The sequence below is a fragment of the Opisthocomus hoazin genome, chromosome 21 (assembly GCF_030867145.1).
Source record: "Opisthocomus hoazin isolate bOpiHoa1 chromosome 21, bOpiHoa1.hap1, whole genome shotgun sequence".
NCBI classification, from domain to species: Eukaryota; Metazoa; Chordata; class Aves; order Opisthocomiformes; family Opisthocomidae; genus Opisthocomus; species Opisthocomus hoazin.
In genome coordinates, this window is record NC_134434.1 from 14,395,274 (window position 1) to 14,463,882 (window position 68,609).

Below are 68,609 nucleotides of genomic sequence, written 5' to 3' on the forward strand. Positions count from 1 at the left end.
GCAACAGCTTTCCAGGCTAGCCCCTTCTGCCTGCCAGCTATCTGCAGACGTTCGCATTTTCGGAGCTGGGCTGCCGCAGGCTCCCGGCACCGACCCCATAAGGTACTTTTGAAGTTTGAGGTGGCAAGACAAGCAAGCAGCCCGAGCCTCTCTGCCTCTCTTCTAGCAGTGCCGTGGGCAGATGATGCTGAGCAACAGCTATCCAGGCTAGCCCCTTCTGCCTGCCAGCTATCTGCAGACGTTCGCATTTTCGGAGCAGGGCGGCCGGAGGCTCCCGGCATGGACCCCCATAATGTACGTTTTAAGTTGGAGGTGGCAAGACAAGGAAGAAGGCCCAGTCTCTGCGCCTCTGTGCGAACAGTGGCGTGGGCAGATGAGGCTGTGCAACAGCTTTCCAGGCTAGCCCCATTCTGCCTGCAAGCTATCTGCAGACGTTCGCATTTTCGGAGCAGGGCTGCCGGAGGCTCCCGGTACGTACGCCCACAAGCTATGTTTGAAGTTCGAGGTGGCAAGACAAGGAAGCAGCCCCAGTCTCTGTGCCTCTGTGCGAGCAGTGCCCTGGGCAGATGAGGCTGAGCAACAGCTTTCCAGGCTAGCCCCTTCTGCCTGCCAGCTATCTGCAGACGTTCGCATTTTCGGAGCAGGGTTTCCGCAAGCTCCCTTCGCGGACCACAGAAGATACGTTTGAAGTTTGAGGTGGCAAGACAAGCAAGCAGCCCCCCCAGTCTCTGTGCCTCTGTGCGAGCAGTGCCATGGGCAGATGAGGCTGAGCAACAGCTTTCCAGGCTAGCCCCTTCTGCCTGCCAGGTATTTGCAAACGTTCGCATTTTTAGAGAAGGACTGCCGCGGGATCCCGGCACAGACCCCATAAGCTACATTTGAAGTTTGAGGTGGCAAGACAAGCAAGCAGCCCCAGTCTCTGTGCCTCTGTGCGAACAGTGCCATGGGCAGATGAGGCTGAGAACAGCTTTCCAGGCTAGCCCCTTCTGCCTGCCAGCTATCTGCAGACGTTCGCATTTTCGGAGCAGGGCTGCCGCAGGCTCCCGGCACGGACCCCCATAAGCTACTTTTGAAGTTTGAGGTGGCAAGACAAGCAAGCAGCCCCAGTCTCTGTGCGTCTGTGCGAGCAGTGCCTTGGGCAGATGAGGCTGAGCTACAGCTTTCCAGGCTAGCCCCTTCTGCCTGCCAGCTATCTGCAGACGTTCGCATTTTTGGAACAGGGATGCCGTAGGCTCCCGGCACAGACCCCATAAGAAACGTTTGAAGTTTGAGGTGTCAAGACAAGGAAGCAGCCCCAGTCTCTGTGCCTCTGTGCGAGCAGTGCCCTGGGCAGATGAGGTATAGCAACAGCTTTCCAGGCTAGCCCCTTCTGCCTGCCAGCTATCTGCAGACGTTCGCATTTTCGGAGCAGGGCTGCCACAGGCTCCCGGCACGGACCCCATAAGCTACGTTTGAAGTTTGAGGTGGCAAGACAAGCAAGCAGGCCCAGTCTCTGTGCCTCTGTGCGAACAGTGCCATGGGCAGATGAGGCTGAGCAACAGCTTTCCAGGCTAGCCCCTTCTGCCTGCCAGCTATCTGCAGACGTTCGCATTTTTGGAACAGGGCTGCCGCAGGCTCCAGGCACAGACCCCATAAGAAATGTTTGAAGTTTGAGGTGGCAAGATAAGCAAGCAGCCCCAGCCTCTGTGCCTCTGTACGAGCAGTGCCCTGGGCAGATGAGGTATAGCAACAGCTTTCCAGGCTAGCCCCTTCTGCCTGCCAGCTATCTGCAGACGTTCGCATTTTTGGATCAGGGCTGCCGCAGGCTCTCGGCACGGACCCCATAAGCTACGTTTGAAGTTTGAGGTGGCAAGACAAGCAAGCAGCCCCAGTCTCTGTGCCTCTGTGCGAACAGTGCCATGGGCAGATGAGGCTGAGCAACAGCTTTCCAGGCTAGCCCCTTCTGCCTGCCAGCTATCTGCAGACGTTCGCATTTTTGGAACAGGGATGCCGCAGGCTCCCGGCACAGACCCCATAAGAAACGTTTGAAGTTTGAGGTGGCAAGACAAGCAAGCAGCCCCAGCCTCTGTGCCTCTGTGCGAGCAGTGCCCTGGGCAGATGAGGTATAGCAACAGCTTTCCAGGCTAGCCCCTTCTGCCTGCCAGCTATCTGCAGACGTTCGCATTTTTGGATCAGGGCTGCCGCAGGCTCCCGGCAGGGACCCCATAAGCTACGTTTGAAGTTTGAGGTGGCAAGACAAGCAAGCAGGCCCAGTCTCTGTGCCTCTGTGCGAACAGTGCCCTAGGCAGATGAGGCTGAGCAACAGCTTTCCAGGCTAGCCCCTTCTGCCTGCCAGCTATCTGCAGATGTTCGTATTTTCGGAGCAGGGCTGCCGCAGGCTCCCGGCACGGATCTTATAAGCTACGTTTGAAGTTTGAGGTGGCAAGACAAGCAAGCAGCCCCAGTCTCTGTGCCTCTGTGCGAGCAGTGCCGTGGGCAGATGATGCTGAGCAACAGCTTTCCAGGCTAGCCCCTTCTGCCTGCCAGCTATCTGCAGACGTTCGCACTTTCGGAGCAGTGTTGCCGGAGGCTCCAGGCACGGACCCCCATAAGCTACGTTTGAAGTTTGAGGTGGCAAGACAAGCAAGCAGCCCCAGCCTCTGTGCGAGCAGTGCCGTGGGCAGATGAGGCTGAGCAACAGCTTTCCAGGCTAGCCCCTTCTGCCTGCCAGCTATCTGCAGACGTTCGCATTTTCGTAGCAGGGCGGCCGGAGGCTCCAGGCACGGACCCCCATAAGCTATGTTTGAAGTTTGCGGTGGCAAGACTAGGAAGCAGCCCCAGTCTCTGTGCCTCTGTGCGAGCAGTGCCCTGGGCAGATGAGGATGAGCAACAGCTATCCAGGCTAGCCCCTTCTGCCTGCCAGCTATCTGCAGACGTTCGCATTTTTGGAGCAGGGTTGCCGCAGGCTCCCGGCACGGACCCCATAAGGTACGTTTGAAGTTTGAGGTGGCAAGACAAGCAAGCAGCCCCAGTCTCTGTGCCTCTGTGCGAGCAGTGCCGTGGGCAGATGAGGCTGAACAACAGCTTTCCAGGCTAGCCACTTCTCCCTGCCAGCTATCTGCAGACGTTCGCATTTTCGGAGCAGGGTTTCCGCAAGCTCCCTTCGTGGACCCCAGAAGCTACGTTTGAAGTTTGAGGTGGCAAGACAAGCAAGCAGCCTTAGCCTCTGTGCCTCTGTGCGAGCAGTGCCATGGGCAGATGAGGCTGAGCAACAGCTTTCCAGGCTAGGCCCTTCTGCTTGCCAGGTATTTGCAGACGTTCGCATTTTTAGAGAAGGGCTGCCGCGTGATCCCGGCACAGACCCCATAAGATACATTTGAAGTTTGAGGTGGCAAGACAAGCAAGCAGCCCCAGTCTCTGTGCGTCTGTGCGAGCAGTGCCCTGGGCAGATGAGGCTGAGCAACAGCTTTCCAGTCTAGCCCCTTCTGCCTGCCAGCTATCTGCAGACGTTCGCATTTTCGGAGCAGGGCTGTCGCAGGCTTCCGGCACGGACCTTATAAGCTACGTTTGAAGTTTGAGGTGGCAAGACAAGCAAGCAGCCCCAGTCTCTGTGCCTCTGTGCAAGCAGTGCCGTGGGCAGATGATGCTGAGCAACAGCTTTCCAGGCTAGCCCCTTCTGGCTTCCAGTTATCTGCAGACGTTCGCATTTTCGGACCAGGGTTGCCGCAGGCTCCCGGCACGGACCCCATAAGCTACGTTTCAAGTTTGAGGTGGCAAGACAAGCAAGCAGCCCCAGTCTCTGTGCCTCTGTGCGAGCAGTGCCGTGGGCAGATGAGGCTGAGCAACAGCTTTCCAGGCTAGCCCCTTCTGCCTGCCAGCTATCTGCAGACGTTCGCATTTTCGGAGCAGGGCGGCCGGAGGCTCGCGGCACAGACCCCCATAAGCTACGTTTGAAGTTTGAGGTGGCAAGACAAGCAAGCAGCCCCAGTCTGTGTGCGTCAGTGCGAGCAGTGCCGTGGGCAGATGAGGCTGAGCAACAGCTTTCCAGGCTAGCCTCTTCTGCCTGCTAGCTATCTGCAGACGTTCGCATTTTTGGAGCAGGGTTGCCGCAGGCTCCCGGCAAGGACCCCATAAGCAACGTTTGAAGTATGAGGTGGCAAGACAAGCAAGCAGCCCCAGTCTCTGTGCCTCTGTGCGAGCAGTGCCGTGGGCAGATGAGGCTGAGCAACAGCTTTCCAGGCTAGCCCCTTCTGCCTGCCAGCTATCTGCAGACGTTCGCATTTTCGGAGCAGGGTTTCCGCAAGCTCCCTTCGTGGACCCCAGAAGCTACGTTTGAAGTTTGAGGTGGCAAGACAAGCAAGCAGCCCCAGCCTCTGTGCGAGCAGTGCCGTGGGCAGATGAGGCTGAGCAACAGCTTTCCAGGCTAGCCCCTTCTGCCTGCCAGCTATCTGCAGACGTTCGCACTTTCGGAGCAGCGTGCTGGTTGCTCCCGGCACGGACCCCATAAGCTACGTTTGAAGTTTGAGGTGGCAAGACAAGCAAGCAGCCCCAGTCTCTGTGCCTCTGTGCGAGCAGTGCTGTGGGCAGATGAGGCTGAGCAACAGCTTTCCAGGCTAGTCCCTTCTGCTTGCCAGGTATTTGCAGACGTTCGCATTTTTAGAGAAGGGCTGCCGCGTGATCCCGGCACAGACCCCATAAGATACATTTGAAGTTTGAGGTGGCAAGACAAGCAAGCAGCCCCAGTCTCTGTGCGTCTGTGCGAGCAGTGCCCTGGGCAGATGAGGCTGAGCAACAGCTTTCCAGTCTAGCCCCTTCTGCCTGCCAGCTATCTGCAGACGTTCGCATTTTCGGAGCAGGGCTGTCGCAGCCTTCCGGCACCGACCCCATAAGCTACGTTTGAAGTTTGAGGTGCCAAGACAAGCAAGCAGCCCCAGTCTCTGTGCCTCTGTGCAAGCAGTGCCGTGGGCAGATGATGCTGAGCAACAGCTTTCCAGGCTAGCCCCTTCTGCCTGCCAGCTATCTGCAGACGTTCGCATTTTTGGAGCAGGGTTGCCGCAGGCTCCCGGCACGGACCCCATAAGCTACGTTTCAAGTTTGAGGTGGCAAGACAAGCAAGCAGCCCCAGTCTCTGTGCCTCTGTGCGAGCAGTGCTGTGGGCAGATGAGGCTGAGCAACAGCTTTCCAGGCTAGCCCCTTCTGCCTGCCAGCTATCTGCAGACGTTCGCATTTTCGGAGCAGTGCGGCCGGAGGCTCCAGGCACGGACCCCCATAAGCTATGTTTGAACTTTGAGGCGGCAAGACAAGCAAGCAGCCCCAGTCTCTGTGCCTCTGTGCGAGCAGTGCCCAGGGCAGATGAGGCTGAGCAACAGCTTTCCAGGCTAGCCCCTTCTGCCTGCCAGCTATCTGCAGACGTTCGCATTTTCAGAGCAGGGCTGCCGCAGGCTCCCGGCACGGACCCCATAAGATACGTTTGAAGTTTGAGGTGGCAAGACAACCAAGCAGCTCCAGTCTCTGTGCCTCTGTGCGAACAGTGCCGTGGGAAGATGAGGCTGAGCAACAGCTTTCCAGGCTAGCCCCTTCTGCCTGCCAGCTATCTGCAGACGTTCGCATTTTCGGAGCAGGGCTGTCGGAGGCTCAAGGCACGGACCCCCATAAGCTATGTTTGAAGTTTGAGGTGGCAAGACAAGGAAGCAGCCCCAGTCTCTGTGCCTCTGTGCGAGCAGTGCCGTGGGCAGATGAGGCTGAGCAACAGCTTTCCAGGCTAGCCCCTTCTGCCTGCCAGCTATCTGCAGACGTTCGCATTTTTGGAACAGGGTTGCCGCAGGCTCCTGGCACGGACCCCATAAGCTACGTTTGAAGTTTGAGGTGGCAAGACAAGCAAGCAGCCCCAGTTTCTGTGCCTCTGTGCGAGCAGTGCCGTGGGCAGATGAGGCTGAGCAACAGCTTTCCAGGTTAGCCCCTTCTGGCTGCCAGCTATCTGCAGACGTTCGCATTTTTGGAGCAGGGTTTCCGCAAGCTCCCTTCGTGGACCCCAGAAGCTACGTTTGAAGTTTGAGGTGGCAAGACAAGCAAGCAGCCCCAGTCTCTGTGCCTCTGTGCGAGCAGTGCCGTGGGCAGATGAGGCTGAGCAACAGCTTTCCAGGCTAGTCCCTTCTGCCTGCCAGGTATTTGCAGACGTTCGCATTTTTAGAGAAGGGCTGCCGCGGGATCGCGGCACAGACCCCATAAGATACATTTGAAGTTTGAGGTGGCAAGACAAGCAAGCAGCCCCAGTCTCTGTGCCTCTCTGCGAGCAGTGCCGTGGGCAGATGATGCTGAGCAACAGCTTTCCAGGCTAGCCCCTTCTGGCTGCCAGCTATCTGCAGACGTTCGTATTTTCGGAACAGGGCTGTCGCAGGCTCCCGGCACGGACCCCCATAAGCTACTTTTGAAGTTTCAGGTGGCAAGACAAGCAAGCAGGCCCAGTCTCTGTGCGTCTGTGCGAGCAGTGCCATTGGCAGATGAGGCTGAGCAACAGCTTTCCAGGCTAGCCCCTTCTGGCTGCCAGCTATCTGCAGACGTTCACATTTTTGGAGCAGGGTTGCCGCAGGCTCCCGGCACGGACCCCATAAGCTACGTTTGAAGTTTGAGGTGGCAAGACAAGCAAGCAGCCCCAGTCCCTGTGCGTCACTGCGAGCAGTGCCGTGGGCAGATGAGGCTGAGCAACAGCTTTCCAGGCTAGCCCCTTCTGCCTGCCAGCTATCTGCAGACGTTCGCATTTTTGGAACAGGGCTGCCGCAGGCTCCCGGCACAGACCCCATAAGCAACGTTTGAAGTTTGAGGTGGCAAGACAAGCAAGTAGCCCCAGCCTCTGTGCCTCTGTGCGAGCAGTGCCCTGGGCAGATGAGGCTGAGCAACAGCTTTCCAGGCTAGGCCCTTCTGCCTGCCAGCTATCTGCAGACGTTCGCATTTTTGGATCAGGGCTGCCACAGGCTCCCGGCACGGACCCTATAAGCTACGTTTGAAGTTTGAGGTGGCAAGACAAGCAAGCAGCCCCAGTCTCTGTGCCTCTGTGCGAACAGTGCCATGGGCAGATGAGGCTGAGCAAGAGCTTTCCAGTCTAGCCCCTTCTGCCTGCCAGCTATCTGCAGATGTTCGTATTTTCGGAGCAGGGCTGCCGCAGGCTCCCGGCACGGATCTTATAAGCTACGTTTGAAGTTTGAGGTGGCAAGACAAGCAAGCAGCCCCAGTCTCTGTGCCTCTGTGCGAGCAGTGCCGTGGGCAGATGAGGCTGAGCAACAGCTTTCCAGGCTAGCCCCTTCTGCCTGCCAGCTATCTGCAGACGTTCGCATTTTCGGAGCAGTGTTGCCGGAGGCTCCCGGCACGGACCCCCATAAGCTACGTTTGAAGTTTGAGGTGGCAAGACAATCAAGCAGGCCCAGCCTCTGTGCGAGCAGTGCCGTGGGCAGATGAGGCTGAGCAACAGCTATCCAGGCTAGCCCAATCTGCCTGCTAGCTATCTGCAGACGTTCGCATTTTTGGAGCAGGGCTGTCGGAGGCTCCCAGCAACGACCCCCATAAGCTATGTTTGAAGTTTGAGGTCTCAAGACAAGCAAGCAGGCCCAGTCTCTGTGCCTCTGTGCGAGCAGTGCCCTGGGCAGATGATGCTGAGCAACAGCTTTCCAGGCTAGCCCCTTCTGCCTGCCAGCTATCTGCAGACGTTTGCATTTTCGGAGCAGGGCGGCCGCAGGTGGCAAGACAAGCAAGCAGCCCCAGTCTCTGTGCCTCTGTGCGAGCAGTGCCGTGGGCAGATGAGGCTGAGCAACAGCTTTCCAGGCTAGCCCCTTCTGCCTGCCAGCTATCTGCAGACGTTCGCATTTTCGGAGCAGGGCGGCCGGAGGCTCCCGGCATGGACCCCCATAATCTACGTTTTAAGTTTGAGGTGGCAAGACAAGGAAGAAGGCCCAGTCTCTGTGCCTCTGTGCGAACAGTGCCGTGGGCAGATGAGGCTGTGCAACAGCTTTCCAGGCTAGCCCCATTCTGCCTGCAAGCTATCTGCAGACGTTCGCATTTTAGGAGCAGGGCTGCCGGAGGCTCCCGGTACGAACGCCCACAAGCTATGTTTGAAGTTTGAGGTGGCAAGACAAGGAAGCAGCCCCAGTCTCTGTGCCTCTGTGCGAGCAGTGCCCTGGGCAGATGAGGCTGAGCAACTGCTTTACAGGCTAGCCCCTTCTGCCTGCCTGCTATCTGCAGACGTTCGCATTTTTGGAGCAGGGCTGCCGCAGGCTCCCGGCACCGACCCCATAAGCTACGTTTGAAGTTTGAGGTGGCAAGACAAGCAAGCAGCCCCAGTCTCTGTGCCTCTGTGCGAGCAGTGCCGTGGGCAGATGAGGCTGAGCAACAGCTTTCCAGGCTAGCCCCTTCTGCCTGCCAGCTATCTGCAGACGTTCGCATTTTCGGAGCAGGGTTTCCGCAAGCTCCCTTCGCGGACCACAGAAGATACGTTTGAAGTTTGAGGTGGCAAGACAAGCAAGCAGCCCCAGTCTCTGTGCCTCTGTGCGAGCAGTGCCATGGGCAGATGAGGCTGAGCAACAGCTTTCCAGGCTAGCCCCTTCTGCCTGCCAGGTATTTGCAAACGTTCGCATTTTTAGAGAAGGACTGCCGCGGGATCCCGGCACAGACCCCATAAGCTACATTTGAAGTTTGAGGTGGCAAGACAAGCAAGCAGCCCCAGTCTCTGTGCCTCTGTGCGAACAGTGCCATGGGCAGATGAGGCTGAGCAACAGCTTTCCAGGCTAGCCCCTTCTGCCTGCCAGCTATCTGCAGACGTTCGCATTTTCGGAGCTGGGCTGCCGCAGGCTCCTGGCACCGACCCCATAAGGTACTTTTGAAGTTTGAGGTGGCAAGACAAGCAAGCAGCCCCAGTCTCTGTGCGTCTGTGCGAGCAGTGCCGTGGGCAGATGAGGCTGAGCAACAGCTTTCCAGGCTAGCCCCTTCTGCCTGCCAGCTATCTGCAGACGTTCGCATTTTTGGAACAGGGATGCCGCAGGCTCCCGGCACAGACCCCATAAGAAACGTTTGAAGTTTGAGGTGTCAAGACAAGGAAGCAGCCCCAGTCTCTGTGCCTCTGTGCGAGCAGTGCCCTGGGCAGATGAGGTATAGCAACAGCTTTCCAGGCTAGCCCCTTCTGCCTGCCAGCTATCTGCAGACGTTCGCATTTTTGGATCAGGGCTGCCGCAGGCTCCCGGCACGGACCCCATAAGCTACGTTTGAAGTTTGAGGTGGCAAGACAAGCAAGCAGGCCCAGTCTCTGTGCCTCTGTGCGAACAGTGCCATGGGCAGATGAGGCTGAGCAACAGCTTTCCAGGCTAGCCCCTTCTGCCTGCCAGCTATCTGCAGACGTTCGCATTTTTGGAACAGGGCTGCCGCAGGCTCCCGGCACAGACCCCATAAGAAATGTTTGAAGTTTGAGGTGGCAAGATAAGCAAGCAGCCCCAGCCTCTGTGCCTCTGTGCGAGCAGTGCCGTGGGCAGATGAGGCTGAGCAACAGCTTTCCAGGCTAGCCCCTTCTGCCTGCCAGCTATCTGCAGACGTTCGCATTTTCGGAGCAGGGCGGCCGGAGGCTCCCGGCATGGACCCCCATAATCTACGTTTTAAGTTTGAGGTGGCAAGACAAGGAAGAAGGCCCAGTCTCTGTGCCTCTGTGCGAGCAGTGCCGTGGGCAGATGAGGCTGAGCAACAGCTTTCCAGGCTAGCCCCTTCTGCCTGCCAGCTATCTGCAGACGTTCGCATTTTCGGAGCAGGGTTTCCGCAAGCTCCCTTCGTGGACCCCTGAAGCTACGTTTGAAGTTTGAGGTGGCAAGACAAGCAAGCAGCCCCAGCCTCTGTGCGAGCAGTGCCGTGGGCAGATGAGGCTGAGCAACAGCTTTCCAGGCTAGCCCCTTCTGCCTGCCAGCTATCTGCAGACGTTCGCACTTTCGGAGCAGCGTGCTGGTTGCTCCCGGCACGGACCCCATAAGCTACGTTTGAAGTTTGAGGTGGCAAGACAAGCAAGCAGCCCCAGTCTCTGTGCCTCTGTGCGAGCAGTGCCCAGGGCAGATGAGGCTGAGCAACAGCTTTCCAGGCTAGCCCCTTCTGCCTGCCAGCTATCTGCAGACGTTCGCATTTTCGGAGCAGGGCTGCCGCAGGCTCCCGGCACGGACCCCATAAGCTACGTTTGAAGTTTGACGTGGCAAGACAACCAAGCAGCTCCAGTCTCTGTGCCTCTGTGCGAACAGTGCCGTGGGAAGATGAGGCTGAGCAACAGCTTTCCAGGCTAGCCCCTTCTGCCTGCCAGCTATCTGCAGACGTTCGCATTTTCGGAGCAGGGCTGTCGGAGGCTCAAGGCACGGACCCCCATAAGCTATGTTTGAAGTTTGAGGTGGCAAGACAAGGAAGCAGCCCCAGTCTCTGTGCCTCTGTGCGAGCAGTGCCGTGGGCAGATGAGGCTGAGCAACAGCTTTCCAGGCTAGCCCCTTCTGCCTGCCAGCTATCTGCAGACGTTCGCATTTTTGGAACAGGGTTGCCGCAGGCTCCTGGCGCGGACCCCATAAGCTACGTTTCAAGTTTGAGGTGGCAAGACAAGCAAGCAGCCCCAGTTTCTGTGCCTCTGTGCGAGCAGTGCCGTGGGCAGATGAGGCTGAGCAACAGCTTTCCAGGCTAGCCCCTTCTGCCTGCCAGCTATCTGCAGACGTTCGCATTTTTGGAGCAGGGTTTCCGCAAGCTCCCTTCGTGGACCCCAGAAGCTACGTTTGAAGTTTGAGGTGGCAAGACAAGCAAGCAGCCCCAGTCTCTGTGCCTCTGTGCGAGCAGTGCCGTGGGCAGATGAGGCTGAGCAACAGCTTTCCAGGCTAGTCCCTTCTGCCTGCCAGGTATTTGCAGACGTTCGCATTTTTAGAGAAGGGCTGCCGCGGGATCGCGGCACAGACCCCATAATATACATTTGAAGTTTGAGGTGGCAAGACAAGCAAGCAGCCCCAGTCTCTGTGCCTCTCTGCGAGCAGTGCCGTGGGCAGATGATGCTGAGCAACAGCTTTCCAGGCTAGCCCCTTCTGGCTGCCAGCTATCTGCAGACGTTCGTATTTTCGGAACAGGGCTGTCGCAGGCTCCCGGCACGGACCCCCATAAGCTACTTTTGAAGTTTCAGGTGGCAAGACAAGCAAGCAGCCCCAGTCTCTGTGCGTCTGTGCGAGCAGTGCCATTGGCAGATGAGGCTGAGCAACAGCTTTCCAGGCTAGCCCCTTCTGCCTGCCAGCTATCTGCAGACGTTCGCATTTTCGGAGCAGGGCGGCCGGAGGCTCCCGGCATGGACCCCCATAATCTACGTTTTAAGTTTGAGGTGGCAAGACAAGGAAGAAGGCCCAGTCTCTGTGCCTCTGTGCGAGCAGTGCCGTGGGCAGATGAGGCTGAGCAACAGCTTTCCAGGCTAGCCCCTTCTGCCTGCCAGCTATCTGCAGACGTTCGCATTTTCGGAGCAGGGTTTCCGCAAGCTCCCTTCGTGGACCCCTGAAGCTACGTTTGAAGTTTGAGGTGGCAAGACAAGCAAGCAGCCCCAGCCTCTGTGCGAGCAGTGCCGTGGGCAGATGAGGCTGAGCAACAGCTTTCCAGGCTAGCCCCTTCTGCCTGCCAGCTATCTGCAGACGTTCGCACTTTCGGAGCAGCGTGCTGGTTGCTCCCGGCACGGACCCCATAAGCTACGTTTGAAGTTTGAGGTGGCAAGACAAGCAAGCAGCCCCAGTCTCTGTGCCTCTGTGCGAGCAGTGCCCAGGGCAGATGAGGCTGAGCAACAGCTTTCCAGGCTAGCCCCTTCTGCCTGCCAGCTATCTGCAGACGTTCGCATTTTCGGAGCAGGGCTGCCGCAGGCTCCCGGCACGGACCCCATAAGCTACGTTTGAAGTTTGACGTGGCAAGACAACCAAGCAGCTCCAGTCTCTGTGCCTCTGTGCGAACAGTGCCGTGGGAAGATGAGGCTGAGCAACAGCTTTCCAGGCTAGCCCCTTCTGCCTGCCAGCTATCTGCAGACGTTCGCATTTTCGGAGCAGGGCTGTCGGAGGCTCAAGGCACGGACCCCCATAAGCTATGTTTGAAGTTTGAGGTGGCAAGACAAGGAAGCAGCCCCAGTCTCTGTGCCTCTGTGCGAGCAGTGCCGTGGGCAGATGAGGCTGAGCAACAGCTTTCCAGGCTAGCCCCTTCTGCCTGCCAGCTATCTGCAGACGTTCGCATTTTTGGAACAGGGTTGCCGCAGGCTCCTGGCGCGGACCCCATAAGCTACGTTTCAAGTTTGAGGTGGCAAGACAAGCAAGCAGCCCCAGTTTCTGTGCCTCTGTGCGAGCAGTGCCGTGGGCAGATGAGGCTGAGCAACAGCTTTCCAGGCTAGCCCCTTCTGCCTGCCAGCTATCTGCAGACGTTCGCATTTTTGGAGCAGGGTTTCCGCAAGCTCCCTTCGTGGACCCCAGAAGCTACGTTTGAAGTTTGAGGTGGCAAGACAAGCAAGCAGCCCCAGTCTCTGTGCCTCTGTGCGAGCAGTGCCGTGGGCAGATGAGGCTGAGCAACAGCTTTCCAGGCTAGTCCCTTCTGCCTGCCAGGTATTTGCAGACGTTCGCATTTTTAGAGAAGGGCTGCCGCGGGATCGCGGCACAGACCCCATAATATACATTTGAAGTTTGAGGTGGCAAGACAAGCAAGCAGCCCCAGTCTCTGTGCCTCTCTGCGAGCAGTGCCGTGGGCAGATGATGCTGAGCAACAGCTTTCCAGGCTAGCCCCTTCTGGCTGCCAGCTATCTGCAGACGTTCGTATTTTCGGAACAGGGCTGTCGCAGGCTCCCGGCACGGACCCCCATAAGCTACTTTTGAAGTTTCAGGTGGCAAGACAAGCAAGCAGCCCCAGTCTCTGTGCGTCTGTGCGAGCAGTGCCATTGGCAGATGAGGCTGAGCAACAGCTTTCCAGGCTAGCCCCTTCTGCCTGCCAGCTATCTGCAGACGTTCGCATTTTCGGAGCAGGGCGGCCGGAGGCTCGCGGCACAGACCCCCATAAGCTACGTTTGAAGTTTGAGGTGGCAAGACAAGCAAGCAGCCCCAGTCTGTGTGCGTCAGTGCGAGCAGTGCCGTGGGCAGATGAGGCTGAGCAACAGCTTTCCAGGCTAGCCTCTTCTGCCTGCTAGCTATCTGCAGACGTTCGCATTTTTGGAGCAGGGTTGCCGCAGGCTCCCGGCACGGACCCCATAAGCAACGTTTGAAGTATGAGGTGGCAAGACAAGCAAGCAGCCCCAGTCTCTGTGCCTCTGTGCGAGCAGTGCCGTGGGCAGATGAGGCTGAGCAACAGCTTTCCAGGCTAGCCCCTTCTGCCTGCCAGCTATCTGCAGACGTTCGCATTTTCGGAGCAGGGTTTCCGCAAGCTCCCTTCGTGGACCCCAGAAGCTACGTTTGAAGTTTGAGGTGGCAAGACAAGCAAGCAGCCCCAGCCTCTGTGCGAGCAGTGCCGTGGGCAGATGAGGCTGAGCAACAGCTTTCCAGGCTAGCCCCTTCTGCCTGCCAGCTATCTGCAGACGTTCGCACTTTCGGAGCAGCGTGCTGGTTGCTCCCGGCACGGACCCCATAAGCTACGTTTGAAGTTTGAGGTGGCAAGACAAGCAAGCAGCCCCAGTCTCTGTGCCTCTGTGCGAGCAGTGCTGTGGGCAGATGAGGCTGAGCAACAGCTTTCCAGGCTAGTCCCTTCTGCTTGCCAGGTATTTGCAGACGTTCGCATTTTTAGAGAAGGGCTGCCGCGTGATCCCGGCACAGACCCCATAAGATACATTTGAAGTTTGAGGTGGCAAGACAAGCAAGCAGCCCCAGTCTCTGTGCGTCTGTGCGAGCAGTGCCCTGGGCAGATGAGGCTGAGCAACAGCTTTCCAGTCTAGCCCCTTCTGCCTGCCAGCTATCTGCAGACGTTCGCATTTTCGGAGCAGGGCTGTCGCAGGCTTCCGGCACCGACCCCATAAGCTACGTTTGAAGTTTGAGGTGCCAAGACAAGCAAGCAGCCCCAGTCTCTGTGCCTCTGTGCAAGCAGTGCCGTGGGCAGATGATGCTGAGCAACAGCTTTCCAGGCTAGCCCCTTCTGCCTGCCAGCTATCTGCAGACGTTCGCATTTTTGGAGCAGGGTTGCCGCAGGCTCCCGGCACGGACCCCATAAGCTACGTTTCAAGTTTGAGGTGGCAAGACAAGCAAGCAGCCCCAGTCTCTGTGCCTCTGTGCGAGCAGTGCTGTGGGCAGATGAGGCTGAGCAACAGCTTTCCAGGCTAGCCCCTTCTGCCTGCCAGCTATCTGCAGACGTTCGCATTTTCGGAGCAGTGCGGCCGGAGGCTCCAGGCACGGACCCCCATAAGCTATGTTTGAACTTTGAGGCGGCAAGACAAGCAAGCAGCCCCAGTCTCTGTGCCTCTGTGCGAGCAGTGCCCAGGGCAGATGAGGCTGAGCAACAGCTTTCCAGGCTAGCCCCTTCTGCCTGCCAGCTATCTGCAGACGTTCGCATTTTCAGAGCAGGGCTGCCGCAGGCTCCCGGCACGGACCCCATAAGATACGTTTGAAGTTTGAGGTGGCAAGACAACCAAGCAGCTCCAGTCTCTGTGCCTCTGTGCGAACAGTGCCGTGGGAAGATGAGGCTGAGCAACAGCTTTCCAGGCTAGCCCCTTCTGCCTGCCAGCTATCTGCAGACGTTCGCATTTTCGGAGCAGGGCTGTCGGAGGCTCAAGGCACGGACCCCCATAAGCTATGTTTGAAGTTTGAGGTGGCAAGACAAGGAAGCAGCCCCAGTCTCTGTGCCTCTGTGCGAGCAGTGCCGTGGGCAGATGAGGCTGAGCAACAGCTTTCCAGGCTAGCCCCTTCTGCCTGCCAGCTATCTGCAGACGTTCGCATTTTTGGAACAGGGTTGCCGCAGGCTCCTGGCACGGACCCCATAAGCTACGTTTGAAGTTTGAGGTGGCAAGACAAGCAAGCAGCCCCAGTTTCTGTGCCTCTGTGCGAGCAGTGCCGTGGGCAGATGAGGCTGAGCAACAGCTTTCCAGGTTAGCCCCTTCTGGCTGCCAGCTATCTGCAGACGTTCGCATTTTTGGAGCAGGGTTTCCGCAAGCTCCCTTCGTGGACCCCAGAAGCTACGTTTGAAGTTTGAGGTGGCAAGACAAGCAAGCAGCCCCAGTCTCTGTGCCTCTGTGCGAGCAGTGCCGTGGGCAGATGAGGCTGAGCAACAGCTTTCCAGGCTAGTCCCTTCTGCCTGCCAGGTATTTGCAGACGTTCGCATTTTTAGAGAAGGGCTGCCGCGGGATCGCGGCACAGACCCCATAATATACATTTGAAGTTTGAGGTGGCAAGACAAGCAAGCAGCCCCAGTCTCTGTGCCTCTCTGCGAGCAGTGCCGTGGGCAGATGATGCTGAGCAACAGCTTTCCAGGCTAGCCCCTTCTGGCTGCCAGCTATCTGCAGACGTTCGTATTTTCGGAACAGGGCTGTCGCAGGCTCCCGGCACGGACCCCCATAAGCTACTTTTGAAGTTTCAGGTGGCAAGACAAGCAAGCAGGCCCAGTCTCTGTGCGTCTGTGCGAGCAGTGCCATTGGCAGATGAGGCTGAGCAACAGCTTTCCAGGCTAGCCCCTTCTGGCTGCCAGCTATCTGCAGACGTTCACATTTTTGGAGCAGGGTTGCCGCAGGCTCCCGGCACGGACCCCATAAGCTACGTTTGAAGTTTGAGGTGGCAAGACAAGCAAGCAGCCCCAGTCTCTGTGCGTCACTGCGAGCAGTGCCGTGGGCAGATGAGGCTGAGCAACAGCTTTCCAGGCTAGCCCCTTCTGCCTGCCAGCTATCTGCAGACGTTCGCATTTTTGGAACAGGGCTGCCGCAGGCTCCCGGCACAGACCCCATAAGCAACGTTTGAAGTTTGAGGTGGCAAGACAAGCAAGTAGCCCCAGCCTCTGTGCCTCTGTGCGAGCAGTGCTGTGGGCAGATGATGCTGAGCAACAGCTTTCCAGGCTAGGCCCTTCTGCCTGCCAGCTATCTGCAGACGTTCGCATTTTTGGATCAGGGCTGCCACAGGCTCCCGGCACGGACCCTATAAGCTACGTTTGAAGTTTGAGGTGGCAAGACAAGCAAGCAGCCCCAGTCTCTGTGCCTCTGTGCGAACAGTGCCATGGGCAGATGAGGCTGAGCAAGAGCTTTCCAGTCTAGCCCCTTCTGCCTGCCAGCTATCTGCAGATGTTCGTATTTTCGGAGCAGGGCTGCCGCAGGCTCCCGGCACGGATCTTATAAGCTACGTTTGAAGTTTGAGGTGGCAAGACAAGCAAGCAGCCCCAGTCTCTGTGCCTCTGTGCGAGCAGTGCCGTGGGCAGATGAGGCTGAGCAACAGCTTTCCAGGCTAGCCCCTTCTGCCTGCCAGCTATCTGCAGACGTTCGCATTTTCGGAGCAGTGTTGCCGGAGGCTCCCGGCACGGACCCCCATAAGCTACGTTTGAAGTTTGAGGTGGCAAGACAATCAAGCAGGCCCAGCCTCTGTGCGAGCAGTGCCGTGGGCAGATGAGGCTGAGCAACAGCTATCCAGGCTAGCCCAATCTGCCTGCTAGCTATCTGCAGACGTTCGCATTTTTGGAGCAGGGCTGTCGGAGGCTCCCAGCAACGACCCCCATAAGCTATGTTTGAAGTTTGAGGTCTCAAGACAAGCAAGCAGGCCCAGTCTCTGTGCCTCTGTGCGAGCAGTGCCCTGGGCAGATGATGCTGAGCAACAGCTTTCCAGGCTAGCCCCTTCTGCCTGCCAGCTATCTGCAGACGTTTGCATTTTCGGAGCAGGGCGGCCGCAGGTGGCAAGACAAGCAAGCAGCCCCAGTCTCTGTGCCTCTGTGCGAGCAGTGCCGTGGGCAGATGAGGCTGAGCAACAGCTTTCCAGGCTAGCCCCTTCTGCCTGCCAGCTATCTGCAGACGTTCGCATTTTCGGAGCAGGGCGGCCGGAGGCTCCCGGCATGGACCCCCATAATCTACGTTTTAAGTTTGAGGTGGCAAGACAAGGAAGAAGGCCCAGTCTCTGTGCCTCTGTGCGAACAGTGCCGTGGGCAGATGAGGCTGTGCAACAGCTTTCCAGGCTAGCCCCATTCTGCCTGCAAGCTATCTGCAGACGTTCGCATTTTAGGAGCAGGGCTGCCGGAGGCTCCCGGTACGAACGCCCACAAGCTATGTTTGAAGTTTGAGGTGGCAAGACAAGGAAGCAGCCCCAGTCTCTGTGCCTCTGTGCGAGCAGTGCCCTGGGCAGATGAGGCTGAGCAACTGCTTTACAGGCTAGCCCCTTCTGCCTGCCTGCTATCTGCAGACGTTCGCATTTTTGGAGCAGGGCTGCCGCAGGCTCCCGGCACCGACCCCATAAGCTACGTTTGAAGTTTGAGGTGGCAAGACAAGCAAGCAGCCCCAGTCTCTGTGCCTCTGTGCGAGCAGTGCCGTGGGCAGATGAGGCTGAGCAACAGCTTTCCAGGCTAGCCCCTTCTGCCTGCCAGCTATCTGCAGACGTTCGCATTTTCGGAGCAGGGTTTCCGCAAGCTCCCTTCGCGGACCACAGAAGATACGTTTGAAGTTTGAGGTGGCAAGACAAGCAAGCAGCCCCAGTCTCTGTGCCTCTGTGCGAGCAGTGCCATGGGCAGATGAGGCTGAGCAACAGCTTTCCAGGCTAGCCCCTTCTGCCTGCCAGGTATTTGCAAACGTTCGCATTTTTAGAGAAGGACTGCCGCGGGATCCCGGCACAGACCCCATAAGCTACATTTGAAGTTTGAGGTGGCAAGACAAGCAAGCAGCCCCAGTCTCTGTGCCTCTGTGCGAACAGTGCCATGGGCAGATGAGGCTGAGCAACAGCTTTCCAGGCTAGCCCCTTCTGCCTGCCAGCTATCTGCAGACGTTCGCATTTTCGGAGCAGGGCTGCCGCAGGCTCCTGGCACCGACCCCATAAGGTACTTTTGAAGTTTGAGGTGGCAAGACAAGCAAGCAGCCCCAGTCTCTGTGCGTCTGTGCGAGCAGTGCCGTGGGCAGATGAGGCTGAGCAACAGCTTTCCAGGCTAGCCCCTTCTGCCTGCCAGCTATCTGCAGACGTTCGCATTTTTGGAACAGGGATGCCGCAGGCTCCCGGCACAGACCCCATAAGAAACGTTTGAAGTTTGAGGTGTCAAGACAAGGAAGCAGCCCCAGTCTCTGTGCCTCTGTGCGAGCAGTGCCCTGGGCAGATGAGGTATAGCAACAGCTTTCCAGGCTAGCCCCTTCTGCCTGCCAGCTATCTGCAGACGTTCGCATTTTTGGATCAGGGCTGCCGCAGGCTCCCGGCACGGACCCCATAAGCTACGTTTGAAGTTTGAGGTGGCAAGACAAGCAAGCAGGCCCAGTCTCTGTGCCTCTGTGCGAACAGTGCCATGGGCAGATGAGGCTGAGCAACAGCTTTCCAGGCTAGCCCCTTCTGCCTGCCAGCTATCTGCATACGTTCGCATTTTTGGAACAGGGCTGCCGCAGGCTCCCGGCACAGACCCCATAAGAAATGTTTGAAGTTTGAGGTGGCAAGATAAGCAAGCAGCCCCAGCCTCTGTGCCTCTGTGCGAGCAGTGCCGTGGGCAGATGAGGCTGAGCAACAGCTTTCCAGGCTAGCCCCTTCTGCCTGCCAGCTATCTGCAGACGTTCGCATTTTCGGAGCAGGGCGGCCGGAGGCTCCCGGCATGGACCCCCATAATCTACGTTTTAAGTTTGAGGTGGCAAGACAAGGAAGAAGGCCCAGTCTCTGTGCCTCTGTGCGAGCAGTGCCGTGGGCAGATGAGGCTGAGCAACAGCTTTCCAGGCTAGCCCCTTCTGCCTGCCAGCTATCTGCAGACGTTCGCATTTTCGGAGCAGGGTTTCCGCAAGCTCCCTTCGTGGACCCCTGAAGCTACGTTTGAAGTTTGAGGTGGCAAGACAAGCAAGCAGCCCCAGCCTCTGTGCGAGCAGTGCCGTGGGCAGATGAGGCTGAGCAACAGCTTTCCAGGCTAGCCCCTTCTGCCTGCCAGCTATCTGCAGACGTTCGCACTTTCGGAGCAGCGTGCTGGTTGCTCCCGGCACGGACCCCATAAGCTACGTTTGAAGTTTGAGGTGGCAAGACAAGCAAGCAGCCCCAGTCTCTGTGCCTCTGTGCGAGCAGTGCCCAGGGCAGATGAGGCTGAGCAACAGCTTTCCAGGCTAGCCCCTTCTGCCTGCCAGCTATCTGCAGACGTTCGCATTTTCGGAGCAGGGCTGCCGCAGGCTCCCGGCACGGACCCCATAAGCTACGTTTGAAGTTTGACGTGGCAAGACAACCAAGCAGCTCCAGTCTCTGTGCCTCTGTGCGAACAGTGCCGTGGGAAGATGAGGCTGAGCAACAGCTTTCCAGGCTAGCCCCTTCTGCCTGCCAGCTATCTGCAGACGTTCGCATTTTCGGAGCAGGGCTGTCGGAGTCTCAAGGCACGGACCCCCATAAGCTATGTTTGAAGTTTGAGGTGGCAAGACAAGGAAGCAGCCCCAGTCTCTGTGCCTCTGTGCGAGCAGTGCCGTGGGCAGATGAGGCTGAGCAACAGCTTTCCAGGCTAGCCCCTTCTGCCTGCCAGCTATCTGCAGACGTTCGCATTTTTGGAACAGGGTTGCCGCAGGCTCCTGGCGCGGACCCCATAAGCTACGTTTCAAGTTTGAGGTGGCAAGACAAGCAAGCAGCCCCAGTTTCTGTGCCTCTGTGCGAGCAGTGCCGTGGGCAGATGAGGCTGAGCAACAGCTTTCCAGGCTAGCCCCTTCTGCCTGCCAGCTATCTGCAGACGTTCGCATTTTTGGAGCAGGGTTTCCGCAAGCTCCCTTCGTGGACCCCAGAAGCTACGTTTGAAGTTTGAGGTGGCAAGACAAGCAAGCAGCCCCAGTCTCTGTGCCTCTGTGCGAGCAGTGCCGTGGGCAGATGAGGCTGAGCAACAGCTTTCCAGGCTAGTCCCTTCTGCCTGCCAGGTATTTGCAGACGTTCGCATTTTTAGAGAAGGGCTGCCGCGGGATCGCGGCACAGACCCCATAAGATACATTTGAAGTTTGAGGTGGCAAGACAAGCAAGCAGCCCCAGTCTCTGTGCCTCTCTGCGAGCAGTGCCGTGGGCAGATGATGCTGAGCAACAGCTTTCCAGGCTAGCCCCTTCTGGCTGCCAGCTATCTGCAGACGTTCGTATTTTCGGAACAGGGCTGTCGCAGGCTCCCGGCACGGACCCCCATAAGCTACTTTTGAAGTTTCAGGTGGCAAGACAAGCAAGCAGCCCCAGTCTCTGTGCGTCTGTGCGAGCAGTGCCATTGGCAGATGAGGCTGAGCAACAGCTTTCCAGGCTAGCCCCTTCTGCCTGCCAGCTATCTGCAGACGTTCACATTTTTGGAGCAGGGTTGCCGCAGGCTCCCGGCACGGACCCCATAAGCTACGTTTGAAGTTTGAGGTGGCAAGACAAGCAAGCAGCCCCAGTCTCTGTGCGTCACTGCGAGCAGTGCCGTGGGCAGATGAGGCTGAGCAACAGCTTTCCAGGCTAGCCCCTTCTGCCTGCCAGCTATCTGCAGACGTTCGCATTTTTGGAACAGGGCTGCCGCAGGCTCCCGGCACAGACCCCATAAGCAACGTTTGAAGTTTGAGGTGGCAAGACAAGCAAGCAGCCCCAGCCTCTGTGCCTCTGTGCGAGCAGTGCCCTGGGCAGATGAGGCTGAGCAACAGCTTTCCAGGCTAGCCCCTTCTGCCTGCCAGCTATCTGCAGACGTTCGCATTTTTGGATCAGGGCTGCCACAGGCTCCCGGCACGGACCCTATAAGCTACGTTTGAAGTTTGAGGTGGCAAGACAAGCAAGCAGCCCCAGTCTCTGTGCCTCTGTGCGAACAGTGCCATGGGCAGATGAGGCTGAGCAACAGCTTTCCAGGCTAGCCCCTTCTGCCTGCCAGCTATCTGCAGACGTTCGTATTTTCGGAGCAGGGCTGCCGCAGGCTCCCGGCACGGATCTTATAAGCTACGTTTGAAGTTTGAGGTGGCAAGACAAGCAAGCAGCCCCAGTCTCTGTGCCTCTGTGCGAGCAGTGCCGTGGGCAGATGATGCTGAGCAACAGCTTTCCAGGCTAGCCCCTTCTGCCTGCCAGCTATCTGCAGACGTTCGCATTTTCGTAGCAGTGTTGCCGGAGGCTCCCGGCACGGACCCCCATAAGCTACGTTTGAAGTTTGAGGTGGCAAGACAATCAAGCAGCCCCAGCCTCTGTGCGAGCAGTGCCGTGGGCAGATGAGGCTGAGCAACAGCTATCCAGGCTAGCCCAATCTGCCTGCTAGCTATCTGCAGACGTTCGCATTTTTGGAGCAGGGCTGTCGGAGGCTCCCAGCAACGACCCCCATAAGCTATGTTTGAAGTTTGAGGTCTCAAGACAAGCAAGCAGGCCCAGTCTCTGTGCCTCTGTGCGAGCAGTGCCCTGGGCAGATGATGCTGAGCAACAGCTTTCCAGGCTAGCCCCTTCTGCCTGCCAGCTATCTGCAGACGTTCGCATTTTCGGAGCAGGGCGGCCGCAGGTGGCAAGACAAGCAAGCAGCCCCAGTCTCTGTGCCTCTGTGCGAGCAGTGCCGTGGGCAGATGAGGCTGAGCAACAGCTTTCCAGGCTAGCCCCTTCTGCCTGCCAGCTATCTGCAGACGTTCGCATTTTCGGAGCAGGGCGGCCGGAGGCTCCCGGCATGGACCCCCATAATCTACGTTTTAAGTTTGAGGTGGCAAGACAAGGAAGAAGGCCCAGTCTCTGTGCCTCTGTGCGAACAGTGCCGTGGGCAGATGAGGCTGTGCAACAGCTTTCCAGGCTAGCCCCATTCTGCCTGCAAGCTGTCTGCAGACGTTCGCATTTTAGGAGCAGGGCTGCCGGAGGCTCCCGGTACGGACGCCCACAAGCTATGTTTGAAGTTTGAGGTGGCAAGACAAGGAAGCAGCCCCAGTCTCTGTGCCTCTGTGCGAGCAGTGCCCTGGGCAGATGAGGCTGAGCAACAGCTTTACAGGCTAGCCCCTTCTGCCTGCCAGCTATCTGCAGACGTTCGCATTTTTGGAGCAGGGCTGCCGCAGGCTCCCGGCACCGACCCCATAAGCTACGTTTGAAGTTTGAGGTGGCAAGACAAGCAAGCAGCCCCAGTCTCTGTGCCTCTGTGCGAGCAGTGCCGTGGGCAGATGAGGCTGAGCAACAGCTTTCCAGGCTAGCCCCTTCTGCCTGCCAGCTATCTGCAGACGTTCGCATTTTCGGAGCAGGGTTTCCGCAAGCTCCCTTCGCGGACCACATAAGCTACGTTTGAAGTTTGAGGTGGCAAGACAAGCAAGCAGCCCCAGTCTCTGTGCCTCTGTGCAAGCAGTGCCATGGGCAGATGAGGCTGAGCAACAGCTTTCCAGGCTAGCCCCTTCTGCCTGCCAGGTATTTGCAAACGTTCGCATTTTTAGAGAAGGACTGCCGCGGGATCCCGGCACAGACCCCATAAGCTACATTTGAAGTTTGAGATGGCAAGACAAGCAAGCAGCCCCAGTCTCTGTGCCTCTGTGCGAACAGTGCCATGGGCAGATGAGGCTGAGCAACAGCTTTCCAGGCTAGCCCCTTCTGCCTGCCAGCTATCTGCAGACGTTCGCATTTTCGGAGCAGGGCTGCCGCAGGCTCCTGGCACCGACCCCATAAGGTACTTTTGAAGTTTGAGGTGGCAAGACAAGCAAGCAGCCCCAGTCTCTGTGCGTCTGTGCGAGCAGTGCCGTGGGCAGATGAGGCTGAGCAACAGCTTTCCAGGCTAGCCCCTTCTGCCTGCCAGGTATTTGCAGACGTTCGCATTTTTGGAACAGGGATGCCGCAGGCTCCCGGCACAGACCCCATAAGAAACGTTTGAAGTTTGAGGTGTCAAGACAAGGAAGCAGCCCCAGTCTCTGTGCCTCTGTGCGAGCAGTGCCCTGGGCAGATGAGGTATAGCAACAGCTTTCCAGGCTAGCCCCTTATGCCTGCCAGCTATCTGCAGACGTTCGCATTTTTGGATCAGGGCTGCCACAGGCTCCCGGCACGGACCCCATAAGCTACGTTTGAAGTTTGAGGTGGCAAGACAAGCAAGCAGGCCCAGTCTCTGTGCCTCTGTGCGAACAGTGCCATGGGCAGATGAGGCTGAGCAACAGCTTTCCAGGCTAGCCCCTTCTGCCTGCCAGCTATCTGCAGACGTTCGCATTTTTGGAACAGGGCTGCCGCAGGCTCCCGGCACAGACCCCATAAGAAATGTTTGAAGTTTGAGGTGGCAAGAAAAGCAAGCAGCCCCAGCCTCTGTGTCTCTGTGCGAGCAGTGCCGTGGGCAGATGAGGCTGAGCAACAGCTTTCCAGGCTAGCCCCTTCTGCCTGCCAGCTATCTGCAGACGTTCGCATTTTCGGAGCAGGGCGGCCGGAGGCTCCCGGCATGGACCCCCATAATCTACGTTTTAAGTTTGAGGTGGCAAGTCAAGGAAGAAGGCCCAGTCTCTGTGCCTCTGTGCGAACAGTGCCGTGGGCAGATGAGGCTGTGCAACAGCTTTCCAGGCTAGCCCCATTCTGCCTGCAAGCTATCTGCAGACGTTCGCATTTTAGGAGCAGGGCTGCCGGAGGCTCCCGGTACGGACGCCCACAAGCTATGTTTGAAGTTTGAGGTGGCAAGACAAGGAAGCAGCCCCAGTCTCTGTGCCTCTGTGCGAGCAGTGCCCTGGGCAGATGAGGCTGAGCAACAGCTTTCCAGGCTAGCCCCTTCTGCCTGCCAGCTATCTGCAGACGTTCGCATTTTTGGAGCAGGGCTGCCGCAGGCTCCCGGCACCGACCCCATAAGCTACGTTTGAAGTTTGAGGTGGCAAGACAAGCAAGCAGCCCCAGTCTCTGTGCCTCTGTGCGAGCAGTGCCGTGGGCAGATGAGGCTGAGCAACAGCTTTCCAGGCTAGCCCCTTCTGCCTGCCAGCTATCTGCAGACGTTCGCATTTTCGGAGCAGGGTTTCCGCAAGCTCCCTTCGCGGACCACAGAAGATACGTTTGAAGTTTGAGGTGGCAAGACAAGCAAGCAGCCCCAGTCTCTGTGCCTCTGTGCGAGCAGTGCCATGGGCAGATGAGGCTGAGCAACAGCTTTCCAGGCTAGCCCCTTCTGCCTGCCAGGTATTTGCAAACGTTCGCATTTTTAGAGAAGGACTGCCGCGGGATCCCGGCACAGACCCCATAAGCTACATTTGAAGTTTGAGGTGGCAAGACAAGCAAGCAGCCCCAGTCTCTGTGCCTCTGTGCGAACAGTGCCATGGGCAGATGAGGCTGAGCAACAGCTTTCCAGGCTAGCCCCTTCTGCCTGCCAGCTATCTGCAGACGTTCGCATTTTCGGAGCAGGGCTGCCGCAGGCTCCTGGCACCGACCCCATAAGGTACTTTTGAAGTTTGAGGTGGCAAGACAAGGAAGCAGCCCCAGTCTCTGTGCGTCTGTGCGAGCAGTGCCCTGGGCAGATGAGGCTGAGCAACAGCTTTCCAGGCTAGCCCCTTCTGCCTGCCAGCTATCTGCAGACGTTCGCATTTTTGGAACAGGGATGCCGCAGGCTCCCGGCACAGACCCCATAAGAAACGTTTGAAGTTTGAGGTGTCAAGACAAGGAAGCAGCCCCAGTCTCTGTGCCTCTGTGCGAGCAGTGCCCTGGGCAGATGAGGTATAGCAACAGCTTTCCAGGCTAGCCCCTTCTGCCTGCCAGCTATCTGCAGACGTTCGCATTTTTGGATCAGGGCTGCCACAGGCTCCCGGCACGGACCCCATAAGCTACGTTTGAAGTTTGAGGTGGAAAGACAAGCAAGCAGGCCCAGTCTCTGTGCCTCTGTGCGAACAGTGCCATGGGCAGATGAGGCTGAGCAACAGCTTTCCAGGCTAGCCCCTTCTGCCTGCCAGCTATCTGCAGACGTTCGCATTTTTGGAACAGGGCTGCCGCAGGCTCCCGGCACAGACCCCATAAGAAATGTTTGAAGTTTGAGGTGGCAAGATAAGCAAGCAGCCCCAGCCTCTGTGCCTCTGTGCGAGCAGTGCCCTGGGCAGATGAGGTATAGCAACAGCTTTCCAGGCTAGCCCCTTCTGCCTGCCAGCTATCTGCAGACGTTCGCATTTTTGGATCAGGGCTGCCGCAGGCTCCCGGCACGGACCCCATAAGCTACGTTTGAAGTTTGAGGTGGCAAGACAAGCAAGCAGGCCCAGTCTCTGTGCCTCTGTGCGAGCAGTGCCCTGGGAAGATGAGGCTGAGCAACAGCTTTCCAGGCTAGCCCCTTCTGCCTGCCAGCTATCTGCAGATGTTCGTATTTTCGGAGCAGGGCTGCCGCAGGCTCCCGGCACGGATCTTATAAGCTACGTTTGAAGTTTGAGGTGGCAAGACAAGCAAGCAGCCCCAGTCTCTGTGCCTCTGTGCGAGCAGTGCCGTGGGCAGATGATGCTGAGCAACAGCTTTCCAGGCTAGCCCCTTCTGCCTGCCAGCTATCTGCAGACGTTCGCACTTTCGGAGCAGTGTTGCCGGAGGCTCCAGGCACGGACCCCCATAAGCTACGTTTGAAGTTTGAGGTGGCAAGACCAGGAAGCAGCCCCAGTCTCTGTGCCTCTGTGCGAGCAGTGCCCTGGGCAGATTAGGATGAGCAACAGCTATCCAGACTAGCCCCTTCTGCCTGCCAGCTATCTGCAGACGTTCGCATTTTCGGAGCAGGACTGCCGCAGGCTCCTGGCACCGACCCCATAAGGTACTTTTGAAGTTTGAGGTGGCAAGACAAGCAAGCAGCCCCAGTCTCTGTGCATCTGTGCGAGCAGTGCCCTGGGCAGATGAGGCTGAGCAACAGCTTTCCAGGCTAGCCCCTTCTGCCTGCCAGCTATCTGCAGACGTTCGCATTTTCGGAGCAGGGCTGCCGCAGGCTCCCAGCACGGACCCCATAAGCTACGTTTGAAGTTTGAGGTGGCAAAACAAGCAAGCAGCCCCAGTCTCTGTGCCTCTGTGCGAACAGTGCCATGGGCAGATGAGGCTGAGCAACAGCTTTCCAGGTTAGCCCCTTCTGCCTGCCAGCTATCTGCAGACGTTCGTATTTTCGGAACAGGGCTGTCGCAGGCTTCCGGCACGGACCTTATAAGCTACGTTTGAAGTTTGAGGTGGCAAGACAAGCAAGCAGCCCCAGTCTCTGTGCCTCTGTGCGAGCAGTGCCGTGGGCAGATGATGCTGAGCAACAGCTTTCCAGGCTAGCCCCTTCTGGCTGCCAGTTATCTGCAGACGTTCGCATTTTCGGAGCAGGGCTGCCGCAGGCTCCCGGCACGGACCCCCATAAGCTACGTTTGAAGTTTGAGGTGGCAAGACAAGCAAGCAGCCCCACTCTCTGTGTGTCAGTGCGAGCAGTGCCGTGGGCAGATGAGGCTGAGCAACAGCTTTCCAGGCTAGCCCCTTCTGCCTGCCAGCTATCTGCAGACATTCGCATTTTTGGAGCAGGGCTGCCGCAGGCTCCCGGCACGTACCCACATAAGCTACGTTTGAAGTTTGAGGTGGCAAGACAAGCAAGCAGCCCCAGCATCTGTGCGAGCAGTGCCGTGGGCAGATGAGGCTGAGCAACAGCTTTCCAGGCTAGCCCCTTCTGCCTGCCAGCTATCTGCAGACGTTCGCATTTTCGGAGCAGGGCTGCCGCAGGCTCCCGGCACGTACCCCAAAAGCTACGTTTGAAGTTTGAGGTGGCAAGACAAGCAAGCAGCCCCAGTCTCTGTGCCTCTGTGCGAGCAGTGCCATGGGCAGATGAGGCTGAGCAACAGCTTTCCAGGCTAGCCCCTTCTGCCTGCCAGCTATCTGCAGACGGTCGCATTTTCGGAGCAGGGCTGCCGCAAACTCCCGGCACCGATCCCATAAGCAAAGTTTGAAGTTTGAGGTGGCAAGACAAGCAAGCAGCCCCAGCATCTGTGCCTCTGTGCGAGCAGTGCCGTGGGCAGATGAGGTATAGCAACAGCTTTCCAGGCTATCCCCTTCTGCCTGCCAGCTATCTGCAGAGGTTCGCATTTTCGGAGCAGCGTGCTGGTGGCTCCCGGCACGGACCCCATAAGCTACGTTTGAAGTTTGAGGTGGCAAGACAAGCAAGCAGCCCCAGTCTCTGTGCCTCTGTGCGAGCAGTGCCGTGGGCAGATGAGGCTGAGCAACAGCTTTCCAGGCTAGCCCCTTCTGCCTGCCAGCTATCTGCAGACGTTCGCATTTTCGGAGCAGGGATGCCGGAGGCTCCAGGCACGGACCCCTATAAGCTATGTTAGAAGTTTGCGGTGGCAAGACAAGGAAGCAGCCCCAGTCTCTGTGCCTCTGTGCGAGCAGTGCCCTGGGCAGATGAGGCTGAGCAACAGCTATGCAGGCTAGCCCCTTCTGCCTGCCAGCTATCTGCAGACGTTCGCATTTTCGGAGCAGGACTGCCGCAGGCTCCAGGCACCGACCCCATAAGCTACGTTTGAAGTTTGAGGTGGCAAGACAAGCAAGCAGCCCGAGCCTCTCTGCCTCTCTGCTAGCAGTGCCGTGGGCAGATGATGCTGAGAAACAGCTATCCAGGCTAGCCCAATCTGCCTGCTAGCTATCTGCAGACGTTCGCATTTTCGGAGCAGGGCTGTCGGAGGCTCCCGGCAACGACCCCCATAAGCTACGTTTGAAGTTTGAGGTCTCAAGACAAGCAAGCAGGCCCAGTCTCTGTGCCTCTGTGCGAGCAGTGCCCTGGGCAGATGAGGCTGAGCAACAGCTTTCCAGGCTAGCCCCTCCTGCCTGCCAGCTATCTGCAGACGTTCGCATTTTCGGAGCAGGGCGGCCGGAGGCTCCCGGCACGGACCCCATAAGCTACGTTTGAAGTTTGAGCTGGCAAGACAAGCAAGCAGCTCCAGTCTCTGTGCCTCTGTGCGAACAGTGCCGTGGGTAGATGAGGCTGAGCAACAGCTTTCCAGGCTAGCCCCTTCTGCCTGCCAGCTATCTGCAGACGTTCGCATTTTCGGAGCAGGGCTGGCGGAGGCTCCAGGCACGGACCCCCATAAGGTAATTTTGAAGTTTGAGGTGGCAAGACAAGCAAGCAGGCCCAGTCTCTGTGCCTCTGTGCGAGCAGTGACCTGGGCAGATGAGGCTGAGCAACAGCTATCCAGGCTAACCCATTCTGGCTGCCAGCTATCTGCAGACGTTCGCATTTTCGGAGCAGGGCTGCCGCAGGCTCCCGGCACAGACCCCATAAACTACATTTGAAGTTTGAGGTGGCAAGACAAGCAAGCAGCCCCAGCCTCTGTGCCTCTGTGCGAGCAGTGCCCTGGGCAGATGAGGTATAGCAACAGCTTTCCAGGCTAGCCCCTTCTGCCTGCCAGCTATCTGCAGACGTTCGCATTTTTGGATCAGGGCTGCCGCAGGCTTCCGGCACGGACCCCATAAGCTACGTTTGAAGTTTGAGGTGGAAAGACAAGCAAGCAGGCCCAGTCTCTGTGCCTCTGTGCGAACAGTGCCATGGGCAGATGAGGCTGAGCAACAGCTTTCCAGGCTAGCCCCTTCTGCCTGCCAGCTATCTGCAGACGTTCGCATTTTTGGAACAGGGCTGCCGCAGGCTCCCGGCACAGACCCCATAAGAAACGTTTGAAGTTTGAGGTGGCAAGACAAGGAAGCAGCCCCAGCCTCTGTGCCTCTGTGCGAGCAGTGCCCTGGGCAGATGAGGTATAGCAACAGCTTTCCAGGCTAGCCCCTTCTGCCTGCCAGCTATCTGCAGACGTTCGCATTTTTGGATCAGGGCTGCCGCAGGCTCCCGGAACCGACCCCATAAGCTACGTTTGAAGTTTGAGGTGGAAAGACAATCAAGCAGCCCCAGCCTCTGTGCGAGCAGTGCCGTGGGCAGATGAGGCTGAGCAACAGCTTTCCAGGCTAGCCCCTTCTGCCTGCCAGCTATCTGCAGACGTTCGCATTTTCGGAGCAGGGATGCCGCAGGCTCCCGGCACGTACCCCAAAAGCTACGTTTGAAGTTTGAGGTGGCAAGACAAGCAAGCAGCCCCAGTCTCTGTGCCTCTGTGCGAGCAGTGCCATGGGCAGATGAGACTGAGCAACAGCTTTCCAGGCTAGCCCCTTCTGCCTGCCAGCTATCTGCAGACGTTCGCATTTTTGGAACAGGGCTGCCGCAGACTCCCGGCACAGACCCTATAAGCAACGTTTGAAGTTTGAGGTGGCAAGACAAGCAAGCAGCCCCAGCATCTGTGCCTCTGTGCGAGCAGTGCCGTGGGCAGATTAGGTATAGCAACAGCTTACCAGGCTATCCCCTTCTGCCTGCCAGCTATCTGCAGACGTTCGCATTTTTGGAACAGGGCTGCCGCAGGCTCCCGGCACAGACCCCATAAGAAACGTTTGAAGTTTGAGGTGGCAAGACAAGCAAGCAGCCCCAGTCTCTGTGCCTCTGTGCGAGCAGTGCCGTGGGCAGATGAGGCTGAGCAACAGCTTTCCAGGCTAGCCCCATTCTGCCTGCCAGCTATCTGCAGACGTTCGCATTTTCGGAGCAGGGCTGCCGGAGGCTCCAGGCACGGACGCCCACAAGATATGTTTGAAGTTTGAGGTGTCAAGACAAGGAAGCAGCCCCAGTCTCTGTGCCTCTGTGCGAGCAGTGCCGTGGGCAGATGAGGCTGAGCAACAGCTTTCCAGGCTAGCCCCTTCTGCCTGCCAGCTATCTGCAGACGTTCGCATTTTTGGAGCAGGGCGGCCGCAGGCTCCCGGCACCGACCCCATAAGCTACGTTTGAAGTTTGAGGTGGCAAGACAAGCAAGCAGCCCCAGACTCTGTGCCTCTGTGCGAGCAGTGCCGTGGGCAGATGAGGCTGAGCAACAGCTATCCAGGCTAGCCCATTCTGCCTGCCAGCTATCTGCAGATGTTCGCATTTTCGGCGCAGGGCTGTCGGAGGCTCCCTGCAACGACCCCTATAAGTTATGTTTGAAGTGTGAGGTGGCAAGACAAGCAAGCAGCCCCAGTCTCTGTGCCTCTGTGCGAGCAGTGCCGTGGGCAGATGAGGCTGAGCAACAGCTTTCCAGGCTAGCCCCTTCTGCCTGCCAGCTATCTGCAGACGTTCGCATTTTTGGAGCAGGGCGGCCGGAGGCTCCCGGCACGGACCCCATAAGCTACGTTTAAAGTTTGAGCTGGCAAGACAAGCAAGCAGCTCCAGTCTCTGTGCCTCTGTGCGAACAGTGCCGTGGGTAGATGAGGCTGAGCAACAGCTTTCCAGGCTAGCCCCTTCTGCCTGCCAGCTATCTACAGACGTTCGCATTTTCGGAGCAGGGCGGCCGGAGGCTCCAGGCACGGACCCCCATAAGGTAATTTTGAAGTTTGAGGTGGCAAGACAAGCAAGCAGCCCCAGTCTCTGTGCCTCTGTGCGAGCAGTGACCTGGGCAGATGAGGCTGAGCAACAGCTATCCAGGCTAACCCATTCTGGCTGCCAGCTATCTGCAGACGTTCGCATTTTCGGAGCAGGGCTGCCGCAGGCTCCCGGCACAGACCCCATAAACTACATTTGAAGTTTGAGGTGGCAAGACAAGCAAGCAGCCCCAGCCTCTGTGCCTCTGTGCGAGCAGTGCCCTGGGCAGATGAGGTATAGCAACAGCTTTCCAGGCTAGCCCCTTCTGCCTGCCAGCTATCTGCAGACGTTCGCATTTTTGGATCAGGGCTGCCGCAGGCTTCCGGCACGGACCCCATAAGCTACGTTTGAAGTTTGAGGTGGAAAGACAAGCAAGCAGGCCCAGTCTCTGTGCCTCTGTGCGAACAGTGCCATGGGCAGATGAGGCTGAGCAACAGCTTTCCAGGCTAGCCCCTTCTGCCTGCCAGCTATCTGCAGACGTTCGCATTTTTGGAACAGGGCTGCCGCAGGCTCCCGGCACAGACCCCATAAGAAACGTTTGAAGTTTGAGGTGGCAAGACAAGGAAGCAGCCCCATCCTCTGTGCCTCTGTGCGAGCAGTGCCGTGGGCAGATGAGGCTGATCAACAGCTTTCCAGGCTATCCCCTTCTGCCTGCCAGCTATCTGCAGACGTTCGCATTTTCGGAGCAGCGTGCTGGTGCTCACGGCACGGACCCCATAAGCTACGTTTGAAGTTTGAGGTGGCAAGACAAGCAAGCAGCCCCAGTCTCTGTGCCTCTGTGCGAGCAGTGCCGTGGGCAGATGAGGTTGAGCAACAACTTTCCAGGCTAGCCCCTTCTGCCTGCCAAGTATCTGCAGACGTTCGCATTTTCGGAGCAGGGCTGCCGCAGGCTCCTGGCACCGACCCCATAAGGTACTTTTGAAGTTTGAGGTGGCAAGACAAGCAAGCAGCCCCAGTCTCTGTGCGTCACTGCGAGCAGTGCCGTGGGCAGATGAGGCTGAGCAACAGCTTTCCAGGCTAGCCCCTTCTGCGTGCCAGCTATCTGCAGACGTTCGCATTTTTGGAGCAGGGTTGCCGCAGGCTCCCGGCACGGACCCCATAATCTACGTTTGAAGTTTGAGGTGGCAAGACAAGCAAGCAGCCCCAGTCTCTGTGCCTCTGTGCAAGCAGTGCCGTGGGCAGATGAGGCTGAGCAACAGCTTTCCAGGCTAGCCCCTTCTGCCTGCCAGCTATCTGCAGACGTTCGCATTTTCGGAGCAGTGTTGCCGGAGGCTTCCGACACGGACCCACATAAGCTACGTTTGAAGTTTGAGGTGGCAAGACAATCAAGCAGCCCCAGCCTCTGTGCGAGCAGTGCCGTGGGCAGATGAGGCTGAGCAACAGCTTTCCAGGCTAGCCCCTTCTGCCTGCCAGCTATCTGCAGACGTTCGCATTTTCGGAGCAGGGCTGCCGCAGGCTCAGGGCACGTACCCCAAAAGCTACTTTTGAAGTTTGAGGTGGCAAGACAAGCAAGCACCCCAGTCTCTGTGCCTCTGTGCGAGCAGTGCCATGGGCAGATGAGGCTGAGCAACAGCTTTCCAGGCTATCCCCTTCTGCCTGCCAGCTATCTGCAGTCGTTCACATTTTTGGAACAGGGCTGCCGCAGGCTCCCGGCACAGATCCCATAAGCAACGTTTGAAGTTTGAGGTGGCAAGACAAGCAAGCAGTCCCAGCATCTGTGCCTCTGTGCGAGCAGTGCCGTGGGCAGAAGAGGTATAGCAACAGCTTTCCAGGCTATCCCCTTCTGCCTGCCAGCTATCTGCAGACGTTCGCATTTTCGGAGCAGCGTGCTGGTGGCTCCCGGCACGGACCCCATAAGCTACGTTTGAAGTTTGAGGTCTCAAGACAAGCAAGCAGGCCCAGTCTCTGTGCCTTTGTGCGAGCAGTGCCCTGGGCAGATGATGCTGAGCAACAGCTTTCCAGGCTAGCCCCTTCTGCCTGCCAGCTATCTGCAGACGTTCGCATTTTCGGAGCAGGGCGGCCGGAGGCTCCCGGCACGGACCCCATAAGCTACGTTTGAAGTTTGAGGTGGCAAGACAAGCAAGCAGCCCCAGTCTCTGTGCGTCAGTGCGAGCAGTGCCGTGGGCAGATGAGGCTGAGCAACAGCTTTCCAGGCTTGTCCATTCTGCCTGCCAGCTATCTGCAGACGTTCGCATTTTTGGAGCAGGGCTACCGCAGGCTCCCGGCACAGACCCCAAAAGCTACGTTTGAAGTTTGAGGTGGCAAGACAAGCAAGCAGCCCCAGTCTCTGTGCCTCTGTGCGAGCAGTGCCGTGGGCAGATGAGGCTGAGCAACAGCTTTCCAGGCTAGCCCCATTCTGCCTGCCAGCTATCTGCAGACGTTCGCATTTTCGGAGCAGGGCTGCCGGAGGCTCCAGGCACGGACGCCCACAAGATATGTTTGAAGTTTGAGGTGTAAAGACAAGGAAGCAGCCCCAGTCTCTGTGCCTCTGTGCGAGCAGTGTTGTGGGCAGATGAGGCTGAGCAACAGCTTTACAGGCTAGCCCCTTCTGCCTGCCAGCTATCTGCAGACGTTCGCATTTTTGGAGCAGGGCTGCCGCAGGCTCCCGGCACCGACCCCATAAGCTACGTTTGAAGTTTGAGGTGGCAAGACAAGCAAGCAGTCCAGACTCTGTGCCTCTGTGCGAGCAGTGCCGTGGGAAGATGAGGCTGAGCAACAGCTATCCAGGCTAGCCCATTCTGCCTGCCAGCTATCTGCAGATGTTCGCATTTTCGGCGCAGGGCTGTCGGAGGCTCCCTGCAACGACCCCTATAAGTTATGTTTGAAGTTTGAGGTGGCAAGACAAGCAAGCAGCACCAGTCTCTGTGCCTCTGTGCGAGCAGTGCCGTGGGCAGATGAGGCTGAGCAACAGCTTTCCAGGCTAGCCCCTTCTGCCTGCCAGCTATCTGCAGACGTTCGCATTTTCGGAGCAGGGCGGCCAGAGGCTCCCGGCTAGGACCCCATAAGCTACGTTTGAAGTTTGAGCTGGCAAGACAAGCAAGCAGCTCCAGTCTCTGTGCCTCTGTGCGAACAGTGCCGTGGGCAGATGAGGCTGAGCAACAGCTTTCCAGGCTAGCCCCTTCTGCCTGCCAGCTATCTGCAGACGTTCGCATTTTCGGAGCAGGGCGGCCGGAGGCTCCAGGCACGGACCCCCATAAGGTAATTTTGAAGTTTGAGGTGGCAAGACAAGCAAGCAGCCCCAGTCTCTGTGCCTCTGTGCGAGCAGTGACCTGGGCAGATGAGGTTGAGCAACAGCTATCCAGGCTAACCCATTCTGGCTGCCAGGTATCTGCAGACGTTCGCATTTTCGGAGCAGGGCGGCCGGAGGCTCCAGGCACAGACCCCATAAAATACATTTGAAGTTTGAGGTGGCAAGACAAGGAAGCAGCCCCAGTCTCTGTGCGTCTGTGCGAGCAGTGCCCTGGGCAGATGAGGCTGAGCAACAGCTTTCCAGGCTAGCCCCTTCTGCCTGCCAGCTATCTGCAGACGTTCGCATTTTTGGATCAGGGCTGCCGCAGGCTCCCGGCACGGACCCCATAAGCTACGTTTGAAGTTTGAGGTGGCAAGACAAGCAAGCAGGCCCAGTCTCTGTGCCTCTGTGCGAACAGTGCCATGGGCAGATGAGGCTGAGCAACAGCTTTCCAGGCTAGCCCCTTCTGCCTGCCAGCTATCTGCAGACGTTCGCATTTTTGGAACAGGGCTGCCGCAGGCTCCCGGCACAGACCCCATAAGAAATGTTTGAAGTTTGAGGTGGCAAGACAAGCAAGCAGCCCCAGCCTCTGTGCCTCTGTGCGAGCAGTGCCCTGGGCAGATGAGGTATAGCAACAGCTTTCCAGGCTAGCCCCTTCTGCCTGCCAGCTATCTGCAGACGTTCGCATTTTTGGATCAGGGCTGCCGCAGGCTTCCGGCACGGACCCCATAAGCTACGTTTGAAGTTTGAGGTGGAAAGACAAGCAAGCAGGCCCAGTCTCTGTGCCTCTGTGCGAACAGTGCCATGGGCAGATGAGGCTGAGCAACAGCTTTCCAGGCTAGCCCCTTCTGCCTGCCAGCTATCTGCAGACGTTCGCATTTTTGGAACAGGGCTGCCGCAGGCTCCCGGCACAGGCCCCATAAGAAACGTTTGAAGTTTGAGGTGGCAAGACAAGGAAGCAGCCCCAGTCTCTGTGCCTCTGTGCGAGCAGTGCCCTGGGCAGATGAGGTATAGCAACAGCTTTCCAGGCTAGCCCCTTCTGCCTGCCAGCTATCTGCAGACGTTCGCATTTTTGGATCAGGGCTGCCGCAGGCTCCCGGCACCGACCCCATAAGCTACGTTTGAAGTTTGAGGTGGCAAGACAATCAAGCAGCCCCAGCCTCTGTGCGAGCAGTGCCGTGGGCAGATGAGGCTGAGCAACAGCTTTCCAGGCTAGCCCCTTCTGCCTGCCAGCTATCTGCAGACGTTCGCATTTTCGGAGCAGGGCTGCCGCAGGCTCCCGGCACGTACCCCAAAAGCTACGTTTGAAGTTTGAGGTGACAAGACAAGCAAGCAGCCCCAGTCTCTGTGCCTCTGTGCGAGCAGTGCCATGGGCAGATGAGACTGAGCAACAGCTTTCCAGGCTAGCCCCTTCTGCCTGCCAGCTATCTGCAGACGTTCGCATTTTTGGAACAGGGCTGCCGCAGGCTCCCGGCACAGACCCCATAAGCAACGTTTGAAGTTTCAGGTGGCAAGACAAGCAAGCAGCCCCAGCATCTGTGCCTCTGTGCGAGCAGTGCCGTGGGCAGATTAGGTATAGGAACAGCTTTCCAGGCTATCCCCTTCTGCCTGCCAGCTATCTGCAGACGTTCGCATTTTCGGAGCAGCGTGCTGGTGGCTCCCGGCACGGACCCCATAAGCTACGTTTGAAGTTTGAGGTGGCAAGACAAGCAAGCAGCCCCAGTCTCTGTGCCTCTGTGCGAGCAGTGCCGTGGGCAGATGAGGCTGAGCAACAACTTTCCAGGCTAGCCCCTTCTGCCTGCCAGCTATCTGCAGATGTTCGCATTTTCGGAGCAGGGCGGCCGGAGGCTCCAGGCACGGACCCCCATAAGCTATGTTAGAAGTTTGCGGTGGCAAGACAAGGAAGCAGCCCCAGTCTCTGTGCCTCTGTGCGAGCAGTGCCCTGGGCAGATGAGGCTGAGCAACAGCTATCCAGGCTAGCCCCTTCTGCCTGCCAAGTATCTGCAGACGTTCGCATTTTCGGAGCAGGGCTGCCGCAGGCTCCTGGCACCGACCCCATAAGGTACTTTTGAAGTTTGAGGTGGCAAGACAAGCAAGCAGCCCCAGTCTCTGTGCGTCACTGCGAGCAGTGCTGTGGGCAGATGAGGCTGAGCAACAGCTTTCCAGGCTAGCCCCTTCTGCCTGCCAGCTATCTGCAGACGTTCGCATTTTTGGAGCAGGGTTGCCGCAGGCTCCCGGCACGGACCCCATAAGCTACGTTTGAAGTTTGAGGTGGCAAGACAAGCAAGCAGCCCCAGTCTCTGTGCCTCTGTGCGAGCAGTGCCGTGGGCAGATGAGGCTGAGCAACAGCTTTCCAGGCTAGCCCCTTCTGCCTGCCAGCTATCTGCAGACGTTCGCATTTTCGGAGCAGGGCTGCCGGAGGCTTCCGACACGGACCCACATAAGCTACGTTTGAAGTTTGAGGTGGCAAGACAATCAAGCAGCCCCAGCCTCTGTGCGAGCAGTGCCGTGGGCAGATGATGCTGAGCAACAGCTTTCCAGGCTAGCCCCTTCTGCCTGCCAGCTATCTGCAGACGTTCGCATTTTCAGAGCAGGGCTGCCGCAGGCTCAGGGCACGTACCCCAAAAGCTACTTTTGAAGTTTGAGGTGGCAAGACAAGCAAGCACCCCAGTCTCTGTGCCTCTGTGCGAGCAGTGCCATGGGCAGATGAGGCTGAGCAACAGCTTTCCAGGCTAGCCCCTTCTGCCTGCCAGCTATCTGCAGACGTTCGCATTTTTGGAACAGGGCTGCCGCAGGCTCCTGGCACAGATCCCATAAGCAACGTTTGAAGTTTGAGGTGGCAAGACAAGCAAGCAGCCCCAGCATCTATGCCTCTGTGCGAGCAGTGCCGTGGGCAGATGAGGTATAGCAACAGCTTTCCAGGCTATCCCCTTCTGCCTGCCAGCTATCTGCAGACGTTCGCATTTTCGGAGCAGCGTGCTGGTGGCTCCCGGCACGGACCCCATAAGATACGTTTGAAGTTTGATGTCTCAAGACAAGCAAGCAGGCCCAGTCTCTGTGCCTCTGTGCGAGCAGTGCCCTGGGCAGATGATGCTGAGCAACAGCTTTCCAGGCTAGCCCCTTCTGCCTGCCAGCTATCTGCAGACGTTCGCATTTTTGGATCAGGGCTGCCGCAGGCTTCCGGCACGGACCCCATAAGCTACGTTTGAAGTTTGAGGTGGAAAGACAAGCAAGCAGGCCCAGTCTCTGTGCCTCTGTGCGAACAGTGCCCTGGGCAGATGAGGTTGAGCAACAGCTTTCCAGGCTAGCCCCTTCTGCCTGCCAGCTATCTGCAGACGTTCGCATTTTCGGAGCAGGGCGGCCGGAGGCTCCAGGCACGGACCCCCATAAGGTAATTTTGAAGTTTGAGGTGGCAAGACAAGCAAGCAGCCCCAGTCTCTGTGCCTCTGTGCGAGCAGTGACCTGGGCAGATGAGGTTGAGCAACAGCTATCCAGGCTAACCCATTCTGGCTGCCAGGTATCTGCAGACGTTCGCATTTTCGGAGCAGGGCGGCCGGAGGCTCCAGGCACAGACCCCATAAAATACATTTGAAGTTTGAGGTGGCAAGACAAGGAAGCAGCCCCAGTCTCTGTGCGTCTGTGCGAGCAGTGCCCTGGGCAGATGAGGCTGAGCAACAGCTTTCCAGGCTAGCCCCTTCTGCCTGCCAGCTATCTGCAGACGTTCGCATTTTTGGATCAGGGCTGCCGCAGGCTCCCGGCACGGACCCCATAAGCTACGTTTGAAGTTTGAGGTGGCAAGACAAGCAAGCAGGCCCAGTCTCTGTGCCTCTGTGCGAACAGTGCCATGGGCAGATGAGGCTGAGCAACAGCTTTCCAGGCTAGCCCCTTCTGCCTGCCAGCTATCTGCAGACGTTCGCATTTTTGGAACAGGGCTGCCGCAGGCTCCCGGCACAGACCCCATAAGAAATGTTTGAAGTTTGAGGTGGCAAGACAAGCAAGCAGCCCCAGCCTCTGTGCCTCTGTGCGAGCAGTGCCCTGGGCAGATGAGGTATAGCAACAGCTTTCCAGGCTAGCCCCTTCTGCCTGCCAGCTATCTGCAGACGTTCGCATTTTTGGATCAGGGCTGCCGCAGGCTTCCGGCACGGACCCCATAAGCTACGTTTGAAGTTTGAGGTGGAAAGACAAGCAAGCAGGCCCAGTCTCTGTGCCTCTGTGCGAACAGTGCCATGGGCAGATGAGGCTGAGCAACAGCTTTCCAGGCTAGCCCCTTCTGCCTGCCAGCTATCTGCAGACGTTCGCATTTTTGGAACAGGGCTGCCGCAGGCTCCCGGCACAGGCCCCATAAGAAACGTTTGAAGTTTGAGGTGGCAAGACAAGGAAGCAGCCCCAGTCTCTGTGCCTCTGTGCGAGCAGTGCCCTGGGCAGATGAGGTATAGCAACAGCTTTCCAGGCTAGCCCCTTCTGCCTGCCAGCTATCTGCAGACGTTCGCATTTTTGGATCAGGGCTGCCGCAGGCTCCCGGCACCGACCCCATAAGCTACGTTTGAAGTTTGAGGTGGCAAGACAATCAAGCAGCCCCAGCCTCTGTGCGAGCAGTGCCGTGGGCAGATGAGGCTGAGCAACAGCTTTCCAGGCTAGCCCCTTCTGCCTGCCAGCTATCTGCAGACGTTCGCATTTTCGGAGCAGGGCTGCCGCAGGCTCCCGGCACGTACCCCAAAAGCTACGTTTGAAGTTTGAGGTGACAAGACAAGCAAGCAGCCCCAGTCTCTGTGCCTCTGTGCGAGCAGTGCCATGGGCAGATGAGACTGAGCAACAGCTTTCCAGGCTAGCCCCTTCTGCCTGCCAGCTATCTGCAGACGTTCGCATTTTTGGAACAGGGCTGCCGCAGGCTCCCGGCACAGACCCCATAAGCAACGTTTGAAGTTTCAGGTGGCAAGACAAGCAAGCAGCCCCAGCATCTGTGCCTCTGTGCGAGCAGTGCCGTGGGCAGATTAGGTATAGGAACAGCTTTCCAGGCTATCCCCTTCTGCCTGCCAGCTATCTGCAGACGTTCGCATTTTCGGAGCAGCGTGCTGGTGGCTCCCGGCACGGACCCCATAAGCTACGTTTGAAGTTTGAGGTGGCAAGACAAGCAAGCAGCCCCAGTCTCTGTGCCTCTGTGCGAGCAGTGCCGTGGGCAGATGAGGCTGAGCAACAACTTTCCAGGCTAGCCCCTTCTGCCTGCCAGCTATCTGCAGATGTTCGCATTTTCGGAGCAGGGCGGCCGGAGGCTCCAGGCACGGACCCCCATAAGCTATGTTAGAAGTTTGCGGTGGCAAGACAAGGAAGCAGCCCCAGTCTCTGTGCCTCTGTGCGAGCAGTGCCCTGGGCAGATGAGGCTGAGCAACAGCTATCCAGGCTAGCCCCTTCTGCCTGCCAAGTATCTGCAGACGTTCGCATTTTCGGAGCAGGGCTGCCGCAGGCTCCTGGCACCGACCCCATAAGGTACTTTTGAAGTTTGAGGTGGCAAGACAAGCAAGCAGCCCCAGTCTCTGTGCGTCACTGCGAGCAGTGCTGTGGGCAGATGAGGCTGAGCAACAGCTTTCCAGGCTAGCCCCTTCTGCCTGCCAGCTATCTGCAGACGTTCGCATTTTTGGAGCAGGGTTGCCGCAGGCTCCCGGCACGGACCCCATAAGCTACGTTTGAAGTTTGAGGTGGCAAGACAAGCAAGCAGCCCCAGTCTCTGTGCCTCTGTGCGAGCAGTGCCGTGGGCAGATGAGGCTGAGCAACAGCTTTCCAGGCTAGCCCCTTCTGCCTGCCAGCTATCTGCAGACGTTCGCATTTTCGGAGCAGGGCTGCCGGAGGCTTCCGACACGGACCCACATAAGCTACGTTTGAAGTTTGAGGTGGCAAGACAATCAAGCAGCCCCAGCCTCTGTGCGAGCAGTGCCGTGGGCAGATGATGCTGAGCAACAGCTTTCCAGGCTAGCCCCTTCTGCCTGCCAGCTATCTGCAGACGTTCGCATTTTCAGAGCAGGGCTGCCGCAGGCTCAGGGCACGTACCCCAAAAGCTACTTTTGAAGTTTGAGGTGGCAAGACAAGCAAGCACCCCAGTCTCTGTGCCTCTGTGCGAGCAGTGCCATGGGCAGATGAGGCTGAGCAACAGCTTTCCAGGCTAGCCCCTTCTGCCTGCCAGCTATCTGCAGACGTTCGCATTTTTGGAACAGGGCTGCCGCAGGCTCCTGGCACAGATCCCATAAGCAACGTTTGAAGTTTGAGGTGGCAAGACAAGCAAGCAGCCCCAGCATCTATGCCTCTGTGCGAGCAGTGCCGTGGGCAGATGAGGTATAGCAACAGCTTTCCAGGCTAGCCCCTTCTGCCTGCCAGCTATCTGCAGACGTTCGCATTTTCGGAGCAGGGCTGCCGCAGGCTCCCGGCACGTACCCCAAAAGCTACGTTTGAAGTTTGAGGTGACAAGACAAGCAAGCAGCCCCAGTCTCTGTGCCTCTGTGCGAGCAGTGCCATGGGCAGATGAGACTGAGCAACAGCTTTCCAGGCTAGCCCCTTCTGCCTGCCAGCTATCTGCAGACGTTCGCATTTTTGGAACAGGGCTGCCGCAGGCTCCCGGCACAGAGCCCATAAGCAACGTTTGAAGTTTGAGGTGGCAAGACAAGCAAGCAGCCCCAGCATCTGTGCCTCTGTGCGAGCAGTGCCGTGGGCAGATTAGGTATAGGAACAGCTTTCCAGGCTATCCCCTTCTGCCTGCCAGCTATCTGCAGACGTTCGCATTTTCGGAGCAGCGTGCTGGTGGCTCCCGGCACGGACCCCATAAGCTACGTTTGAAGTTTGAGGTGGCAAGACAAGCAAGCAGCCCCAGTCTCTGTGCCTCTGTGCGAGCAGTGCCGTGGGCAGATGAGGCTGAGCAACAACTTTCCAGGCTAGCCCCTTCTGCCTGCCAGCTATCTGCAGATGTTCGCATTTTCGGAGCAGGGCGGCCGGAGGCTCCAGGCACGGACCCCCATAAGCTATGTTAGAAGTTTGCGGTGGCAAGACAAGGAAGCAGCCCCAGTCTCTGTGCCTCTGTGCGAGCAGTGCCCTGGGCAGATGAGGCTGAGCAACAGCTATCCAGGCTAGCCCCTTCTGCCTGCCAAGTATCTGCAGACGTTCGCATTTTCGGAGCAGGGCTGCCACAGGCTCCTGGCACCGACCCCATAAGGTACTTTTGAAGTTTGAGGTGGCAAGACAAGCAAGCAGCCCCAGTCTCTGTGCGTCACTGCGAGCAGTGCCGTGGGCAGATGAGGCTGAGCAACAGCTTTCCAGGCTAGCCCCTTCTGCCTGCCAGCTATCTGCAGACGTTCGCATTTTTGGAGCAGGGTTGCCGCAGGCTCCCGGCACGGACCCCATAAGCTACGTTTGAAGTTTGAGGTGGCAAGACAAGCAAGCAGCCCCAGTCTCTGTGCCTCTGTGCGAGCAGTGCCGTGGGCAGATGAGGCTGAGCAACAGCTTTCCAGGCTAGCCCCTTCTGCCTGCCAGCTATCTGCAGACGTTCGCATTTTCGGAGCAGTGTTGCCGGAGGCTTCCGACACGGACCCACATAAGCTACGTTTGAAGTTTGAGGTGGCAAGACAATCAAGCCGCCCCAGCCTCTGTGCGAGCAGTGCCGTGGGCAGATGAGGCTGAGCAACAGCTTTCCAGGCTAGCCCCTTCTGCCTGCCAGCTATCTGCAGACGTTCGCATTTTCGGAGCAGGGCTGCCGCAGGCTCCCGGCACGTACCCCAAAAGCTACGTTTGAAGTTTGAGGTGACAAGACAAGCAAGCAGCCCCAGTCTCTGTGCCTCTGTGCGAGCAGTGCCATGGGCAGATGAGACTGAGCAACAGCTTTCCAGGCTAGCCCCTTCTGCCTGCCAGCTATCTGCAGACGTTCGCATTTTTGGAACAGGGCTGCCGCAGGCTCCCGGCACAGAGCCCATAAGCAACGTTTGAAGTTTGAGGTGGCAAGACAAGCAAGCAGCCCCAGCATCTGTGCCTCTGTGCGAGCAGTGCCGTGGGCAGATTAGGTATAGGAACAGCTTTCCAGGCTATCCCCTTCTGCCTGCCAGCTATCTGCAGACGTTCGCATTTTCGGAGCAGCGTGCTGGTGGCTCCCGGCACGGACCCCATAAGCTACGTTTGAAGTTTGAGGTGGCAAGACAAGCAAGCAGCCCCAGTCTCTGTGCCTCTGTGCGAGCAGTGCCGTGGGCAGATGAGGCTGAGCAACAACTTTCCAGGCTAGCCCCTTCTGCCTGCCAGCTATCTGCAGATGTTCGCATTTTCGGAGCAGGGCGGCCGGAGGCTCCAGGCACGGACCCCCATAAGCTATGTTAGAAGTTTGCGGTGGCAAGACAAGGAAGCAGCCCCAGTCTCTGTGCCTCTGTGCGAGCAGTGCCCTGGGCAGATGAGGCTGAGCAACAGCTATCCAGGCTAGCCCCTTCTGCCTGCCAAGTATCTGCAGACGTTCGCATTTTCGGAGCAGGGCTGCCACAGGCTCCTGGCACCGACCCCATAAGGTACTTTTGAAGTTTGAGGTGGCAAGACAAGCAAGCAGCCCCAGTCTCTGTGCGTCACTGCGAGCAGTGCCGTGGGCAGATGAGGCTGAGCAACAGCTTTCCAGGCTAGCCCCTTCTGCCTGCCAGCTATCTGCAGACGTTCGCATTTTTGGAGCAGGGTTGCCGCAGGCTCCCGGCACGGACCCCATAAGCTACGTTTGAAGTTTGAGGTGGCAAGACAAGCAAGCAGCCCCAGTCTCTGTGCCTCTGTGCGAGCAGTGCCGTGGGCAGATGAGGCTGAGCAACAGCTTTCCAGGCTAGCCCCTTCTGCCTGCCAGCTATCTGCAGACGTTCGCATTTTCGGAGCAGTGTTGCCGGAGGCTTCCGACACGGACCCACATAAGCTACGTTTGAAGTTTGAGGTGGCAAGACAATCAAGCCGCCCCAGCCTCTGTGCGAGCAGTGCCGTGGGCAGATGAGGCTGAGCAACAGCTTTCCAGGCTAGCCCCTTCTGCCTGCCAGCTATCTGCAGACGTTCGCATTTTCAGAGCAGGGCTGCCGCAGGCTCAGGGCACGTACCCCAAAAGCTACTTTTGAAGTTTGAGGTGGCAAGACAAGCAAGCACCCCAGTCTCTGTGCCTCTGTGCGAGCAGTGCCATGGGCAGATGAGGCTGAGCAACAGCTTTCCAGGCTAGCCCCTTCTGCCTGCCAGCTATCTGCAGACGTTCGCATTTTTGGAACAGGGCTGCCGCAGGCTCCCGGCACAGATCCCATAAGCAACGTTTGAAGTTTGTGGTGGCAAGACAAGCAAGCAGCCCCAGCATCTATGCCTCTGTGCGAGCAGTGCCGTGGGCAGATGAGGTATAGCAACAGCTTTCCAGGCTATCCCCTTCTGCCTGCCAGCTATCTGCAGAAGTTCGCATTTTCGGAGCAGCGTGCTGGTGGCTCCCGGCACGGACCCCATAAGATACGTTTGAAGTTTGATGTCTCAAGACAAGCAAGCAGGCCCAGTCTCTGTGCCTCTGTGCGAGCAGTGCCCTGGGCAGATGATGCTGAGCAACAGCTTTCCAGGCTAGCCCCTTCTGCCTGCCAGCTATCTGCAGACGTTCGCATTTTCGGAGCAGGGCGGCCGGAGGCTCCAGGCACGGACCCCCATAAGCTACGTTTGAAGTTTGAGGTGGCAAGACAAGCAAGCAGCTCCAGCCTCTGTGCCTCTGTGCGAACAGTGCCGTGGGCAGATGAGGCTGAGCAACAGCTTTCCAGGCTAGCCCCTTCTGCCTGCCAGCTATCTGCAGACATTCGCATTTTCGGAGCAGGGCTGCCGCAGGCTCCCGGCACCGACCCCATAAGCTACGTTTGAAGTTTGAGGTGGCAAGACAAGCAAGCAGCCCCAGTCTCTGTGCCTCTGTGCGAGCAGTGCCCTGGGCAGATGAGGCTGAGCAACAGCTTTCCAGGCTTGTCCCTTCTGCCTGCCAGCTATCTGCAGACGTTCGCATTTTTGGAGCAGGGCTGCCGGAGGCTTCCGGCACAGACCCCCATAAGATACTTTTGAAGTTTGAGGTGGCAAGACAAGCAAGCAGCCCCAGTCTATGTGCCTCTGTGCGAGCAGTGCCGTGGGCAGATGAGGCTGAGCAACAGCTTTCCAGGCTAGCCCCTTCTGCCTGCCAGCTATCTGCAGACGTTCGCATTTTCGGAGCAGGGCGGCCGAAGGCTCCCCGCATGGACCCCCATAATCTACGTTTGAAGTTTGAGGTGGCAAGACAAGCAAGAAGGCCCAGTCTCTGTGCCTCTGTGCGAACAGTGCCGTGGGCAGATGAGGCTGTGCAACAGCTTTCCAGGCTAGCCCCATTCTGCCTGCCAGCTATCTGCAGACGTTCGCATTTTCGGAGCAGGGCTGCCGGAGGCTCCAGGCACGGACCCCCATAAGGTAATTTTGAAGTTTGAGGTGGCAAGACAAGCAAGCAGCCCCAGTCTCTGTGCCTCTGTGCGAGCAGTGCCCTGGGCAGATGAGGCTGAGCAACAGCTTTCCAGGCTAGCCCATTCTGCCTGCCAGCTATCTGCAGACGTTCGCATTTTCGGAGCAGGGCGGCCGGAGGCTCCCGGCACAGACCCCATAAGCTACGTTTGAAGTTTGAGCTGGCAAGACAAGCAAGCAGCTCCAGTCTCTGTGCCTCTGTGCGAACAGTGCCGTGGGTAGATGAGGCTGAGCAACAGCTTTCCAGGCTAGCCCCTTCTGCCTGCCAGCTATCTGCAGACGTTCGCATTTTTGGAGCAGGGCGGCCGGAGGCTCCAGGCAAGGACCCCCATAAGGTAATTTTGAAGTTTGAGGTGGCAAGACAAGCAAGCAGCCCCAGTCTCTGTGCCTCTGTGCGAGCAGTGACCTGGGCAGATGAGGCTGAGCAACAGCTATCCAGGCTAGCCCATTCTGGCTGCCAGCTATCTGCTGACATTCGCATTTTCGGAGCAGGGCTGCCGCAGGCTCCCGGCAGAGACCCCATAAAGTACATTTGAAGTTTGAGGTGGCAAGACAAGCAAGCAGCCCCAGTCTCTGTGCGTCTGTGCGAGCAGTGCCCTGGGCAGATGAGGCTGAGCAACAGCTTTCCAGGCTAGTGTCTTCTGCCTGCCAGCTATCTGCAGACGTTCGCATTTTTGGATCAGGGCTGCCGCAGGCTCCCGGCACAGACCGCATAAGAAACGTTTGAAGTTTGAGGTGGCAAGACAAGCAGGCAGCCCCAGTCTCTGTGCCTCTGTGCGAGCAGTGCCCTGGGCAGATGAGGTATAGCAACAGCTTTCCAGGCTAGCCCCTTCTGCCTGCCAGCTATCTGCAGACGTTCGCATTTTTGGATCAGGGCTGCCGCAGGCTCCCGGCACCGACCCCATAAGCTACGTTTGAAGTTTGAGGTGGCAAGACAAGCAAGCAGCCCCAGTCTCTGTGCCTCTGTGCGAACAGTGCCATGGGCAGATGAGGCTGAGCAACAGCTTTCCAGGCTAGCCCCTTCTGCCTGCCAGCTATCTGCAGACGTTCGCACTTTCGGAGCAGTGTTGCCGGAGGCTCCCGGCACGGACCCCCATAAGCTACGTTTAGAAGTTTGAGGTGGCAAGACAATCAAGCAGCCCCAGCCTCTGTGCGAGCAGTGCCGTGGGCAGATGAGGCTGAGCAACAGCTTTCCAGGCTAGCCCCTTCTGCCTGCCAGCTATCTGCAGACGTTCACATTTTCGGAGCAGGGCTGCCGCAGGCTCCCGGCACCTACCCCAAAAGCTACGTTTGAAGTTTGAGGTGGCAAGACAAGCAAGCAGCCCCAGTCTCTGTGCCTCTGTGCGAGCAGTGCCATGGGCAGATGAGACTGAGCAACAGCTTTCCAGGCTAGCCCCTTCTGCCTGCCAGCTATCTGCAGACGTTCGCATTTTTGGAACAGGGCTGCCGCAGGCTCCCGGCACAGACCCCATAAGCAACGTTTGAAGTTTGAGGTGGCAAGACAAGCAAGCAGCCCCAGTCTCTGTGCCTCTGTGCGAGCAGTGCCGTGGGCAGATTAGGTATAGCAACAGCTTTCCAGGCTATCCCCTTCTGCCTGCCAGCTATCTGCAGACGTTCGCATTTTCGGAGCAGCGTGCTGGTGGCTCCCGGCACGGACCCCATAAGCTACGTTTGAAGTTTGAGGTGGCAAGACAAGCAAGCAGCCCCAGTCTCTGTGCCTCTGTGCGAGCAGTGCCGTGGGCAGATGAGGCTGAGCAACAGCTTTCCAGGCTAGCCCCTTCTGCCTGCCAGCTATCTGCAGACGTTCGCATTTTCGGAGCAGGGCGGCCGGAGGCTCCAGGCACGGACCCCCATAAGCTATGTTAGAAGTTTGCGGTGGCAAGACAAGGAAGCAGCCCCAGTCTCTGTGCCTCTGTGCGACCAGTGCCATGGGCAGATGAGGCTGAGCAACAGCTTTCCAGGCTAGCCCCTTCTGCCTGCCAGCTATCTGCAGACGTTCGCATTTTTGGAACAGGGCTGCCGCAGGCTCCCGGCACAGATCCCATAAGCAACGTTTGAAGTTTGAGGTGGCAAGACAAGCAAGCAGCCCCAGGATCTGTGCCTCTGTGCGAGCAGTGCCGTGGGCAGATGAGGTATAGCAACAGCTTTCCAGGCTATCCCCTTTTGCCTGCCAGCTATCTGCAGACGTTCGCATTTTTGGAGCAGGGCTGCCGCAGGCTCCCGGCACCGACCCCATAAGCTACGTTTGAAGTTTGAGGTGGCAAGACAAGCAAGCAGCCCCAGACTCTGTGCCTCTGTGCGAGCAGTGCCGTGGGCAGATGAGGCTGAGCAACAGCTTTCCAGGCTAGCCCATTCTGCCTGCCAGCTATCTGCAGATGTTCGCATTTTCGGCGCAGGGCTGTCGGAGGCTCCCTGCAACGACCCCTATAAGCTCTGTTTGAAGTTTGAGGTGGCAAGACAAGCAAGCAGCCCCAGTCTCTGTGCGTCTGTGCGAGCAGTGCCGTGGGCAGATGAGGCTGAGCAACAGCTTTCCAGGCTAGCCCCTTCTGGCTGCCAGCTATCTGCAGACGTTCGCATTTTCGGAGCAGGGCGGCCGGAGGCTCCCGGCATGGACTCCACAAGCTACGTTTGAAGTTTGAGGTGGCAAGACAAGCAAGCAGCTCCAGTCTCTGTGCCTCTGTGCGAACAGTGCCGTGGGTAGATGAGGCTGAGCAACAGCTTTCCAGGCTAGCCCCTTCTGCCTGCCAGCTATCTGCAGACGTTCGCATTTTCGGAGCAGGGCGGCCGGAGGCTCCAGGCACGGAACCCCATAAGGTAATTTTGAAGTTTGAGGTGGCAAGACAAGCAAGCAGCCCCAGTCTCTGTGCCTCTGTGCGAGCAGTGACCTGGGCAGATGAGGCTGAGCAACAGCTATCCAGGCTAGCCTATTCTGGCTGCCAGCTATCTGCAGACGTTCGCATTTTCGGAGCAGGGCTGCCGCAGGCTCCCGGCAGAGACCCCATAAACTACATTTGAAGTTTGAGGTGGCAAGACAAGCAAGCAGCCCCAGTCTCTGTGCGTCTGTGCGAGCAGTGCCCTGGGCAGATGAGGCTGAGCAACAGCTTTCCAGGCTAGCCCCTTCTGCCTGCCAGCTATCTGCAGACGTTCGCATTTTTGGATCAGGGCTGCCGCAGGCTCCCGGCACGGTCCACAGAAGCTACGTTTGAAGTTTGAGGTGGCAAGACAAGCAAGCAGCCCCAGTCTCTGTGCCTCTGTGCGAGCAGTGCCGTGGGCAGATGAGGCTGAGCAACAGCTTTCCAGGCTAGCCCCTTCTGCCTGCCAGCTATCTGCAGACGTTCGCATTTTTGGAACAGGGCTGCCGCAGGCTTCCGGCACAGACCCCATAAGAAATGTTTGAAGTTTGAGGTGGCAAGACAAGCAAGCAGCCCCAGCCTCTGTGCCTCTGTGCGAGCAGTGCCGTGGGCAGATGAGGTATAGCAACAGCTTTCCAGGCTAGCCCCTTCTGCCTGCCAGCTATCTGCAGACGTTCGCATTTTTGGATCAGGGCTGCCGCAGGCTCCCGGCACGGACCCCATAAGCTACGTTTGAAGTTTGAGGTGGCAAGACAAGCAAGCAGCCCCAGTCTGTGTCCGTCAGTGCGAGCAGTGCCGTGGGCAGATGAGGCTGAGCAACAGCTTTCCAGGCTAGCCCCTTCTGCCTGCCAGCTATCTGCAGACGTTCGCATTTTCGGAGCAGGGCTGCCGCAGGCTCAGGGCACGGACCCCATAAGCTACGTTTGAAGTTTGAGGTGGCAAGACAAGCAAGCAGCCCCAGTCTCTGTGCCTCTGTGCGAGCAGTGCCGTGGGCAGATGAGGCTGAGCAACAGCTTTCCAGGCTAGCCCCTTCTGCCTGCCAGCTATCTGCAGACGTTCGCATTTTCGGAGCAGTGTTGCCGGAGGCTCCCGGCACAGACCCACATAAGCTACGTTTGAAGTTTGAGGTGGCAAGACAATCAAGCAGCCCCAGCCTCTGTGCGAGCAGTGCCGTGGGCAGATGAGGCTGAGCAACAGCTTTCCAGGCTAGCCCCTTCTGCCTGCCAGCTATCTGCAGACGTTCGCATTTTCGGAGCAGGGCTGCCGCAGGCTCAGGGCACGTACCCCAAAAGCTACGTTTGAAGTTTGAGGTGGCAAGACAAGCAAGCAGCCCCAGTCTCTGTGCCTCTGTGCGAGCAGTGCCATGGGCAGATGAGGCTGAGCAACAGCTTTCCAGGCTAGCCCCTTCTGGCTGCCAGCTATCTGCAGACGTTCGCATTTTTGGAACAGGGCTGCCGCAGGCTCCCGGCACAGACCCCATAAGCAACGTTTGAAGTTTGAGGTGGCAAGACAAGCAAGCAGCCCCAGGATCTGTGCCTCTGTGCGAGCAGTGCCGTGGGCAGATGAGGTATAGCAACAGCTTTCCAGGCTATCCCCTTTTGCCTGCCAGCTATCTGCAGACGTTCGCATTTTTGGAGCAGGGCTGCCGCAGGCTCCCGGCACCGACCCCATAAGCTACGTTTGAAGTTTGAGGTGGCAAGACAAGCAAGCAGCCCCAGACTCTGTGCCTCTGTGCGAGCAGTGCCGTGGGCAGATGAGGCTGAGCAACAGCTTTCCAGGCTAGCCCATTCTGCCTGCCAGCTATCTGCAGATGTTCGCATTTTCGGCGCAGGGCTGTCGGAGGCTCCCTGCAACGACCCCTATAAGCTCTGTTTGAAGTTTGAGGTGGCAAGACAAGCAAGCAGCCCCAGTCTCTGTGCGTCTGTGCGAGCAGTGCCGTGGGCAGATGAGGCTGAGCAACAGCTTTCCAGGCTAGCCCCTTCTGGCTGCCAGCTATCTGCAGACGTTCGCATTTTCGGAGCAGGGCGGCCGGAGGCTCCCGGCATGGACTCCACAAGCTACGTTTGAAGTTTGAGGTGGCAAGACAAGCAAGCAGCTCCAGTCTCTGTGCCTCTGTGCGAACAGTGCCGTGGGTAGATGAGGCTGAGCAACAGCTTTCCAGGCTAGCCCCTTCTGCCTGCCAGCTATCTGCAGACGTTCGCATTTTCGGAGCAGGGCGGCCGGAGGCTCCAGGCACGGAACCCCATAAGGTAATTTTGAAGTTTGAGGTGGCAAGACAAGCAAGCAGCCCCAGTCTCTGTGCCTCTGTGCGAGCAGTGACCTGGGCAGATGAGGCTGAGCAACAGCTATCCAGGCTAGCCTATTCTGGCTGCCAGCTATCTGCAGACGTTCGCATTTTCGGAGCAGGGCTGCCGCAGGCTCCCGGCAGAGACCCCATAAACTACATTTGAAGTTTGAGGTGGCAAGACAAGCAAGCAGCCCCAGTCTCTGTGCGTCTGTGCGAGCAGTGCCCTGGGCAGATGAGGCTGAGCAACAGCTTTCCAGGCTAGCCCCTTCTGCCTGCCAGCTATCTGCAGACGTTCGCATTTTTGGATCAGGGCTGCCGCAGGCTCCCGGCACGGTCCACAGAAGCTACGTTTGAAGTTTGAGGTGGCAAGACAAGCAAGCAGCCCCAGTCTCTGTGCCTCTGTGCGAGCAGTGCCGTGGGCAGATGAGGCTGAGCAACAGCTTTCCAGGCTAGCCCCTTCTGCCTGCCAGCTATCTGCAGACGTTCGCATTTTTGGAACAGGGCTGCCGCAGGCTTCCGGCACAGACCCCATAAGAAATGTTTGAAGTTTGAGGTGGCAAGACAAGCAAGCAGCCCCAGCCTCTGTGCCTCTGTGCGAGCAGTGCCGTGGGCAGATGAGGTATAGCAACAGCTTTCCAGGCTAGCCCCTTCTGCCTGCCAGCTATCTGCAGACGTTCGCATTTTTGGATCAGGGCTGCCGCAGGCTCCCGGCACGGACCCCATAAGCTACGTTTGAAGTTTGAGGTGGCAAGACAAGCAAGCAGCCCCAGTCTGTGTCCGTCAGTGCGAGCAGTGCCGTGGGCAGATGAGGCTGAGCAACAGCTTTCCAGGCTAGCCCCTTCTGCCTGCCAGCTATCTGCAGACGTTCGCATTTTCGGAGCAGGGCTGCCGCAGGCTCAGGGCACGGACCCCATAAGCTACGTTTGAAGTTTGAGGTGGCAAGACAAGCAAGCAGCCCCAGTCTCTGTGCCTCTGTGCGAGCAGTGCCGTGGGCAGATGAGGCTGAGCAACAGCTTTCCAGGCTAGCCCCTTCTGCCTGCCAGCTATCTGCAGACGTTCGCATTTTCGGAGCAGTGTTGCCGGAGGCTCCCGGCACAGACCCACATAAGCTACGTTTGAAGTTTGAGGTGGCAAGACAATCAAGCAGCCCCAGCCTCTGTGCGAGCAGTGCCGTGGGCAGATGAGGCTGAGCAACAGCTTTCCAGGCTAGCCCCTTCTGCCTGCCAGCTATCTGCAGACGTTCGCATTTTCGGAGCAGGGCTGCCGCAGGCTCAGGGCACGTACCCCAAAAGCTACGTTTGAAGTTTGAGGTGGCAAGACAAGCAAGCAGCCCCAGTCTCTGTGCCTCTGTGCGAGCAGTGCCATGGGCAGATGAGGCTGAGCAACAGCTTTCCAGGCTAGCCCCTTCTGGCTGCCAGCTATCTGCAGACGTTCGCATTTTTGGAACAGGGCTGCCGCAGGCTCCCGGCACAGACCCCATAAGCAACGTTTGAAGTTTGAGGTGGCAAGACAAGCAAGCAGCCCCAGCATCTGTGCCTCTGTGCGAGCAGTGCCGTGGGCAGATTAGGTATAGCAACAGCTTTCCAGGCTATCGCCTTCTGCCTGCCAGCTATCTGCAGACGTTCGCATTTTCGGAGCAGCGTGCTGGTGGCTCCCGGCACGGACCCCATAAGCTACGTTTGAAGTTTGAGGTGGCAAGACAAGCAAGCAGCCCCAGTCTCTGTGCCTCTGTGCGAGCAGTGCCGTGGGCAGATGAGGCTGAGCAACAGCTTTCCAGGCTAGCCCCTTCTGGTTGCCAGCTATCTGCAGACGTTCGCATTTTCGGAGCAGGGCGGCCGGAGGCTCCAGGCACGGACGCCCATAAGCTATGTTTGAAGTTTGAGGTGGCAAGACAAGGAAGCAGCCCCAGTCTCTGTGCCTCTGTGCGAGCAGTGCCCTGGGCAGATGAGGCTGAGCAACAGCTATCCAGGCTAGCCCCTTCTGCCTGCCAGCTATCTGCAGACGTTCGCATTTTCGGAGCAGGGCTGCCGCAGGCTCCCGGTACCGACCCCATAAGCTACGTTTGAAGTTTGAGGTGGCAAGACAAGCAAGCAGCCCGAGCCTCTCTGTCTCTCTGCTAGCAGTGCCGTGGGCGGATGATGCTGAGCAACAGCTATCCAGGCTAGCCCAATCTGCCTGCTAGCTATCTGCAGACGTTCGCATTTTCGGAGCAGGGCTGTCGGAGGCTCCCGGCAACGACCCCCATAATCTATGTTTGAAGTTTGAGGTCTCAAGACAAGCAAGCAGGCCCAGTCTCTGTGCCTCTGTGCGAGCAGTGTCCTGGGCAGATGATGCTGAGCAACAGCTTTCCAGGCTAGCCCCTTCTGCCTGCCAGCTATCTGCAGACGTTCGCATTTTTCGGAGCAGGGCTGCAGCAGGCTCCCGGCACGGACCCCATAAGCTACGTTTGAAGTTTGAGGTGGCAAGACAAGCAAGCAGCTCCAGCCTCTGTGCCTCTGTGCGAACAGTGCCGTGGGCAGATGAGGCTGAGCAACAGCTTTCCAGGCTAGCCCCTTCTGCCTGCCAGCTATCTGCAGACGTTCGCATTTTCGGAGCAGGGCTGCCACAGGGTCCCGGCACGGACCCCCATAATCTATGTTTGAAGTTTGAGGTCTCAAGACAAGCAAGCAGGCCCAGTCTCTGTGCCTCTGTGCGAGCAGTGCCCTGGGCAGATGAGGCTGAGCAACAGCTTTCCAGGCTAGCCCCTTCTGCCTGCCAGCTATCTGCAGACGTTCGCATTTTCGGAGCAGGGCTGCCGCAGGCTCCCGGCACCGACCCCATAAGCTACGTTTGAAGTTTGAGGTGGCAAGACAAGCAAGCAGCCCGAGCCTCTCTGCCTCTCTGCTAGCAGTGCCGTGGGCGGATGATGCTGAGCAACAGCTATCCAGGCTAGCCCAATCTGCCTGCTAGCTATCTGCAGACGTTCGCATTTTCGGAGCAGGGCTGTCGGAGTCTCCCGGCAACGACCCCCATAAGCTATGTATGAAGTTTGAGGTCTCAAGACAAGCAAGCAGGCCCAGTCTCTGTGCCTCTGTGCGAGCAGTGTCCTGGGCAGATGAGGCTGAGCAACAGCTTTCCAGGCTAGCCCCTTCTGCCTGCCAGCTATCTGCAGACGTTCACATTTTTGGAGCAGGGCGGCCGCAGGCTCCCGGCACGGACCCCATAAGCTACGTTTGAAGTTTGAGGTGGCAAGACAAGCAAGGAGCTCCAGCCTCTGTGCCTCTGTGCGAACAGTGCCGTGGGAAGATGAGGCTGAGCAACAGCTTTCCAGGCTAGCCCCTTCTGCCTGCCAGCTATCTGCAGATGTTCGCATTTTCGGAGCAGGGCGGCCGGAGGCTCCCGGCACGGACCCCATAAGATACATTCGAAGTTTGAGGTGGCAAGACAAGCAAGCAGCCCCAGTCTCTGTGCCTCTGTGCGAGCAGTGCCCTGGGCAGATGAGGCTGAGCAACAGCTTTCCAGGCTAGCCCCTTCTGCCTGCCAGCTATCTGCAGACGTTCGCATTTTCGGAGCAGGGCGGCCGGAGGCTCCCGGCACAGACCCCCATAATCTACGTTTTAATTTTGAGGTGGCAAGACAAGCAAGAAGGCCCAGTCTCTGTGCCTCTGTGCGAACAGTGCCGTGGGCAGATGAGGCTGTGCAACAGCTTTCCAGGCTAGCCCCATTCTGCCTGCCAGCTATCTGCAGACGTTCGCATTTTCGGAGCAGGGCTGCCGGAGGCTCCAGGCACGGACGCCCGCAAGCTATGTTTGAAGTTTGAGGTGGCAAGACAAGGAAGCAGCCCCAGTGTCTGTGCCTCTGTGCGAGCAGTGCCCTGGGCAGATGAGGCTGAGCAACAGCTTTCCAGGCTAGCCCCTTCTGCCTGCCAGCTATCTGCAGACGTTCGCATTTTCGGAGCAGCGTGCTGGTGGCTCCCGGCACGGACCCCATAAGCTACGTTTGAAGTTTGAGGTGGCAAGACAAGCAAGCAGCCCCAGTCTCTGTGCCTCTGTGCGAGCAGTGCTGTGGGCAGATGAGGCTGAGCAACAACTTTCCAGGCTAGCCCCTTCTGCCTGCCAGCTATCTGCAGACGTTCGCATTTTCGGAGCAGGGGGGCCGGAGGCTCCCGGCACGGACCCCCATAAGCTATGTTAGAAGTTTGCGGTGGCAAAACAAGGAAGCAGCCCCAGTCTCTGTGCCTCTGTGCGAGCAGTGCCCTGGGCAGATGAGGCTGAGCAACAGCTATCCAGGCTAGCCCCTTCTGCCTGCCAGCTATCTGCAGACGTTCGCATTTTCGGAGCAGGGCTGCCGCAGGCTCCTGGCACCGACCCCATAAGGTACTTTTGAAGTTTGAGGTGGCAAGACAAGCGAGCAGCCCCAGTCTGTGTCCGTCAGTGCGAGCAGTGCCGTGGGTAGATGAGGCTGAGCAACAGCTTTCCAGGCTAGCCCCTTCTGCCTGCCAGCTATCTGCAGACGTTCGCATTTTTGGAGCAGGGTTGCCGCAGGCTCCCGGCACGGACCCCATAAGCTACGTTTGAAGTTTGAGGTGGCAAGACAAGCAAGCAGCCCCAGTCTCTGTGCCTCTGTGCGAGCAGTGCCGTGGGCAGATGAGGCTGAGCAACAGCTTTCCAGGCTAGCCCCTTCTGCCTGCCAGCTATCTGCAGACGTTCGCATTTTCGGAGCAGTGTTGCCGGAGGCTCTCGGCACGGACCCACATAAGCTACGTTTGAAGTTTGAGGTGGCAAGACAATCAAGCAGCCCCAGCCTCTGTGCGAGCAATGCCGTGGGCAGATGAGGCTGAGCAACAGCTTTCCAGGCTAGCCCCTTCTGCCTGCCAGCTATCTGCAGACGTTCGCATTTTCGGAGCAGGGCTGCCGCAGGCTCAGGGCACGTACCCCAAAAGCTACGTTTGAAGTTTGAGGTGGCAAGACAAGCAAGCAGCCCCAGTCTCTGTGCCTCTGTGCGAGCAGTGCCATGGGCAGATGAGGCTGAGCAACAGCTTTCCAGGCTAGCCCCTTCTGGCTGCCAGCTATCTGCAGACGTTCGCATTTTTGGAACAGGGCTGCCGCAGGCTCCCGGCACAGATCCCATAAGCAACGTTTGAAGTTTGAGGTGGCAAGACAAGCAAGCAGCCCCAGCATCTGTGCCTCTGTGCGAGCAGTGCCGTGGGCAGATGAGGTATAGCAACAGCTTTCCAGGCTAGCCCCTTCTGCCTGCCAGCTATCTGCAGACGTTCGCATTTTCGGAGTAGGGCTGCCGCAGGCTCCCGGCACCGACCCCATAAGCTATGTTTGAAGTTTGAGGTGGCAAGACAAGCAAGGAGCCCCAGACTCTGTGCCTCTGTGCGAGCAGTGCCGTGGGCAGATGAGGCTGAGCAACAGCTATCCAGGCTAGCCCATTCTGCCTGCCAGCTATCTGCAGATGTTCGCATTTTCGGCGCAGGGCTGTCGGAGGCTCCCTGCAACGACACCTATAGGCTACATTTGAAGTTTGAGGTGGCAAGACAAGCAAGCAGGCCCAGTCTCTGTGCCTCTGTGCGAGCAGTGCCCTGGGCAGATGAGACTGAGCAACAGCTTTCCAGGCTAGCCCCTTCTGGCTGCCAGCTATCTGCAGACGTTCGCATTTTTGGAACAGGGCTGCCGCAGGCTCCCGGCACAGACCCCATAAGCAACGTTTGAAGTTTGAGGTGGCAAGACAAGCAAGCAGCCCCAGCATCTGTTCCTCTGTGCGAGCAGTGCCGTGGGCAGATTAGGTATAGCAACAGCTTTCCAGGCTATCCCCTCTGCCTGCCAGCTATCTGCAGACGTTCGCATTTTCGGAGCAGCGTGCTGGTGGCTCCCGGCACGGACCCCATAAGCTACGTTTGAAGTTTGAGGTGGCAAGACAAGCAAGCAGCCCCAGTCTCTGTGCCTCTGTGCAAGCAGTGCTGTGGGCAGATGAGGCTGAGCAACAACTTTCCAGGCTAGCCCCTTCTGCCTGCCAGCTATCTGCAGACGTTCGCATTTTCGGAGCAGGGCGGCCGGAGGCTCCAGGCACGGACCCCCATAAGCTATGTTAGAAGTTTGCGGTGTCAAGACAAGGAAGCAGCCCCAGTCTCTGTGCCTCTGTGCGAGCAGTGCCCTGGGCAGATGAGGCTGAGCAACAGCTATCCAGGCTAGCCCCTTCTGCCTGCCAGCTATCTGCAGACGTTCGCATTTTCGGAGCAGGGCTGCCGCAGGCTACTGGCACCGACCCCATAAGGTACTTTTGAAGTTTGAGGTGGCAAGACAAGCGAGCAGCCCCAGTCTGTGTCCGTCAGTGCGAGCAGTGCCGTGGGCAGATGAGGCTGAGCAACAGCTTTCCAGGCTAGCCCCTTCTGCCTGCCAGCTATCTGCAGACGTTCGCATTTTTGGAGCAGGGTTGCCGCAGGCTCCCGGCACGGACCCCATAAGCTACGTTTGAAGTTTGAGGTGGCAAGACAAGCAAGCAGCCCCAGTCTCTGTGCCTCTGTGCGAGCAGTGCCGTGGGCAGATGAGGCTGAGCAACAGCTTTCCAGGCTAGCCCCTTCTGCCTGCCAGCTATCTGCAGACGTTCGCATTTTCGGAGCAGTGTTGCCGGAGGCTCCCGGCACGGACCCACATAAGCTACGTTTGAAGTTTGAGGTGGCAAGACAATCAAGCAGCCCCAGCCTCTGTGCGAGCAGTGCCGTGGGTAGATGAGGCTGAGCAACAGCTTTCCAGGCTAGCCCCTTCTGCCTGCCAGCTATCTGCAGACGTTCGCATTTTCGGAGCAGGGCTGCCGCAGGCTCAGGGCACGTACCCCAAAAGCTACGTTTGAAGTGTGAGGTGGCAAGACAAGGAAGCAGCCCCAGTCTCTGTGCCTCTGTGCGAGCAGTGCCGTGGGCAGATGAGGGTGAGCAACAGCTATCCAGGCTAGCCCATTCTGCCTGCCAGCTATCTGCAGATGTTCGCATTTTCGGCGCAGGGCTGTCGGAGGCTCCCTGCAACGACACCTATAGGCTACATTTGAAGTTTGAGGTGGCAAGACAAGCAAGCAGGCCCAGTCTCTGTGCCTCTGTGCGAGCAGTGCCCTGGGCAGATGAGACTGAGCAACAGCTTTCCAGGCTAGCCCCTTCTGGCTGCCAGCTATCTGCAGACGTTCGCATTTTTGGAACAGGGCTGCCGCAGGCTCCCGGCACAGACCCCATAAGCAACGTTTGAAGTTTGAGGTGGCAAGACAAGCAAGCAGCCCCAGCATCTGTTCCTCTGTGCGAGCAGTGCCGTGGGCAGATTAGGTATAGCAACAGCTTTCCAGGCTATCCCCTTCTGCCTGCCAGCTATCTGCAGACGTTCGCATTTTCGGAGCAGCGTGCTGGTGGCTCCCGGCACGGACCCCATAAGCTACGTTTGAAGTTTGAGGTGGCAAGACAAGCAAGCAGCCCCAGTCTCTGTGCCTCTGTGCTAGCAGTGCCGTGGGCAGATGAGGCTGAGCAACAACTTTCCAGGCTAGCCCCTTCTGCCTGCCAGCTATCTGCAGACGTTCGCATTTTCGGAGCAGGGCGGCCGGAGGCTCCCGGCACGGACCCCCATAAGCTATGTTAGAAGTTTGCGGTGTCAAGACAAGGAAGCAGCCCCAGTCTCTGTGCCTCTGTGCGAGCAGTGCCCTGGGCAGATGAGGCTGAGCAACAGCTATCCAGGCTAGCCCCTTCTGCCTGCCAGCTATCTGCAGACGTTCGCATTTTCGGAGCAGGGCTGCCGCAGGCTACTGGCACCGACCCCATAAGGTACTTTTGAAGTTTGAGGTGGCAAGACAAGCGAGCAGCCCCAGTCTGTGTCCGTCAGTGCGAGCAGTGCCGTGGGCAGATGAGGCTGAGCAACAGCTTTCCAGGCTAGCCCCTTCTGCCTGCCAGCTATCTGCAGACGTTCGCATTTTTGGAGCAGGGTTGCCGCAGGCTCCCGGCACGGACCCCATAAGCTACGTTTGAAGTTTGAGGTGGCAAGACAAGCAAGCAGCCCCAGTCTCTGTGCCTCTGTGCGAGCAGTGCCGTGGGCAGATGAGGCTGAGCAACAGCTTTCCAGGCTAGCCCCTTCTGCCTGCCAGCTATCTGCAGACGTTCGCATTTTCGGAGCAGTGTTGCCGGAGGCTCCCGGCACGGACCCACATAAGCTACGTTTGAAGTTTGAGGTGGCAAGACAATCAAGCAGCCCCAGCCTCTGTGCGAGCAGTGCCGTGGGCAGATGAGGCTGAGCAACAGCTTTCCAGGCTAGCCCCTTCTGCCTGCCAGCTATCTGCAGACGTTCGCATTTTCGGAGCAGGGCTGCCGCAGGCTCAGGGCACGTACCCCAAAAGCTACGTTTGAAGTTTGAGGTGGCAAGACAAGCAAGCAGCCCCAGTCTCTGTGCCTCTGTGCGAGCAGTGCCATGGGCAGATGAGGCTGAGCAACAGCTTTCCAGGCTAGCCCCTTCTGGCTGCCAGCTATCTGCAGACGTTCGCATTTTTGGAACAGGGCTGCCGCAGGCTCCCGGCACAGACCCCATAAGCAACGTTTGAAGTTTGAGGTGGCAAGACAAGCAAGCAGCCCCAGCATCTGTGCCTCTGTGCGAGCAGTGCCGTGGGCAGATTAGGTATAGCAACAGCTTTCCAGGCTATCCCCTTCTGCCTGCCAGCTATCTGCAGACGTTCGCATTTTCGGAGCAGCGTGCTGGTGGCTCCCGGCACGGACCCCATAAGCTACGTTTGAAGTTTGAGGTGGCAAGACAAGCAAGCAGCCCCAGTCTCTGTGCCTCTGTGCGAGCAGTGCCGTGGGCAGATGAGGCTGAGCAACAGCTTTCCAGGCTAGTCCCTTCTGCCTGCCAGCTATCTGCAGACGTTCGCATTTTCGGAGCAGGGCGGCCGGAGGCTCCAGGCACGGACGCCCATAAGCTATGTTTGAAGTTTGAGGTGGCAAGACAAGGAAGCAGCCCCAGTCTCTGTGCCTCTGTGCGAGCAGTGCCCTGGGCAGATGAGGCTGAGCAACAGCTATCCAGGCTAGCCCCTTCTGCCTGCCAGCTATCTGCAGACGTTCGCATTTTCGGAGCAGGGCTGCCGCAGGCTCCCGGTACCGACCCCATAAGCTACGTTTGAAGTTTGAGGTGGCAAGACAAGCAAGCAGCCCGAGCCTCTCTGCCTCTCTGCTAGCAGTGCCGTGGGCGGATGATGCTGAGCAACAGCTATCCAGGCTAGCCCAATCTGCCTGCTAGCTATCTGCAGACGTTCGCATTTTCGGAGCAGGGTTGCCGCAGGCTCCCGGTAACGACCCCCATAATCTATGTTTGAAGTTTGAGGTCTCAAGACAAGCAAGCAGGCCCAGTCTCTGTGCCTCTGTGCGAGCAGTGTCCTGGGCAGATGATGCTGAGCAACAGCTTTCCAGGCTAGCCCCTTCTGCCTGCCAGCTATCTGCAGACGTTCGCATTTTTCGGAGCAGGGCTGCAGCAGGCTCCCGGCACGGACCCCATAAGCTACGTTTGAAGTTTGAGGTGGCAAGACAAGCAAGCAGCTCCAGCCTCTGTGCCTCTGTGCGAACAGTGCCGTGGGCAGATGAGGCTGAGCAACAGCTTTCCAGGGTAGCCCCTTCTGCCTGCCAGCTATCTGCAGACGTTCGCATTTTCGGAGCAGGGCTGCCGCAGGCTCCCGGCACGGACCCCCATAATCTATGTTTGAAGTTTGAGGTCTCAAGACAAGCAAGCAGGCCCAGTCTCTGTGCCTCTGTGCGAGCAGTGTCCTGGGCAGATGATGCTGAGCAACAGCTTTCCAGGCTAGCCCCTTCTGCCTGCCAGCTATCTGCAGTCGTTCGCATTTTCAGAGCATGGCTGCCGCAGGCTCCCGGCACGGACCCCATAAGCTACGTTTGAACTTTGAGGTGGCAAGACAAGCAAGCAGCTCCAGTCTCTGTGCCTCTGTGCGAACAGTGCCGTGGGCAGATGAGGCTGAGCAACAGCTTTCCAGGCTAGCCCCTTCTGCCTGCCAGCTATCTGCAGACGTTCGCATTTTTGGAGCAGGGATGCCGCAGGCTCCCGGCACGGACCCCATAAGTTATGTTTGAAGTTTGAGGTGGCAAGACAAGCAAGCAGCCCCAGTCTCTGTGCCTCTGTGCGAACAGTGCCGTGGGCAGATGAGGCTGAGCAACAGCTTTCCAGGCAAGCCACTTCTGCCTGCCAGCTATCTGCAGACGTTCGCATTTTCGGAGCAGGGCTGCCGCAGGCTCCCGGCACGGACCCCATAAGCTACGTTTGAAGTTTGAGGTGGCAAGACAAGCAAGCAGCCCCAGTCTCTGTGCCTCTGTGCGAGCAGTGCCGTGGGCAGATGAGGCTGAGCAACAGCTTTCCAGGCTAGCCCCTTCTGCCTGCCAGCTATCTGCAGACGTTCGCATTTTCGGAGCAATGCTGTCGGAGGCTCCCGGCACAGACCCCCATAATCTACGTTTTAAGTTTGAGGTGGCAAGACAAGCAAGAAGGCCCAGTCTCTGTGCCTCTGTGCGAACAGTGCCGTGGGCAGATGAGGCTGTGCAACAGCTTTTCAGGCTAGCCCCATTCTGCCTGCCAGCTATCTGCAGACGTTCGCATTTTCGGAGCAGGGCTGCCGCAGGCTCCCGGCACAGACCCCATAAACTACATTTGAAGTTTGAGGTGGCAAGACAAGCAAGCAGCCCCAGTCTCTGTGCGTCTGTGCGAGCAGTGCCCTGGGCAGATGAGGCTGAGCAACAGCTTTCCAGGCTAGCCCCTTCTGCCTGCCAGCTATCTGTAGACGTTCGCATTTTCGGAGCAGGGCGGCCGGAGGCTCCAGGCAAGGACACCCATAAGCTAATTTTGAAGTTTGAGGTCGCAAGACAAGCAAGCAGCCCCAGTCTCTGTGCCTCTGTGCGAGCAGTGACCTGGGCAGATGAGGCTGAGCAACAGCTATCCAGGCTAGCCCATTCTGGCTGCCAGCTATCTGCAGACGTTCGCATTTTCGGAGCAGGGCGGCCGGAGGCTCCCGGCACGGACCCCATAAGCTACGTTTGAAGTTTGAGCTGGCAAGACAAGCAAGCAGCTCCAGTCTCTGTGCCTCTGTGCGAACAGTGCCGTGGGTAGATGAGGCTGAGCAACAGCTTTCCAGGCTAGCCACTTCTGCCTGCCAGCTATCTGCAGACGTTCGCATTTTCGGAGCAGGGCTGCCGCAGGCTCCCGGCATGGACCCCCATAAGCTACGTTTGAAGTTTGAGGTGGCAAGACAAGCAAGAAGGCCCAGTCTCTGTGCCTCTGTGCGAACAGTGCCGTGGGCAGATGAGGCTGTGCAACAGCTTTCCAGGCTAGCCCCATTCTGCCTGCAAGCTATCTGCAGACGTTCGCATTTTCGGAGCAGGGCGGCCGGAGGCTCCAGGCACGGACGCCCACAAGCTATGTTTGAAGTTTGAGGTGGCAAGACAAGCAAGCAGCCCCAGTCTCTTTGCCTCTGTGCGAGCAGTGCCCTGGGCAGATGAGGCTGAGCAACAGCTTTCCAGGCTAGCCCATTCTGCCTGCCAGCTATCTGCAGACGTTCGCATTTTTGGAGCAGGGATGCCGCAGGCTCCCGGCACGGACCCCATAAGTTATGTTTGAAGTTTGAGGTGGCAAGACAAGCAAGCAGCCCCAGTCTCTGTGCCTCTGTGCGAACAGTGCCGTGGGCAGATGAGGCTGAGCAACAGCTTTCCAGGCTAGCCCCTTCTGCCTGCCAGCTATCTGCAGACGTTCGCATTTTCGGAGCAGGGCTGCCGCAGGCTCCCGGCACGGACCCCATAAGCTACGTTTGAAGTTTGAGGTGGCAAGACAAGCAAGCAGCCCCAGTCTCTGTGCCTCTGTGCGAACAGTGCCGTGGGCAGATGAGGCTGTGCAACAGCTTTTCAGGCTAGCCCCATTCTGCCTGCCAGCTATCTGCAGACGTTCGCATTTTCGGAGCAGGGCTGCCGCAGGCTCCCGGCACAGACCCCATAAACTACATTTGAAGTTTGAGGTGGCAAGACAAGCAAGCAGCCCCAGTCTCTGTGCGTCTGTGCGAGCAGTGCCCTGGGCAGATGAGGCTGAGCAACAGCTTTCCAGGCTAGCCCCTTCTGCCTGCCAGCTATCTGCAGACGTTCGCATTTTCGGAGCAGGGCGGCCGGAGGCTCCAGGCAAGGACACCCATAAGCTAATTTTGAAGTTTGAGGTGGCAAGACAAGCAAGCAGCCCCAGTCTCTGTGCCTCTGTGCGAGCAGTGACCTGGGCAGATGAGGCTGAGCAACAGCTATCCAGGCTAGCCCATTCTGGCTGCCAGCTATCTGCAGACGTTCGCATTTTCGGAGCAGGGCGGCCGGAGGCTCCCGGCACGGACCCCATAAGCTACGTTTGAAGTTTGAGCTGGCAAGACAAGCAAGCAGCTCCAGTCTCTGTGCCTCTGTGCGAACAGTGCCGTGGGTAGATGAGGCTGAGCAACAGCTTTCCAGGCTAGCCACTTCTGCCTGCCAGCTATCTGCAGACGTTCGCATTTTCGGAGCAGGGCTGCCGCAGGCTCCCGGCATGGACCCCCATAAGCTACGTTTGAAGTTTGAGGTGGCAAGACAAGCAAGAAGGCCCAGTCTCTGTGCCTCTGTGCGAACAGTGCCGTGGGCAGATGAGGCTGTGCAACAGCTTTCCAGGCTAGCCCCATTCTGGCTGCCAGCTATCTGCAGACGTTCGCATTTTCGGAGCAGGGCGGCCGGAGGCTCCAGGCACGGACGCCCACAAGCTATGTTTGAAGTTTGAGGTGGCAAGACAAGCAAGCAGCCCCAGTCTCTTTGCCTCTGTGCGAGCAGTGCCCTGGGCAGATGAGGCTGAGCAACAGCTTTCCAGGCTAGCCCATTCTGCCTGCCAGCTATCTGCAGACGTTCGCATTTTTGGAGCAGGGCTGCCGCAGGCTCCCGGCACCGACCCCATAAGCTACGTTTGAAGTTTGATTTGGCAAGACAAGCAAGCAGCTCCAGCCTCTGTGCCTCTGTGCGAACAGTGCCGTGGGCAGATGAGGCTGAGCAACAGCTTTCCAGGCTAGCCCCTTCTGCCTGTCAGCTATCTGCAGACGTTCGCATTTTCGGAGTAGGGCTGCCGCAGGCTCCCGGCACGGACCCCATAAGCTATGCTTGTAGTTTGAGGTGGCAAGACAAGCAAGCAGCCCCAGTCTCTGTGCCTCTGTGCGAGCAGTGCTGTGGGCAGATGAGGCTGAGCAACAGCTTTCCAGGCTAGTCCCTTCTGCCTGCCAGCTATCTGCAGACGTTCGCATTTTTGGAGCAGGGCTGCCGGAGGCTCCCGGCACAGACCCCATAAGCTACGTTTGAAGTTTGAGGTGGCAAGACAAGCAAGCAGCCCCAGTCTCTGTGCCTCTGTGCGAGCAGTGCCCTGGGCAGATTAGGCTGAGCAACAGCTTTCCAGGCTAGCCCCTTCTGCCTGCCAGCTATCTGCAGACGTTCGCATTTTCGGAGCAGGGCGGCCGGAGGCTCCCGGCATGGACCCCCATAAGCTACGTTTGAAGTTTGAGGTGGCAAGACAAGCAAGAAGGCCCAGTCTCTGTGCCTCTGTGCGAACAGTGCCGTGGGCAGATGAGGCTGTGCAACAGCTTTCCAGGCTAGCCCCATTCTGCCTGCAAGCTATCTGCAGACGTTCGCATTTTCGGAGCAGGGCGGCCGGAGGCTCCAGGCACGGACGCCCACAAGCTATGTTTGAAGTTTGAGGTGGCAAGACAAGCAAGCAGCCCCAGTCTCTGTGCCTCTGTGCGAGCAGTGCCCTGGGCAGATGAGGCTGAGCAACAGCTTTCCAGGCTAGCCCATTCTGCCTGCCAGCTATCTGCAGACGTTCGCATTTTCGGAGCAGGGCTGCAGCAGGCTCCCGGCACAGACCCCATAAAGTACGTTTGAAGTTTGAGTTGGCAAGACAAGCAAGCAGCCCCAGTCTCTGTGCCTCTGTGCGAGCAGTGCCCTGGGCAGATGAGGCTGAGCAACAGCTTTCCAGGCTAGCCCCTTCTGCCTGCCATGTATTTGCAGACGTTCGCATTTTTAGAGAAGGGCTGCTGCGGGCTCCCGGCACAGACCCCATAAGCTACATTTGAAGTTTGAGGTGGCAAGACAAGCAAGCAGCCCCAGTCTCTGTGCCTCTGTGCGAGCAGTGCCCTGGGCAGATGAGGCTGAGCAACAGCTTTCCAGGCTAGGCCCTTCTGCATGCCAGCTATCTGCAGACGTTCGCATTTTCGGAGTAGGGCTGCCGCAGGCTCCCGGCACGGACCCCATAAGCTACGTTTGAAGTTTGAGCTGGCAAGACAAGCAAGCAGCCCCAGTCTCTGTGCCTCTGTGCGAGCAGTGCCGTGGGCAGATGATGCTGAGCAACAGCTTTCCAGGCTAGCCCCTTCTGCCTGCCAGCTATCTGCAGACGTTCTCATTTTTGGAGCAGGGCTGCCGGAGGCTCCCGGCACAGACCCCCATAATCTACGTTTTAAGTTTGAGGTGGCAAGAGAAGCAAGAAGGCCCAGTCTCTGTGCCTCTGTGCGAACAGTGCCGTGGGCAGATGAGGCTGTGCAACAGCTTTCCAGGCTAGCCCCATTCTTCCTGCAAGCTATCTGCAGACGTTCGCATTTTTGGAGCAGGGTTGCCGCAGGCTCCCGGCACGGACCCCATAAGCTACGTTTGAAGTTTGAGGTGGCAAGACAAGCAAGCAGCCCCAGTCTCTGTGCCTCTGTGCGAGCAGTGCCGTGGGCAGATGAGGCTGAGCAACAGCTTTCCAGGCTAGCCCCTTCTGCCTGCCAGCTATCTGCAGACGTTCGCATTTTCGGAGCAGTGTTGCCGGAGGCTCCCGGCACGGACCCACATAAGCTACGTTTGAAGTTTGAGGTGGCAAGACAATCAAGCAGCCCCAGCCTCTGTGCGAGCAGTGCCATGGGTAGATGAGGCTGAGCAACAGCTTTCCAGGCTAGCCCCTTCTGCCTGCCAGCTATCTGCAGACGTTCGCATTTTCGGAGCAGGGCTGCCGCAGGCTCAGGGCACGTACCCCAAAAGCTACGTTTGAAGTGTGAGGTGGCAAGACAAGGAAGCAGCCCCAGTCTCTGTGCCTCTGTGCGAGCAGTGCCGTGGGCAGATGAGGGTGAGCAACAGCTATCCAGGCTAGCCCATTCTGCCTGCCAGCTATCTGCAGATGTTCGCATTTTCGGCGCAGGGCTGTCGGAGGCTCCCTGCAACGACACCTATAGGCTACATTTGAAGTTTGAGGTGGCAAGACAAGCAAGCAGGCCCAGTCTCTGTGCGTCTGTGCGAGCAGTGCCCTGGGCAGATGAGACTGAGCAACAGCTTTCCAGGCTAGCCCCTTCTGGCTGCCAGCTATCTGCAGACGTTCGCATTTTTGGAACAGGGCTGCCGCAGGCTCCCGGCACAGACCCCATAAGCAACGTTTGAAGTTTGAGGTGGCAAGACAAGCAAGCAGCCCCAGCATCTGTTCCTCTGTGCGAGCAGTGCCGTGGGCAGATTAGGTATAGCAACAGCTTTCCAGGCTATCCCCTTCTGCCTGCCAGCTATCTGCAGACGTTCGCATTTTCGGAGCAGCGTGCTGGTGGCTCCCGGCACGGACCCCATAAGCTACGTTTGAAGTTTGAGGTGGCAAGACAAGCAAGCAGCCCCAGTCTCTGTGCCTCTGTGCGAGCAGTGCCGTGGGCAGATGAGGCTGAGCAACAACTTTCCAGGCTAGCCCCTTCTGCCTGCCAGCTATCTGCAGACGTTCGCATTTTCGGAGCAGGGCGGCCGGAGGCTCCCGGCACGGACCCCCATAAGCTATGTTAGAAGTTTGCGGTGTCAAGACAAGGAAGCAGCCCCAGTCTCTGTGCCTCTGTGCGAGCAGTGCCCTGGGCAGATGAGGCTGAGCAACAGCTATCCAGGCTAGCCCCTTCTGCCTGCCAGCTATCTGCAGACGTTCGCATTTTCGGAGCAGGGCTGCCGCAGGCTACTGGCACCGACCCCATAAGGTACTTTTGAAGTTTGAGGTGGCAAGACAAGCGAGCAGCCCCAGTCTGTGTCCGTCAGTGCGAGCAGTGCCGTGGGCAGATGAGGCTGAGCAACAGCTTTCCAGGCTAGCCCCTTCTGCCTGCCAGCTATCTGCAGACGTTCACATTTTTGGAGCAGGGTTGCCGCAGGCTCCCGGCACGGACCCCATAAGCTACGTTTGAAGTTTGAGGTGGCAAGACAAGCAAGCAGCCCCAGTCTCTGTGCCTCTGTGCGAGCAGTGCCGTGGGCAGATGAGGCTGAGCAACAGCTTTCCAGGCTAGCCCCTTCTGCCTGCCAGCTATCTGCAGACGTTCGCATTTTCGGAGCAGTGTTGCCGGAGGCTCCCGGCACGGACCCACATAAGCTACGTTTGAAGTTTGAGGTGGCAAGACAATCAAGCAGCCCCAGCCTCTGTGCGAGCAGTGCCGTGGGCAGATGAGGCTGAGCAACAGCTTTCCAGGCTAGCCCCTTCTGCCTGCCAGCTATCTGCAGACGTTCGCATTTTCGGAGCAGGGCTGCCGCAGGCTCAGGGCACGTACCCCAAAAGCTACGTTTGAAGTTTGAGGTGGCAAGACAAGCAAGCAGCCCCAGTCTCTGTGCCTCTGTGCGAGCAGTGCCATGGGCAGATGAGGCTGAGCAACAGCTTTCCAGGCTAGCCCCTTCTGGCTGCCAGCTATCTGCAGACGTTCGCATTTTTGGAACAGGGCTGCCGCAGGCTCCCGGCACAGACCCCATAAGCAACGTTTGAAGTTTGAGGTGGCAAGACAAGCAAGCAGCCCCAGCATCTGTGCCTCTGTGCGAGCAGTGCCGTGGGCAGATTAGGTATAGCAACAGCTTTCCAGGCTATCCCCTTCTGCCTGCCAGCTATCTGCAGACGTTCGCATTTTCGGAGCAGCGTGCTGGTGGCTCCCGGCACGGACCCCATAAGCTACGTTTGAAGTTTGAAGTGGCAAGACAAGCAAGCAGCCCCAGTCTCTGTGCCTCTGTGCGAGCAGTGCCGTGGGCAGATGAGGCTGAGCAACAGCTTTCCAGGCTAGCCCCTTCTGGCTGCCAGCTATCTGCAGACGTTCGCATTTTCGGAGCAGGGCGGCCGGAGGCTCCAGGCACGGACGCCCATAAGCTATGTTTGAAGTTTGAGGTGGCAAGACAAGGAAGCAGCCCCAGTCTCTGTGCCTCTGTGCGAGCAGTGCCCTGGGCAGATGAGGCTGAGCAACAGCTATCCAGGCTAGCCCCTTCTGCCTGCCAGCTATCTACAGACGTTCGCATTTTCGGAGCAGGGCTGCCGCAGGCTCCCGGTACCGACCCCATAAGCTACGTTTGAAGTTTGAGGTGGCAAGACAAGCAAGCAGCCCGAGCCTCTCTGCCTCTCTGCTAGCAGTGCCGTGGGCGGATGATGCTGAGCAACAGCTATCCAGGCTAGCCCAATCTGCCTGCTAGCTATCTGCAGACGTTCGCATTTTCGGAGCAGGGTTGCCGCAGGCTCCCGACAACGACCCCCATAATCTATGTTTGAAGTTTGAGGTCTCAAGACAAGCAAGCAGGCCCAGTCTCTGTGCCTCTGTGCGAGCAGTGTCCTGGGCAGATGATGCTGAGCAACAGCTTTCGAGGCTAGCCCCTTCTGCCTGCCAGCTATCTGCAGACGTTCGCATTTTTCGGAGCAGGGCTGCAGCAGGCTCCCGGCACGGACCCCATAAGCTACGTTTGAAGTTTGAGGTGGCAAGACAAGCAAGCAGCTCCAGCCTCTGTGCCTCTGTGCGAACAGTGCCGTGGGCAGATGAGGCTGAGCAACAGCTTTCCAGGGTAGCCCCTTCTGCCTGCCAGCTATCTGCAGACGTTCGCATTTTCGGAGCAGGGCTGCCGCAGGCTCCCGGCACGGACCCCCATAATCTATGTTTGAAGTTTGAGGTCTCAAGACAAGCAAGCAGGCCCAGTCTCTGTGCCTCTGTGCGAGCAGTGTCCTGGGCAGATGATGCTGAGCAACAGCTTTCCAGGCTAGCCCCTTCTGCCTGCCAGCTATCTGCAGTCGTTCGCATTTTCAGAGCATGGCTGCCGCAGGCTCCCGGCACGGACCCCATAAGCTACGTTTGAACTTTGAGGTGGCAAGACAAGCAAGCAGCTCCAGTCTCTGTGCCTCTGTGCGAACAGTGCCGTGGGCAGATGAGGCTGAGCAACAGCTTTCCAGGCTAGCCCCTTCTGCCTGCCAGCTATCTGCAGACGTTCGCATTTTTGGAGCAGGGATGCCGCAGGCTCCCGGCACGGACCCCATAATTTATGTTTGAAGTTTGAGGTGGCAAGACAAGCAAGCAGCCCCAGTCTCTGTGCCTCTGTGCGAACAGTGCCGTGGGCAGATGAGGCTGAGCAACAGCTTTCCAGGCTAGCCCCTTCTGGCTGCCAGCTATCTGCAGACGTTCGCATTTTCGGAGCAGGGCTGCCGCAGGCTCCCGGCACGGACCCCATAAGCTACGTTTGAAGTTTGAGGTGGCAAGACAAGCAAGCAGCCCCAGTCTCTGTGCCTCTGTGCGAGCAGTGCCGTGGGCAGATGAGGCTGAGCAACAGCTTTCCAGGCTAGCCCCTTCTGCCTGCCAGCTATCTGCAGACGTTCGCATTTTCGGAGCAATGCTGTCGGAGGCTCCCGGCACAGACCCCCATAATCTACGTTTTAAGTTTGAGGTGGCAAGACAAGCAAGAAGGCCCAGTCTCTGTGCCTCTGTGCGAACAGTGCCGTGGGCAGATGAGGCTGTGCAACAGCTTTTCAGGCTAGCCCCATTCTGCCTGCCAGCTATCTGCAGACGTTCGCATTTTCGGAGCAGGGCTGCCGCAGGCTCCCGGCACAGACCCCATAAACTACATTTGAAGTTTGAGGTGGCAAGACAAGCAAGCAGCCCCAGTCTCTGTGCGTCTGTGCGAGCAGTGCCCTGGGCAGATGAGGCTGAGCAACAGCTTTCCAGGCTAGCCCCTTCTGCCTGCCAGCTATCTGCAGACGTTCGCATTTTCGGAGCAGGGCGGCCGGAGGCTCCAGGCAAGGACACCCATAAGCTAATTTTGAAGTTTGAGGTCGCAAGACAAGCAAATAGGCCCAGTCTCTGTGCCTCTGTGCGAGCAGTGACCTGGGCAGATGAGGCTGAGCAACAGCTATCCAGGCTAGCCCATTCTGGCTGCCAGCTATCTGCAGACGTTCGCATTTTCGGAGCAGGGCGGCTGCAGGCTCCCGGCACGGACCCCATAAGCTACGTTTGAAGTTTGAGCTGGCAAGACAAGCAAGCAGCTCCAGTCTCTGTGCCTCTGTGCGAACAGTGCCGTGGGTAGATGAGGCTGAGCAACAGCTTTCCAGGCTAGCCACTTCTGCCTGCCAGCTATCTGCAGACGTTCGCATTTTCGGAGCAGGGCTGCCGCAAG